Here is a 72,089-nt window from a genome sequence, read left to right as displayed (position 1 = left end):
GTGAGCCGTGAGATCCCAGCCTGCCTGCAAAGGGACCTGGCACAGCAGCTGGGCTGGAGCTCCCAAGTTGCAAAATACCTGTGCCAGTGCAGGCTGGGTGGTCTCACAGCCAGGGGAATGTGAGTGCTTTTGCTTTGCATTTTGTTCAGAAGGAAAGCTGGGTAGTCAGCCCTTTCCTTCCCCCTCTAAGAAAGTCACAGCCGTCTTCTTTTTTCTCTTCTTTCAATAAAACAAAGTACATGGATCAGGTGATTCACTTTAATGGTATATGTTGCACAAAGAGGGGGAGGTTTGTGCTGGAAAATAAAAGGGCATGATCTGAGCTCTGGCCCTTATGTTTACTGCTGCAGCAATCAAAGGTGCCCACAGCTCCCCTGCCAAAGGAAGTGACCTCCGAGGCTGAGATTTGGGTGAGGTGTTTCTGTCTGCACTGCGATGCTCTCCCTCCCCAGACAGTGATTTATCATCAGACTCCACACTGACAGAATAAGTTAACACAGAGGCAGTGAGTGCTTATCCCAGGCAGAGGGGCAGGGAGACAGCTGGGTTGGTAGCCTGTTACAGAGAGCTCTGCCAGGGGCTGCCTGTCAAAATGAAGCCCCTCTCTGCCTGGCGAGCTCAACACTTGTTATAATCTGGTCTTAGACCAGAGCTCTGACTTTGCTGTGCTGGAGACTCTGAAAATTCTGCAGAGTATCAAGTTATATTCTTGAGGGCTGGCAATTTTTAATTGAGTGTTAACAAATTTGATGTGTGTATGCTAAGAGCTCAGGTTGCCACGTAGTTTTATCTATTTAACATCCTCTCTGCAGGCTACAGGAACACCAAAAGCCTGGTCTGTAAAGCCAGAAAAATCCTGGGGGTGCAGGGCCAAATCCCAGTTTGCCAGCACTGGCCAAACCTCTTCTCTGGATCTGATCATCCTTCACACCAGGGATGTGAAGCTACACAGATCCTGGGCACTGTTATGATGAGTGCATTGCCCCTGCTGTCAGACAGAGGATTAAGTCCTGTTCAGGTTTAAGGTTGCCTCCTTTCCTGGTCTGGGTGAAGCCATCTGGTTTTTGTGTCACTGACCTTTGTCAGTCACCACTAATTCACAGAGGCTGGCAAAAGTGCTCCAAACTTGCTTTCTGCAGAGCCATCAGTCACCACTGGGAGCTAGAAGGTAATGGAAAGGCTGTTCAGTTCTGTTGTAGTTTCCAGATCCTCATGAATAAATCCCTGCTCAGGTCCAATCAGATTGTTCCTATGAAATTCCCTGCCTTTGATCCTGTTTGCCTGAGTTTCTAATCTCCATAGCACCACAAGCCAGCACTGCCACAGCCCCAGCTACCAGCTGTGGTTTTCGATTTTGTCATCAACTCTCTCTGCCCTGCTGTGCCAGCCTCCTTCCTTGGCTTTCCCCATGTCCTTCTAAACACTTTGGTATCTTTTCCCAACAGCTCCCAGTTTGGAAGCAACTCCTAGCTTACCTTATCATAAACCCAGGTAGCCCAGTGTCTTCATTCCACCTCATCCAAATAAAAATTTTTTGGTGATAAGATGTGCCTGGTTCTCACAACCTGACCTACAGCCAGACCTGTCAGAGGCTGCAGGAGCACGTCTCACACAATGCACCAACAGCTCATGAGAATGATTGATTGGTGCTAATTGGAGACTGTGGTGGGCTGACTCTGGCTGGACACCAAGTGCCCACCAAAGTTGTTTTGTCAGTCTCTTCCTCAGAACAGGGGAGAGAAAATATTATGAAAGGCTCGTGGGCTGGGATAAGGACAGGAACAGATCACTCTTCAGCTGCCATCATGGGTACAACAGACCCAACTCGGGGAAATTAATTTAATTTATTACCAATCAAATCAGAGTAGGATAATGAGAAACAAACCCAAATCTTAGAACGCCCTTCACCCACCCCTCCCTGCGTCTTGGGCTTAATCTGTCTCCTCCCCACCAGTGCAGGGGGACAGGGAGTGGGACCTGCAGGAAAGAATTCAGGGCAGTGTGCAGGTAGAGGGAGCATCCCCCTGCACAAGCCATGGGCTTATCCTGCACGTTGAGCCAGGAGCTGGGCAGGAGGGAGTTATGCTTTACACACCATTTAGCCTTTCTCTTGCCTGGAGCCCCGGGTCACCACAGTGCCACAAATGCCATTAAACTGCTCCAATCTGATTTGCTGAACTTCAGTGGTCCTTTGGTATTCACAATAGAAAAAAAAAATAAGAGGGCAGAGTTTCTTCTATTCATTCTGGAAATGGAAAGCATTTTCCTTCCTGCTTTGTTGGTCCCGTGATTGTTTGGCTTGTGCTGTTATTTTAAAAGGTCTGTCAGGCAGCCACAGAGGAGAAAGATTTCCATGTGCCCAGTCGTGTGCCATGCAGAAATAACAGCAAATAGTGGAGCTAAGCAGTCTGCCAGCTCTCCATAGCGAGGGAGTCAGCCCTCTGAGCTGCTCTCTCCATCCTCATGAATGCACTCCCTAGCCATGGGAGACAATTCTCAAAGGCAAGGCTCTCTGCCAGTGGAACTTTGCTTTGGGAAATCCCACTTGGCATGGTCATTGCTCAGCAGCCTCACATTGTGCTTTCCCCCTTCCCTGAAGGGTTCTGCTGGGGAGAGGTGGGAAGGGCACCTCTCTTGGCCAGGTCTGTGGAGCTGTGTGGCTGCAGCCCTTAATTTAGGTAAAAGGAGGAAAAGCTGTCAGAGGTACACAGGGGCTGGCAGAAATCAGGGTCTGCTGGGCAGTGACTGTCACCTCTGTTACTGGAACAGGCAGAAATGGGAGGGGCCTTGATTTACTAATTTATGATTAATCAACAAAATTAACATGAAAGTTAGGGGAAGGGTTCTGAAAGAGATGGGGGAAGCGAAGTTATTCAGGGCTGACCATGTTGCTGCCTCCCTTCTCCTTTGTCCCTCTGTACTAGATAGCTGTAAACAGGATTGTCTGGAGCCAAAGGTTGTGATATCCCACATTCTTTCTTCTATTTTGTCTTATCTTTGCCTCCACAAGGATAGCTGTGGACTAGTATTTGGGGTTTGACCTGCAAATTTCTTCCAAGACTGAAAGATTGTGGCAAAGAGCTGTGGTCTCATATCAAAGAATCTCACTGTGCCTTGGGCACATATTAGGAGATGGAATATAAAGGTGATTAAAGCATCTCAAGGTCCTTTCCTGTCTCCAGTGTTTCTGTGTGCAGTTCTGATGCCAGGATTGCACCTTTGCCATGTGGCTCAAAGTCTGTGTGAGCAGACACTCAGACCAAAGCACACCTGCTGTGCTTCCTGAGAGGCTGGGGATGCAGCTCCACAGAGACCTCTTTGGTCTTCCCAGCATCCATGAAAACAGGTGAAAGAGAAATATTGAGCAGGCCTTGAAGTGTATGGGGCAAACCACAAAAGTGGCCCTTGCATGCATAAACTGAGTGTAGCTGAAGCCAGTTGCACCCTCTGTTTGGGTGAACACTCTCAAAACAGCCACAGCCTTGGGAGCAGGGAGGATGTGTCCTTGGGCAGTATTTCTGCAGTCACAGGGTGTCCAAGGTCCTTTGGCATTGTGGCCAGATGAGTGTCAATGTGCCAAACTCTTTTAGCAAGAGCTTCTCATAAATGGTGACGTTGGATTGAGCGAGCCGGCAAAAAAATGTCACGTTCAGCAAAATCCAGCTTCCCCTTTCTGCTTTAGAAATTACTGCTGTTTGAAGTATGCACAGTGGCACTGCAAGCCAGACCAGCTGTGTCTGGGCAATTAGCTCAAAGTTCAGATGAGGTTTGTTCGCAGAATTGGGGTAGGAGGCGTGAGTCAAATGTGATTGTCACCACAATTTGAAAAAAATTGCAACTCTATAGAATTTTTACCAAAACCCCCTTGGAAGTCCCCTGCGTGTAACACAAGGAGCAATTTTACCCTCTGGAGTGATCTCAAAGCAAGCATCATGCTGACATGGGCATCTGTGCAAGAATTAAAACAAGAAACCTTGCACAGGCAAGCCAGCTCACTTCCGTCAGCCCCAGCGAGCGGCGCAGTGAAGTTGCTCGGTATTGAAGGCCATGAAACACCTGTTTGGCATTTCTAGAGCTGCATTACTACTTGTGCCCTACTTGCCTGGAAATGCACTTCAAAAATACACTGCCTTCCACTTCCAGCACTTGCATTTGCTTCCACACAGCAGCTTCTATGGTTTCCCATTCCTCAGCTTGGCTCTGTTTTATACATCTCCTGCCAGGGCCTGACCCAGCTGAAATCCCTGTTTCTAGTTCTTCAGAGTGAATCACAAGCCTTCAGCTTTTTACTGTTACTGTTTTTTTCAAGAGCAGAACACTTTCAATATCCTTGGGGTTTTCATAAAACCTCACTAAGTTCAGAAATGATGGGCTGAGACCCAAGAAGTTCAAAATAGCAATACTTTGTGGAGGATGTTCCACTTGTGGGAGTCACTGATTCCCCTGATGTGCAGAACCAGTGTTTGACTGCCTTCCCTGCAGCAAATATGCACATTGCCTGCTCCTGCTCCTGATTACATCTATGTCAATCTGCTTAAAATACCACTGGCTGCATTGAGAGTGCAGGATGTGGGCCAGATGCTGTGCATGGCACCTGATTCCTGCTTCCCACACAGAGATAACCCATGATTCAAACTCCTGCTCTCCCTCTTCCTCCTCTTCTCTTTTGGCAGCCTGTGTGGATGAAACTGGGATGTTTCATGCTAAGCATTTTTCTTGCTTTCTGCTAACCTTTCTGCAACTTCTGGAAGTCTGATTCAGGCTTTCTGCAGTGCACCATTATTCCCCTAAAATTTAAGAGTGGGCTGATCATGTCAGTATGCCTGTAGCTTGGCCTATTCTCTGTATCAGACTGAGATAAGCAACATTCCACATTCCTCCTTCTCTGGTGAGCAGAGTTTCTGGTGTCAGGCCTAGGGTTAATCATAGGGTTAACCAAGTCATGAAAATATATTCTGGGAAAATGCAGAAGATTTCTCGCTTGGTTGGACTAAGCAATCTTTCTTTTTTAAATTCAGTGGCGCAGGGCAGCCAGACAGAACCCTCTTTCACTGTCAGTCTCCTCTGCTGTGGGTCAGCAGCATGTTGTGCTTCTCCTTCCTTGCAAATTCAGGGCAGAGCAGAATATTTGCAGTAATTTGCTCTGGTCCTTTTAGGAAGTCAGCTCAGTTTTCCCTTTGCTCCAACACCAGGTGAGAGGCAGTCAACCAGATATATGTATGAGCCTTCTCAGAGGGGCAAAAGAGAGTTTCCTTGTGCACCATCCCCATTTCAGTGCAGACCAAAGTCTGCCTGTCTGCAGCCAGAGCTCTGCTGGCAGTTTCTGGCCCAGTAAGGAGCAAATGGTACCTTCCCTTCCCTGGGCTCCTGTGTCCCAGAGGGGGTCACTGGGGCTTGAGATGGGCCATGCACAAGGGCCATTGATGTCTCCAGTCTGAGATGTTTATCTCTTTTCCTGAGTGAGTCCCACTGGGAAGATTGATTACCCTGTAAAAGATAGTTTTAGACTGTGTTTGACAGGGCTATCCGGTTCTGTCTCTGGAGCTCACTTACAGCTGCTCAGTTTTCCCCTTTTCCTGGCTGCTCTGATTTCTCCTGCCCCAGTCTGATCCCTGCTCCTCATTCCTTCCAACAGTCTGCTCCCATCCTCAGTAAGGAGCAGCGCTCATTCACACTTAGATGGGCAACCTGTAAGCCTTTCCCCAAGCTTTAGGAATGACTTTTGAAGTTGTTGTTGATTCCCCAAGCCAGCTGATGTCACATGCAGGAGGGCAGCACTGCCTGTGGCCTTTCACAGCCACCATCTACATTTTGCTCCAGGTCTGTGTAAGCAAGGGAGCCTTGATGGGAGCGTGCACAGGGCTTGGAGCTGGTGCCTGCATGGGGCAGCCTCTGGGGCAGCAGCCACACTGGGTGTCCTGGCTCACAGGACCTTCCCTGCACCTTCAGGAGTGCACAGCATGCCAGGGGAGGGACAGCTCAGGAGTGTCCCAAGGTGTGGGCAAGCAGCACCGAGCACCAGATGCCCTAGCCAAGAACCTCACAGGAGTGCTCACTGGAGCTATTTCCCACCTCCAAGGAAGAGGAGAAGGATCCTGTAACTTATAACTGTATTTAGGCTAGTATTTGTAAGCCCACTTAGAGAATGGATGACCCCAGGGCTTAAAGCCAAGGGTATGTAGAAGGGTAGAAAAAGTAAGAGGAGTAGTAACAGCACTCCAAATAATGAATTTGTGCATACTGATCCCCTAATGACCCAGGGGTCCATGTGCTGTGCTGAGCTCCTGGCACATGGCACAGCTAACCCAGCCACCCTGCAGCTCTTCTGCTCTCTGGGGCAGTCTAGACATATTACAGAAAGCTGCTCCTTTCCAAAATGCCTTCTTTTTAAATGCCCTTGTAATATGGCAGGAGTTGATCCTTTCTATCGCTCCTTTTAAATTGCCTTCTGCTCATCAGCTGTTCTTTAAGAGATGAACAGACATCTCCACGTCCTGTCCTGATCTGCTGGTGCCTCTGAGATGCTGCCAAGCAGCTGCTGCCTTGCACAGCACTGAGGGCTCTTTTCTCAGGGAGTGGGGGGGATGTCTGTAGACTTAAGGTTTCAAAGTGCTTCCTCCTAAACTTCTAGGATGAAAGCCGCTGGAGAAATGTAAAATATTAGTGGTATTTTAAGGAAGTGTGTGGGTGTGTAGACACAATTAATTTTCCTTTTTATAGGCCTACATGGAATATCTCCATCTCTGAGGAAGATGCCTGGATCTATGGAGTGTTGGCATCCCAGAGGAGGGCTCTGCTTTGCTCATGTTAACAGAAAATGCCACGGAAATTAACAGTGCAAGAACACTGTTGCGGTCAGGCTCTGTCAGCCCAATAAATTATTGTACGTGTGAGAGGAGGCAGGTTCAGAATCTCTCCATCCTTCCTGTGCTGAAACAGCTCTTGTTAAATGCAGGGGGTAGCAGTGGTGGGGGATTCTTGTCATGTTAGTCCCCCAAGATCAGAGAGAAGCTGATGTGACTTGGAAATCACTGCGTAGGATTAAACAGCAGAGGGGATGTGTGCTCACACACACAGGCAGAGTGTCTGCTCTCATGCTATGCATTGCTATTGACACACTGCACCTTAATGGCTATAATGTCAATGGCCACTTTGGGACCTTTACTCGCAGATTATTAATGCATTAGAGCACAGTTTTTATGGGTTATTGTGTCAAGAGAGGAGGGGGTGGATACCTAAAGTACACTGGCAGAACAAGGATATTTTTTAACCAGGGCTGTGGTGTGCACTGTGAGTGCTGCACCTTAGAAATCATGTTTACTGCCCTCTCATACCTTCTTTCAGCAATGGGATCTCACTGCAGCTCAGAGGACAGCATGGAAAAAATGAGACTGCCAGAGAGGAAAAGGGACAGTCCAGGGAAAGGAAGAGATCCTGGTGTCTGTGGCCAGGCAGTCGTGCATTGCTATCCCAGGCTGTGGGGAGATGATTTCCTGGCACTAGCCACCAAACCCTCAAACATGAAGATTAATAGGCTCTTTCTTCTATTGTTAGGAACTGCAGGTGCTGCTTTTATTTATATAAATGTGCACTGCTCTCCTCACTGTGGGCTCAGCCCAGGACGAATCCTCCCGTGGGACTTTGCAGAGGGAAACTTTCTCACACTGCCTCTCTGCCTGAGAGCAAATGTCACAGCACAGGCTGGAACACAGCTGGGGGGGTACCACCAGAGCCTTTGAAGGTGATGGAAGCTGCAGGTGCCCAGTGCTGATCAAGGGACAGGTCCTGTCATTTTCAAAGGCCTTTCTGGACACATCACAATTTGCAGAGGAAAGCGATGCAGATGTGACAAGACTTTGGCTGATCTTTTCTAGGCAAATAGGATACATGTGTTTGCCAAAGCCCTGTTTGACAGGACATCATGCTGAAATCTGCAGAGGAGTGGGAAAGGCAGTATTGCATGTTCAGACACCCTGAATGAAGGCCTGACTCCTGTGCTGGGGGAGCAGTGTGGCAGGAGCAAGTAGAACATGCATGATGTTGTAGGGTTGGAAACGTCCTACCTGTCATTTAAACAATGCAGTCACTTCCACGTCAAGCAACTCAGAGGACTGAGAGAAGGGCTCTTAACAAGAGCTCTGAGTTTATTTCTGAGAGAAATTGCCATCTTTCTTGTAATCACTGCTACTCCATTCTGTGGAGAATTGGAGAGCTTATCCTCACAGCCAAACTACTTATTGGGCAATAGAAACAATAATCAGCCAGTTATAGAAAGCAAACCCACATCACAGCCCTTCATCCAGGCATTGGCTCTAATAGATGGGCTGCAAAGGCATGGAGGAAGGGAAGAGGGCTGTGCAAGGCCTGAGCCCATGGCAATGCTGATCCTCCAAAACTCTGGAGGGCAAGAGATGCTTTGACCCAGAGGGAAATTCCCTATTTGCAAACAGCTGTCCTTGCACTAAAGGCCCATGTCTTTCACTTTCTCAACCCCTCATTCTCTCTGTTTCATGACTGAAGGAGGCCAAGAAATCCCCTGATTTTCCTGATAATGCTGAGTTCAGTTTGACTTTCCTTCATGTCATATCTGGGCCATGGAAAGGCCCCTACTTTTACTGTATGACGACATGGAAATTACTGAGTAATTACAGGATTATGCAGCACCCTGTAAATTAAATGTTACCTCTTTACCTTTTATAGAACAAAAAATAACCATGTAATTACCTAGTGAATTAAACTGTTAAGGTCTCATGGTAATTATATATGGAGTCAAAAGCTCTGAGTTCTTCTGGTAGTTACAAGTAAAGAATTATCTTTCATTTTTAAACATATGTTGCAGTTGGATCCCAAAGCCTGCACATTTCCATTTTAATAACACTATGGCCTGCCCAAATGAGAAGAGGCATATGTCTCCCATCTGAGTGTGCAAATAGAGTGAACATGTATATATAAAATAGATTGGACATATGCAAAACTGACCTAGGTTCATACCAGAAAAATGGAATACCAACAGAGGTAAAACATGATTAGTTGGATGATAACATTTAAAATTATGTTCCGTTTCCAAGCACTGGAATTTGTTTTCATAGGAAGCAAGTCAGTTTGATCCTATTTTTCACATGCTTGTGACTATATTTTGAAAACAGGCAATCAAGCTGTCCATCAGGAACCTTTGTCTCCTAAAGGAAGGCTCAGGACTTGCTGCTGTAGGTGGGTTTTGCCATGCATCAGCGAGGAGGGGATGACTGGGCTGGCACAAGAGTCCATGGAACCAAACACATTGATGCTGTGAGCTTGGAGGATGGTCATGCCCCTGCTGAGGAGGTTTTGCTGTTGTCTGTCAGCAGCAGTAGGACAGAGATCTTGGGGACACTGGCCCAGGGTCCAGACTCTCCACAGAGAGCCAAGGAGAGACTTTGCACCACAGAGCTGCAAAAGGAGGGGGCTGCAGATAAACAAGGGGTTGCTGCTCTGTGGCAGAGCTCATTCCTCTCAAAGCACCTTCAGGAACACATTTTCCTGCTGAAAAAGTGCCACCAGAGACCTGGGTCTCTGCAGAGGTTGCTGAATATGGAATAAACTGTAGCAAAACCACAGACCATCCAGCCTCTCTGAGTGGACAAGCATAAAAAAGGGCCATCAGACCCCAGTGATTGCAGATGCTAAAATTCATTGTGATTCTTATTAAGTATGAGGATATGTAGTACATAGGAATTGCCACTGTTGTCTATATATCCTCTGCTCCGCTCTGAGCTGGCTAAAAATACCTTTTTGCTATTACAATATTTGCCTTTCTTTTTTTTTATCTGATTGGCATAATTTTTTCTTGTTTGATTTCTAACCAGAAAACTGACCAAAGTGTTGTTTCAGGTTGTCTTCTACTTTCTTCAGTTTTTTATTTCCATATTTTTAGGAACATATTTCAGAAAAATCCCAATGACCTTTAATCAGTTCAGTTTTAAATTGAACATTTTCATAGGTCCCAAAACCAGATATTTTGTCTTCATAATTTCAGATCCCTAAATCTGAAAAGCATGATGTTACAGTAATGAACTGAAAGGTGCAGTACATTCACCTCCAGCCCTTCAGATAGGTATTATGTGCATTTACTAGTTAATTTTTTAATTTGCTTTGAAATATGTAGCATGTTATATAAGCAGTGACTTTGGTAATCCTGGGATAAAGTGCAGAACCAGGGTAAGGAGGTGAGTTTTTATTTTAATGATACTTAACAGTGACATTTTAACTATTAAAATTGTGTCTGGTTTTGCTATCACAGACCTAACTATTAGACCCACAAGTCATCCCTAGTCCAAACAGTAACTGCTCCAGGCACAAAATGAATCGAAGAAATTAACTCCAAATATTTTTAATTTGCATGTTTTTATTGTTTTGCTTTCAATATGATCAGCATTTCTTTGTAGCACTGTGTTTCACAGTGTTCAAATCCTGCAGTAAAGCTGCCTGATGAATGCAGTAATGTGCATTTATTTCAAAGAATCATTTATATCCCCTGGTGAGCAGGTAGTCTTTGCTTTAGAGATGCTGGGGTGTTTTGGTGCAAACGGGATTTTTTCCATGTGTTTGTTGCATGATTTTTCCCCCTCATGTCCATCACTTGTATCACTTTGTAGTTGCTATCCAGTGAATATTAGAAAGCTCCCATTGGTATTGGATCTGAAGAAGGGGGGGAATTATGCTCCTCTCGTTCCTGCCTCCTGCGCACGGTGCCTTCATCCTAACACAGATTACTGCCAGCATTGTGCTCGCCCCATTCCTCTGCCTTAATAGCCTTAGCCTCATTGGAAGTGAGATCAAAGACACACGAGTACCAAAGGGCTTACATTCAATTAACAGCAGAGGGGCAGGCTTTAGACGTGCTCAGCAGAAGCTCTGATTGCAGCAAACTGCTGACTGCGGATCACGTACCGCAGCCATCAGCACCTGCAGCCCCAGCCCTTCCCTGCCACGCTGAGAGGGGCTCTGGCCTGGGGAATGGCACTTTCCTGCTCTTCCTGGCTGTGTCAGGATGGAGAAAGATGGAGAAGCCCATGTCCCTTCATGGCCATGATCAGGAAGAGGAGGGAGGGTGGGTCTCTACCTCCCACTCTGCTCTCTTTTTTTTTTCTCAGAGCTGCAGACTGAAAACTCTGTCAGACCTTGACCAATGTATTGGACAACTTGAATTTTTAATGAGGAGTGAATTCCCACTGCTCTCTTACACAGATCTCAGAGTTAGAGGCTTAGCCTGCGGCTGTCAGAACTCCTAGGGCAAAAGCTGAGACTTTTGACCCTTTCTGTAGATTTGGAGTGTATCACAATGAAATAAAGACCCCTTCAGTACTCAGAATAAACTATCTTCTTTTCCCCATTCCAGGAAATATTTGTGACATTGGGAAAAACTGAAAAGCTGTGTGCGTGAAGAGATAGCTTGTGATTAGGAGGTATCTGGGACCAGCCACTGCCATGGAAAACACAATACTGGGAAGAAAAGAGACTTACTATGGCAGTCTGGGTTAAAAATTTTTCCATTTCTCTTAATGAAAGGTTGAGAGAGGGAGATTTGCAAAACTAGGAACTGGATCATAAACCCGGGGAGAAAAAAGTAGAGCATAAAAAAAGAGAGGGGGTCACCAGAAGTTTATTTTTTAAGCATTGCTGAAGTGAGAGAGCACATCCCATCCCCTACACACCCAGTGCTCATTGCCATTAACTCCAGTTATGTTGAAGCCTCACATTTCCTGGGGTTATGTGTGTGATGTTTGGAAAAGACACGAGTCCTTAGCTTTGCATTATTGCTGGAATTTATTTTAGTATTATTTTTAGAGCCCTGAGACAGCATGGATCCCTATTTTATTAAATCTCACTCTCCACTGAGCTGATTGCTGAGATAACCTGCAGCCAGGGCTGTCTGAACTTATGTGACCTGGTTCCATCTGTGTACAACCCTGTTTTGCATTCTCTTCGATTTACTTCTAATGCAAACCTTGCAGAGCAGGATGTTCCTGCTACACATACACAAAATCTCTTCCTAGGGATTCAGACTCTTGCCAGGAATATTTTCAACTATTTTAACCTTTTAAAATTTTCTGCATTACTATGGGAGATGACCAATCCTCACACTGCTCACAGGTTAACAGTGCTATAAAGAGTGCAGCTGGTCAGTGGAATTGGAAAACACTGAAAAGGTCAAAGCATGCAAGTATTGCAGAGGTTTCACTCTAAATGAGAGTAGCCTGTGACCTTCACTTAACCCTTACTTTGTATGATTGCAAATTAAGTTGGGCAACTTAGCCTGAGCTCTGAAAATCTAAATGTATTGAAAGATGAAACTACATCAAACAGCTTTCCATCACTGTCAGGCAGTGTTCTCTGACACACGTACAGCAGATAGACATTTCTGTCTGTGAGCCTCACTTACCCACTGAGATGTATTCACATAAAGCCCCATTAACATCCCCAGTGCTGAATGACATCCATGCATTTCTACCACAATGCAGCCATCCCTCTGAACAAAAGCATATCCGAGCAAGGATCTTTCCAACAAGGTGTTTTTTAATCTTCTTGGTTTATACAGGACTTAGGGATATAATATATGGTGTTTGCATAGCAGTCAAAGCAGGCTCTCAGCACTGAGAATCCATCACCTGCTTCCCATCAGCCATGCCAGAGCCTCCTTCAACTTCAGCAGGCAATATCCTGGGCTCTAGGGACACATTGCCCTGGCTAAATGTCCAAATGGCACTGCCTGAGCAGACAAAGAGCACTGCAGCAAAGCATCCTGTGACACTCCTGGTCTTGACTGCCTCCATGCTGTGACACCAGGGCAAAATCAGAGATGGGGACCCATGGCCTTCAGGGAGAGCCATGCATGGGGTCCCCTGTGGGGTCACAGTTTCTGAGCAGCCACCTGTGCCCAGGAGCAGCAGAGCCAGTGACACCTGCCCAGGGCCAAGGGATGGATCCCCCAGATAAACCACCAATGTTCCTTAGGCAAAGGGAGGAGCCCTGAAAAAGGCTGTCAGCACTGTCAGCTCTTCTCATTGCTGTTCTTTAATGTGGCCTTTTTCTCTTTTATTCCCTGCTTAAATTACCTGACCCTTTTTTATTCCACGACAACAAATGTGAAAGCAAAACCATTTAATGAGCTGCAAACACAAGAATTTCTGGTTTTTGCACCCACATGAATCTCCATCCCAGTAAAAGGAGCTGAAGACACACCTTCATAGAAGCAACCCACAAAAGAAGTTCTTTACTTCAGTAAGAACCCAATTCTTCATAAAATTAGCTGCCATTGAGACAGGGAAGTAGTGGTGGGGAAATGATATAACCTTGGAGCAGCTCAGATTTGTTCAGTGCCATGGCCAAGTAATGGCTGCTCAGCGACTGAATTACTGGCCAAGAGGATACTCTACTTTCTGAATTCCCATGGAGATGGCCTGATTTCCATAGCAACTGGATTCTTTCTCTTGCCTTTCCCTATAACAGGTAGAAACATACTTGAATCCTGAAAATGCTAGATTCTTCTGAGTGTTATTGTATTTTTGGACACTAGAACACTTTCTGGATAATATGTTGAAATACAGGCTCCTTAATGATATTTTTTTGTATTCTCCTTTAGAACTGGTGATGACATTATGTTGCATCTGCTCTTAAGATCTGCTGTGATCTCTTTCTTTCTTTCTTTCTTTCTTTCTTTCTTTCTTTCTTTCTTTCTTTCTTTCTTTCTTTCTTTCTTTCTTTCTTTCTTTCTTTCTTTCTTTCTTTCTTTCTTTCTTTCTTTCCTTCCTTCCTTCCTTCCTTCCTTCCTTCCTTCCTTCCTTCCTTCCTTCCTTCCTTCCTTCCTTCCTTCCTTCCTTCCTTCCTTCCTTCCTTCCTTCCTTCCTTCCTTCCTTCCTTCCTTCCTTCCTTCCTTCCTTCCTTCCTTCCTTCCTTCCTTCCTTCCTTCCTTCCTTCCTTCCTTCCTTCCTTCCTTCCTTCCTTCCTTCCTTCCTTCCTTCCTTCCTTCCTTCCTTCCTTCCTTCCTTCCTTCCTTCCTTCCTTCCTTCCTTCCTTCCTTCCTTCCTTCCTTCCTTCCTTCCTTCCTTCCTTCCTTCCTTCCTTCCTTCCTTCCTTCCTTCCTTCCTTCCTTCCTTCCTTCCTTCCTTCCTTCCTTCCTTCCTTCTTCTTTATCATTGTTCCAAATTTCTATTGGGTAACCTTCACCACAGGGTGATGACTACTCTGAAGAAAGCTCTTGGGGGAAAGAGGGCATTGATAATACTAACTAATAGCAATATCCAAAATGTATGAGATATATTCTAGAGAGAGTTGAATCTCTGCCCCAAAGAGGGATTAAAAATGCGTGTCATTATTCAGTATATCAGATAGGAGATCAGGACAACAGTAAGTAAATACATTATTTTTCACCTGTTTGTTGAGACTTTCTATGGTTTTAGGTTTTGATTTTATGTGCTATCTTGAAGTGTCTCTGGAGATCTCTCCTTGCTCAAGTACATCTCCACTGCTTCTCCTTTCAAGACAGCAGCTGAGTCAAAAGAATAAAACCAAGAAGAAGTTGTGGGGTTAACTGTGGGGTTCCTCATAGCCACTGTGAAGGAAATGAAAGTTGACAGACCCTGCAAACCATGTCCCCAGAGATCTGCTGAAGACACATACAGGACAAGAAGTCATGGAAATAGGATTTTGGATAGCAAAAAGACATCCATCTGATTCCTCAAGGAAAGAAGTGCCATGGACACCACGGGCCATGAATTACAGGGTCTGAAAAGGTACCAAAGGTTGCATTGGTGAGGGAACACAGAGGTGGAGTGCTCTGGAAAGCACAAGGGTCATGGCAGTCTGGACTGCCCCAGGTACAAAAGCTTCTGCATGGCAAGGGCTGCTGACACAGTCAAAGGAAGGGCAGCAGGAGGTGATGAGTGCAGATCTTGTGTCTGCTAGGATGGAGACTTGGTGAAAGGTATTTCTGGCAAGTGAAGCCATTTGGGAATCCAGGAAAAGTGTGTAGGTTGCAGAGAAGTGAGAAGTGCTGTTACAGAGGTGCTTTTCCTTTAGCCACAAATCCCAGGAACGTGATGCCTGCACAGAGGATGAATTTCACCAATATCCCTTTCAGGCAGCAGTCTGGCCCTTGCCCCAGCCCTTCCAGTTGCTTCTCTCCCTGAGCAGACATTGGCCTCTTTCCCCCGACCTGGCAATTAAACAGTCAATTGTGGTAGCCTGAGATGCCAGGAGAGCATCCTGAGGGCTTGACAGCACTTTGCCAATTCACTGACCTCTGTTATGTTCTGAACCACGAGAGGTTGCACCCGAAATCAGACTAAAAAATTGACCGATTTTCCTGTAACCCCCAGTCTGACCTTACATCTGAGTTTACATTTTTAAATCTCACCACGAGCTGCCAGCTGACATCCTCCCTCTCCCTGCAGCTCCTGCCCAGCTGTTCGGTGGTCACTGTCTCCCCTGCATTTTGCAGCCCCCCTTGCCCACACACCCTTGCTCTCAGGGGTTCCCCAGGTCCTCTACCTTGACAGCACCCCTCTTCTCTTGCCTGTCCTCCCCTCCTTGCTCCCCTCTCCCCCTCCCCAGCTGATGTCTAAAGCCACAGAGGCTTTGCCTTGCAAATGCAATAGATGAGAGCAGAGGAAGGAAGGGGGAGGTTGGAGGGGGAGTGGAGGAGGGAGCTCCCAGGCTCTGGCACTTTGGCTGCCATGGGGAGAGAAAGGGAGGCTGGGGCTGGAGCAAAGCCTGGTCCTTGGCAGTAGCAGGAGCTTTGTCACCTGTGACCTCCAGAGCACTTAGTGCTGATGAAGAACATTCAGACAATCACATTAGGGTTGCTGTGGGGAACATCCAGGCGATAAGATTAGGGTTGTTGTGGGAACTGGAAGGGCATGTGTGTGTATAGAGCAAGGTGGGGTGGGGGACAGCTGCCTGTCACAAGAAAGGGATCACAAAGGTGAAGGTGCAGTGCTTGGTACTCCCACCACAGCATGTGTGACCCCCCTGAGCACCCCAGGAGCAAACACAGGAAAATCATCCTTTGGGCTTTTTGGGGATATGCCCATTGTGGGCACTGATCTGTCAACTAATTTCAGAGAAAAAAGGTGTTTGGGTAAGAAAGACTGACACAGAAGGCACAGGCATCCTCCTGTGTCTCCTGTAGGTGTGTTACTTCTGACATAATGATGGACTGCTTCTTTTTTTACTTCCCTGTCTCTCTTGAAAATGCAAACATCACTGGGAGGTGGGAGAAGTGGCTTCCCCTTCCCGTTTGCTAGAGGAGCAGATGGCCCCACAGATGATTTCTCCTTGCTTCCCTCTGTCAGTAAAAGATACATAGCCTAGCTCTGAGAATACCATTTCTTGGCAAAGATCTCCCTGGAAATTAGCAGGGAAATTCCCAGTTCTGTACTTTTAAGTTTCTCTAGCCTCTTTTTTTTTAAATTTCTTTAATTCTGCTGATAATGACAAAGTGCCCAGCTGCAGCTGTGTTTAGTTACTCAGAAGACACGTGCAGTGTTCAGCTGATGCTGCCAGGAGCCTGACCTCAGGGAAAACCCAGGAGCTCTGCCCTCCACCCGGGAGACAGCATCCACCTCCCTTGGGGCTGGCCAAGCAAACCTTTCAGGTCAGATCAGTTCACTGTGGGGCTGCTGTGTGTGCACAGAGGTGTGGTGGAGAGAACAAAAAGCCTTGGCTGCCTTTCTTTCCCTGTGGCTCTGCTTCCCCTGCTCCCAGCTATTCCCACTCCTCCCCAGCAGACCAGCAGGGAGGAGGCCCATTAGCAGCAGCCCTGCTGCAATGTCTCTTTAAAGGAAGTGTCAGGAATAAAGATTTACCTGCAGGTTTAGGAAGACAATTATTGTACGTTAATTAAATATGAAATGACACTTAAGAGCATATCCATTGCCTTAACAGCGACTGTCTGTAATAATAATAATAATACTTAGCACTTACATAGCTCTCTCCATCTATACAGAGCTTCACAAACATTAACTAATGAATCCTCACAACCTCCCTGTGAAGCTAAAGAGGCTGCTGGCATGATGGGGAGTGGGAAGAGGAGATGTATCAGGGGAATAACCTCCTCTTGGCCCGCTGCTAACGCTGCTGCTTTTCAGGCTGCTCTGGTCTTCACTCTCCCTCCTTTCTCTCAGCATTTCCCCAGTTGTGCCTCCCTCCAGCACCATGCAACAGGCAGGCCAGCAGTGCAACGAGGTGGTGCCTGTGGTCACCACTGGAGCTCCCCTGGCTCCCAGCACTGAGCCCAGAGTCCCTGGTTCATAGCAACAAGTCCATGCAGAACCCAAAAGCGCCTCCCATCCCTTCTCCTATCCCTCAGGGCTCAGCGAGAGAGCCTCAGTGTGGGTTTTCCTGAAGCTGGAGTGTTTTGAACGTGGCTGTGAGAAACAAGGTTCTGGCTTGGACATAAATACCTGTAAAATGCAGTAGTTCCCTGAAATAGTCTGGATTTTGGCAAATCAGTTCTGGTGATGCCATGCCTTTCCTTCAAGTCTTACTGGAGAAGCCAAGGAGATTCTCCTGAGCCTATTTCACTTCCCTAGAATGGAAATTTTGAGCTGAAAGTGCAGGTCTCCTAGACAGCTCTGTAGGAATTGACTTGTCTCCTGGCAGATGTGTTTGTTCACCCTCTTTGAGTTCACTACATGATGACCCATCCTTTGAGACCACAACTTCACCCAGAAGGGATCACAGTCTGTAGTCTGTGCTAAGTCTGTATTTCCTGACATATTTACTTTTTCCTCACTACAGGCACCAGTGATTGGAAAAGTCAGGAGAGCAATTTAAAAGAAGATTCATTCTCTCTATGAGAAGAAATGGACCGGACTCTCCAGAAATCCCAGCACCACTCTCTGCCCTCTGTTGATGACCTTCTCCTTCCTCCATCTCCCATGGCAGGCCTGGCTCTGCCTCTGCTCAGGCTTTTAGGCAACAAAGCCCGGTTTTACCTGTTTTTCCAGGTTTGAAAAGACACTAGTTTCATGTCCATCCCCTCCTCCACATCTGGGCTGCTTCACCCTGGCCAGGAACCCATGGTGTGAGGGGGAGACATGGGAGCAGTAGATCAGGTCTCTTGGGAGGGAAGAAAGTGATTATTCATCCCTTTTCAGGGAAGGGTTTTCTGCACAACTCTCTTCCAGACTTTTTTTTTTCCCCCAGCTCATTCCTCTGAAAAAGGTAATAAATATTCAAGACATACTTGCTTAGATTACCAGCCATACCCTAACAGCTTCAGCACCTACAAAGCTGATGCCTGTGTGTATCCACTAAGTAGTTGTCAAACTGTGTTGCTTGTAACATTTAGGGTTGGTTTGGAAGGAGGTCTCAAGGCTACAATCTACAAAAGAGTCTGTACTGGCCAAGGGGGAAAAGAAAGACAATGTGACCTAGAAAATCTTGTCATCTTCAAAGCTCACTGATTCTGCTGTTCTTTATTTAGCACTATAAGCCCACCAGATCCATTTCTGAGCAATCAGAGAGTGTTTTTGTCTTCCAGAAAGATCTCAAGCAAACCTCTGAGTTTGCACATGCTGATATTTTCAGATAGTCCTGTCAACACCAGTGATTTCAGCTTTATTCCCAGCTAACTCACTGGTGGGCTTCTTGGGGTTGCATTTAGATATGAAAATGGCACAGAGATGGTGCTCTCTGCAGTTAGGTGCAATATCAAAGGTTACCTCCAACATTCAGCAGAATCTGTGTCTTTCTGCACACATCTGTTATCCTGGTTTTATCCATCGAAGAACCCTTGATAAAGCAGTGGGAAAAAAAATTAGTGTGTGAGAGCTCACTTGTCCAGCCCAAAATGTACAGTTGGATGGAACCCAACCTCAAGTGTTTTATTTAAATATCAAGTAATTTATTCATGCCTCAGTCTTTCCTAGGTCAAAAATTGTCTTTCCCCTGCTTCTGTTTTGCAAATGCAGCTCCTTACCTGGGGCTTTGGATGCTCCAGGTGATACCAGCAATTCTGGCAGGCTCCTTCAGCCACAGGCAGGTGACAGGTCAGTTGTGTTTGAGCTCAGAGCTCCAGCAGCAGGGCCATTTATCTGTTTCCACATGAGTGGCTTCCATGTATGGAAGGACTCCATGGGACTCCTGCCCTGTGCATGGAGGAGAGCTGCGTGGTGCAGACCTGCTTATTTGCACCTGCACAGCACAGGGAGCAAAGTGCACCAGGTCCAATTCACCCAGGACTCATCCTTCAATCCCCAGGGGATTCCCCCAGGTGAAGCAGCAATTCTCCCACCCACGTGGTCTGTGACTTGGATCTCCTTCACAAGTTAACAAATTGGCCATTCCCTGAGAGCAGATAATTTCTTCTTAATGGTGGCCATCTCTCAGCAGTACTTTGGCTGCCAGCTTCCGAAGGTAATTGCATTGTTATTTAGGAAAGTCAAAGGTGCATTCTTCCAGAGTGGCTCTGGCTGCAAGCAGGCTGGGGAGGGCTGACCAGAGATGGCTCTGCTTGCTCCTGTTGGAGCCAGGTGTCACTGCAGGCAGCCAGGAGACAGGGATGGATGGATGGATATCCCCCACCCCGCTCCCCACTCTTTCTCTCCCCACGGACAATCTGTAAGAAGTCATTTGCTGAAAAATAAGGGTAGACTGAAAATACAAAACAGAAAATGTTCCTTTTTCTGATAAGAAAGTGATGTCACGAATGACCTTATTAAAAAAAGGTAAAATGCTTGTTTACCTAAAGCACTTGTTCAAAGAGAGCAAGTGAAAATGTAGCTTTTGGGTATTTTTCTCTCTCCTTTCTCTTTCCTCCTAAATGAGATTGAAATACAGTTTCACATTTGCAAGGCCCAGTGCCCTTTCTGCCAAGAAATCCATTGACAGTCCAATCAACAGACATGTTCTGGTTACAGGAATCAGGCATCAGTCAAACGCTTGAAAGCCAGATCCAGCAAATGCAGCAGATAATAGTATTGAAAACAGCCAGTGGGGGAGATGGGAAAGTAATTGGAGTGCAGGTAAGAGCTGGGGTAAGCAGGATGGATCAGCATACTGCTGACACGTGGAAGGGGGGCAGGCACAGGGGGAGAGCTAATGAGAGGGATAATTCTAATGATAGAAGTAGTTCAATGTGTCAGGCTTTTGTTTTTTGAAGGCTGAGAGAAGGATTTATTTGTGCAGAGGCAACTCAGTCCATGGGATTTATAGACCACTTCCAACACGAGTCCTCGCCAGCTTCCAGAGCTGGCTCAGCCCTGGGATTTTGCAGATAGATCCACGGAAAAAGCAATGTGGCATCAGTGGGGAGCACTGTGGGGCTGGCAGTGCTGGAGCAGATGAAGTCAGGGTTTGCAGGGGGATCAAGGCAAAGGCCTTTGTGTCAGCCCAGGGCAGCTACCTGCACCCTGGGGGGCTCATTACCATGAGCACAGCAGCACTGGTCTCTGCATGAGCAGGGTCTGCATCACTAAACACAGTCATTTCAATCTCCACAAGCCCTAAAATCTGCTGATTTCATCCCAAATGTAAAAATCTAAAGAAGACAGGAGTGAAAATGAACAGAATAGAATTTGATTGTATGGACTATATATCCTAATTTATTCCTGAGCCTTTGCTAGTAAAATACCCAGGCTCTGATTAGAGTGGTGAGCGAAGAGAATTACTCACTTCCTATGGGTAACATGACGAGCAAATTACCTGAATTTCTTGTAAATCTGTGGTCCACTTTTGGGACACAGCCCTCTGGAAATGGCAGAGAGGGGCTGTTGATCTCATACACTGTGGTATGTACGCCCTCATACTGAGGGTGAGTTCACCCTACATATATCACCCTGCCCTGTCTGGGTTATTTCTGCATCATTTTGGATTCCCTTTCTCCATCCCACTGGCCCAAGCACTTGGGTCTCTTTCATTTCCTGGCCCAGGAAGGGCCGTTTTCAGGAGCTGCTCCCTTGTGTGCTGTGCTGCATTGGAGGTGGTGTGGAGAAAGGGGCAGTGGGGTTGGCAGGAGAAGAATTGAACACTCTGTAGAGACAGCACAAAATATTCCGAAGTAATTCGGATCCAACTTGAGCAAGTGATAAATGAGAGCAGCATGGCAGTGACAGGTCAATCAAATATTTATAGAACTCCATCCATTAGCATTGCAGCAGCAGAAAGGAAGCAATGAAGTCTGGGTGCTCCAAGATCTGCCAGGGGTACACATGCTGATTGGCTTCCCCAAAATCTTGAAGTGTGTGTGGATCTTCTGACCTGTCCTGGAGGGGCCAGGATAGCTGAGGTGATGGTTGAGCTGAAAAGATGTTGGGATTATGCAGCACTGTGTATTAGAATAAATTTCTGTGGTGTCCTTGGATGCATTAATGTATGTGAGGAGATTCCTGTGCCAAAATGATGGGAAAGCTGAGTGGTGTGTGAGGGATGTACATTGGTGTGTACACACCGGGAAAGGGCACAAGATTTTGCAATACTCTGGAAAAGCAGTTGCTACAATCAGTGAAATGCCAGAAAAGGTTAAACCACAACAGACAAGAAACCTTAAGGAGAGAACAGAGTGGAATTGGAAAGCCTATTTTTAGGATCACATGACACGATTTGATTAATATTTTAGGAGGCAGTTATCATATGCTAAGAAACAGAAGGGTTATTACAAGCATCCCAACGTGCCTTCTTTCAGGGTTTTTACCAGGGAATCCTATACAAATTTCACCTATGACCAATTCCATAAGCCAGGGACGTGGAGGAGGGACACATGGGTGCACTGGGAGGTGCAAAGGGCTGTGGAGAAGCTATTCATTTGATTTCAGCACTTAACTGGAAATGCCACAGTGCAGTCCATGCTGAGGCAGGAGCACGCTGCAGACACATGCAGACAGAGAAGTGTTGAGCTGGGGCCATCTCCACCCAGACACTCCAAAGCAATCCAACAGCAGACTGGGGAGGAGAAGGACTAGCCTGGTCTCCCAAGGGGTTAAATAAATGTTTGACTTCCAGCACAGGAAGGATTGCACTGAAGTCCCCCTTTGACCTACTGATGAGATCTGTGTGACCAGGAACTGTGCCACCCTGGCCACATAAATGTGCATCCTGCATCCCTCCTCAGGGCTCACAGGGACATTCCCATTTCTCTTGTCATTTGGCCTTCACTGCATGTGGTCTCCTCCTAAGTGCTTCACCAGGTGCTGGGTCTGGGACTTCTGTGATTGCCCACCTGAAGCTTTTCACCAAGAGCTGAATTCCTGTGAGTACAGGAGGAATGTGGAAAGGGAAACAAAGTCTTTCTTCTTCATTCACTGTTCTCCTGACAAAGTTTCATTCATCTGGCCTGGGAGCAGTAGGGGCACCGTGTGTCGGAAGCAACCAGTCAGCCAAGGGGGATGAGGCAGGGCCTGGCACTTGCCAACAGCCCATTTGCTGAGAATTGATGATCCAAAGTTGCATGGGGAATTTGTATGAATGGAAGAAAAGACAGCCAGTAATTGGGATCGGTGGGTGAAGTGTCAGCAAACAGAAGAAAGGGATACTTTGGTGACAGTGATAAATGCTAGCAGCTTTGGGTCTCATCTGGAGGAGAGAATTGGAGCGGAGACTTTGTAAGAGAAGGAAGGAATAAAAAGACAGTGGTCTGATGGATGCTGCCAAGGAACAGGGCTCAGAAAACAAAAATTCAGCAGTGTGTTTTTAGGGGGATGGTCAGAGGCAAGTCACAAGGGTCATTACCCAAGGCTGAGCGGGTGGGTTGTAATTTTTTACAGTGCCAGGATTAAGCCAGCATTGGGCCTGGTGGTGCATGGAGTCAGCAGGCACCCATCCCTGGAGAATGGGGCACCCACGTGCTGGGCATCATGTGTGGGTGCTGCAAACCTCCAGGAGCAGCCATGGGGTTCTCCCGGGTGAGCAGCACAGGGGTGAAGGGTCTGTGCCTCTGGGGGGTGCAGAAGCCCTGGGGTCACTCCTGGGCATCAGGCTGGAGTTCCATGGCAGTCCTGCAAGCAGGGACTCTCAGCAGGCAGTGGCACACTCAGGGCTGCTGCATTTCCCAGCCAGCCCAGCAGGTTTGTCTCAGGGATGAATATGCCTACAAACCAAGGATGTGGAGTAACAAGTGGCCATTTCCAGAGCCATCTCTCTGACCCTCACCAGCATTTCAAAACACATCTCAAATGCATTTGGCACCTCTACACTGCCAATTTTAGAAACGTTCTGCTTTGGAGGAAGGGCTGGAGCACAGAGGTGATTGTCCCTCCCCTCCTGGCAGCTTCAGGAGTTTTGCAACTTGCAGGGAGTGCCAGAGATGTACAGCATGTAAAAGATCCCCAGCAAACACTCTTTCCCAGAGCACTGGAACATGCCTCTGTCCTCCTTTAGACTGGGGAGGATCTTTGCCTCTTACAAGAGAAAAGATCCTGGCTGAGGTAGCTCAGACATCCATCTAACATGCCCTGAGACAGAAACACCAGCCACAGAGAGAGGGACAGATTCAGCAGTGTGGGGGGAGCCAGTGGAGTCAGTGGGAGTCGATGTTTACTTCTGTTGTGCTGCCTCACATGGACACTGATAAATGTTATGAATTTTAAAAATTGAGATTCACATTAGTTTCCTTTAACTCATTTTAGATTTTATGCTGAGCTTTATTAAGTGGCTTTTAAAAGCAGTTTAGCCTCCACAGCGCTTACTGCAACAGCTCTTACCTCAACAGCCCTGCCTCCCAGCCTGGCTCAAACCAGGAATAAAATGAATCTGCAGAGGCTCAAAGACGAGCAGGAGGGCACCAGGGGTGAAGCAGACAGTCCATTGTGTGGGAGAGCCTTGGCAGTGCAGGGAGATGAAAAATAATGGTGCAAGGAGGTGTCAGCTGTACCTTGAGGCCAGTTTGGACAAAGGTGGCAGATCCTTCAGAAGATTGTGTCCTGAGGCATCATGCAAAGCTGAAGATCCAGAGATATTTCTGGTCCCTTGAAATACAGGTAGAGGAATATTAATGCAGGGTTGGGTTGTCTCTGTCTGACAGAACTATACAGATAGGCAGGTCTAGGCAACAGATCTGAGCTGATCTTCTGCATGTTAGTGCAAATCAGGATTAGCTCCAGTGGGTTGAACTCAGCATCCTCCTGATTTTTAAGGCCTGATCCAGCTTTCCCTGAAGTCAGTGGGAAGATGCCAGATAACTGCTCTTGGATCAGTCTCTAAATGCCTTGTTTTAATATCCACAGGCTGCAGTAAAACAATCCACATCTCCCCTGTTCCATCCTAAACTCTGCTTGCCACCTGCCATTTAATTTTTCATGACATTATTACCATTTTTAATAATGCCACTGCATTTTCTTGGCCAAAGTGCCTCTGGAGACTCTGTGAAACAAAAGCTTCCCCATCTCCTCCACTCCTTCAGGTGTATCTCTATCATAGCAAGCCTTTCCTAAGCATCTCTTCAAAGCCATTCACAGCTTTGTCTCCTCTAATGTTACATGCATATTTGACATCACTAAATATGCAGTCACACAGTAAACTGGTGGTGAGAGATATACAAGTGGCAAATGTCTGTTCTGGTGGCTAAAAATCAGCAATCCTGCCTCAGCTGTCACTGATGGACTGGAAACTGAGGCAGGGGGAAAGCAGGCCCAGTATGGACAGAAGAGTAACACTGATGGATGGGAGGCAAACCTCTGAGATAGTGATTTACTCCCTTGGGATTTTTTTCTGAGAGATGACACCACACATCTGCAGGACTGGAACCAGGAGAGATAACAGTCTGAGTTGCTGTAAGCAACCAAAGGGGACCAAGTGCTCTGGAGTGGGATGTGCCTCCAGGGACATAACTCTCCCCCCTACTGGCAATTCACTTTTTTTCTATTGATTATAACAGGAAGGGAGAGATGGAAAACTCATGTAATTCCCTGTCCTTGGGGTTGTGGCCTGGGGGAAGCTGATGCTGTCTAATCTAATAAGAATGTGATACAGCCTGGATCATCTGGGCTCTCCTCTCATCCGCTGGGAGTTGTGTGCAAATGAACACTACAGAAAGGAATTAAAAGTCCCCTGAAATTAAAAAATAAATAAATAAATAAATAAATAAATAAATAAACAAGCAGATGATATTTCTGCTTTCTTTTCAATGGCGACTGACTTTCCATCAATGCTCTCATGCTGCTTTGGAGGGAGGTTGCCCAGCAGAAATGTGGGAGGGTGAAGCTCTGCCTTTCCATCAGGGCAGGCTGTGCTCTGGACAGGGGTACAGCAGGGAAGGGTGACAGCCATGGGGATGAGCAGGGCAGGCTGAGAGCAGATTTGCAGCAGGCAGGTGCCTCTCCATGCTGGAGCCATGTGATGGCCAGCAAAGCACATTAAAACATTAAAACCTTTCCCAACCCATGGTGTGCACATGATGCTCCTGCTGCAGTGTCACACAGAAATGAGACACTGCTGTGACATTCACTTGCTTCAAGCTAAACCAGGCCTGACATACACTCTTCACTAATTCAGCAAGGAGCAAAATTAGCCAGAGCTGGAGGGTGTCCCAGGAGCTGGGCTGGGTGCAGCTGTGCCCAGCCCTCACCCTGCTTTCCACCTTGCACAGCACAGCATGATTCTCAGAGCCCTTGTCTCTCAGGGTAGGAGAAGGGGTTGACTGCAAGTGTGGGCTGGCATGGCAGGCAGCAGTGGCAGTAGGAAATGGATATATTGCATCCCAAGATGATGCATCTTCCCATTCAAATCAGCTCAATTCAGATAGCCTTATGTCTGCAGAGAGCATTATTTAGATGGCAGATTTTATTCAGATGGCATCTGAAAGTTATTTTTTATTGAATTTAATTTTAATTAATCATGTTGCCAAGGGTGGGATGAAGTGGCCTCTGTTTTTAATTTTTTCTCCCCAGAGTGGATGTCCTTAAACTCTTTCCAGAATGATATGGTTGTAGCTTGCAAAAAGGCAGTCTGGATTTATTATTCTGCCTCTTGCCTTGTTCCTTCTGATGCTAGAGAGAACATTGCAGTGACTGTTGGTTAGAAAATTAGTTAAGTGAACTGTATATTGTATTCTCTTTCTGGAGCACTTCTTGTTAGGGAAAAAAGATAATATAGTTCCCTCTCTCCCCTCCACTCACCCTGCATCGCATCCAGAGCTCGTGTAAGGAGCATTGCAATGGACTGCTGCAGCCTGCTTGCAGAAGGACTCATGCCATCGAAAAGCCCTCAGGATAACTCTCAATTCCTGGTGCAGACACAGCAAGTGGCATCCCATGTGTGGCTGAGGAAGGTGCTGAGCTGCCAGTGCAGAGGTGCTAAAGCGAGGAGCCTGTCGGGGTCGCCTCTGCACTGCTCAAGCAGCAGCTCTCACCTGCCTGACGTCTGAGCTCTGCCTCTGCAGCTCTCAGGATTTCAGAGATTGAAACACAGCTCTGCTCTTTCCCCCTGGGTCCAAAGGACCAAATTCCTCCAGCCCCACGTGCTCCGTTTGGTGGGTCCCAAAGCAGAGTGTTGCTGCAGCAGTGAGCTCACCCCTATAGATAGCTCACATAGTAAAAAAAAACAACCAAACAAAAAAAAAGATACTTTCCACCAGCTGCAGCCTGGCAACAGGAGGCTGCCCACTCCAGGTGGTCTGTGCATGGTATTTGGAGATCAGAAACACGGGAGGATTGTAAATGGGGGCACGTACAAGGTAGCTGACCTCTTCAGCAAAGTATGAACAAGACATCTTGCAGCCTGCTTAAAAACATTGTCAAAATTAAACTGAATTTGTAGCAGGTAAAAAAGCCAGGAATATCCTTGTAAAACTTTATTGCTATACAGTTATAGTGGATTTTGCTTGTCCATATGGACTAGCTAAAAGAAGGAATTTTCCCAGATTCAGACAATTTATTGCATAGGGGCCATTTTGAAAAAAATATCTGACAAAGGAATAGATGAGCCTGTTATGAGAATAAACTCCCAGACAACTGAAAGGACAGCCCCAAGGAAGGCCAACCTGATGAGAATGGAGAGCTATTAAATGAAGCTACTCTTTGTACTCCAAATCCAAATATATCTCATGCAAGAGCAGAGCTTTCTAAAACAAATCCCTATGATAGATGAAGGATTTAGGCACAGCTAGGTTGTCTGTTTAATGAATTCCCTGCATTTACCCCACCGAGGGAGGAAAACCCAAACACTGCTGTTCAGAACCTTTTTCATGTGGATTAGAGCAGCCACAAATGACAGAAGACTAATTTTGCCTTGTTTCCCTCCTTCACAGCTCATCTGTCCTACTTTTTACTTTTAAAGGAATGAGTAATTTAAAAAAACCCTTTCCAATATTTATGGATGCTCTGGTTCTTTTACACTCACTGACTGTATGTGAGCCAAGAGCCTAATTACATATTTTAGGCAAATATGTAATTCTTTGAATGTGTCAGGAAAGCCTTGACTTGGAGGGAAGAATGATGGCTCAAAATGAAGTTATATGCCTTTTCCTGGACTGGACCATGTCCTATTCTGAAGGGACATTTTTGTCAGGAGTTCTACCCCTTTTCTGGTTGACTCCTGCATTAAGCCAGGCCTGCTGACAGGAGCTTTAGGAACTGCTGGGAAAAGAAGGCTCAGTGGATTATCTGATACACCACAGAAAAGAAGAAAGGTAGAGATCATCCAAGAGGATGCCATTTTGACTGCATGGGGTGCCCGCCACCTTTCAGAGGGTAATAAGCTGAAATCCCAATTTTCAGTCATTCCTTCTTTGATTTTATTTTGAAAGTGGATATTGAAGCTCTGCACATGGAGAATTTCACAGCTGACCTCTGCTCACGAGAAATACCCAGCCTGATGGTAACCCCAAGCAGTTTGCAAGGAACAAGAGCCATAGGCAATTTTTTGGGTTTTATTTAATGAAATGATTCACCTGGCAGTTGAAAGAGAAGCCCTTTCATCTTCAAGTGAAATTGAAGCCCTCTGTGGCTGTGTCTCTGGAAGCAGCCACAAGATGATGCTGGGTGCCTGTACCCAGCCCTGCTCCCTGAGCTCCCTGTCTGGCCAGGCTGTGCAGAAGACACTCCAAGGAGACTCATGTGGCCTGAGAACTACAGCAAATGTTGGAGAATTCCCAAATGGAAAAGTGTCCATGAGTACTCAGCATTTTGCAGCCCAGACTTCCACAGCATTTTCTATTACAAAGAAATGCCCTCCAGCTCATCACCCTGCAGCTGTGGGAGGCAGGACAGACATCCCACCAAGACATCCCATCCCAAGAGCTCCGGGAAGGAACGATGGCCCTATTGTTTGCTGGATATCAGATTCCTGCCCTCCAGGGACCACACTTCATGCAGTGACCTCTTGGAAGGAGATAAACTCTCCAGAAAGGTAAGGTTTCCCTTAGCTTCTCTGTTTTGAAAGCTGTCTCTGGATCCCTGCGAGATCCCTTTGTCTTAACTGGCTTTAAATGCCTGCTTTTAGCATCTGAGTCTCACCCCAAGAATCAACCATGAAAAAATGAATAAATTAATCTCCCCTTCGGATTCACGGAGGCAAAATGCATTGGGGAACCTACTGGGCTAAGTCCAAATCCAGCTCAGATTTGCCTTCGGAGTAAATCTAAGCTGTCTGTCTTCATCCTTGACCTTGTTGCCTTTCCCTTGGCACTTAAAAATCCTTTTTTCCAGACTAAATAGCACCAGAGGTGCTGGGAATAGGTGTTAGCAACCATCCAAGTGAAGAGTTACTTTAAATCCAGGCTGAGTTTTTGACTTCTCCTCCTGTTCTCCTGAGCCACCAGCTATGGAGGTTTTTCATCTCTGATAAAGCAGATTAGCTGCTGGAAATGTCAGAGAGAGGCTACAGCTGGCTGCACAGTGGGGAAATATTTCCCTGCTACCCCTGGAAGCCGCTGAACACTGAACCCCAGGAGAGATGCTCCACAGTCTGTTGCAAAAAGTGGCTTGGCCTGTGATGCTGTTAATGCACAAACACCCCAATGTGCTCTGCTCACCAAGAGCAGCCAGTCAAACCTACAGACAGCTCAGTGCAGGGGAGGCGGGGCAGGATCTTTCCTTCTCCTACTTCCATTTCTTCTTTCTTTTAATTTTGGTAATGGATCAGAGTCAAATGAACAACATCTGGCAATTAGCACATCCCTTGCCTGGCTCCGATCTGCCACCAAGTTCTGAGTGTTTGCCTTTATTTTTAAATGGGTGGCTGTCAGAGAGAATTAAATGGTGCCTAAAGAAGCATGCAGACGTTATAATTAAAGGCACGCCAACCTTGACAGGTAGCTGTGAGTGGAAATTTCAACTTTTCATGGAAAAGGGGCTGTTGGCATGCGCATGTGCTCTTAAACTCCATGTGTTTCCCCCAGCTGATCTATCCCCAGGTGCTTTTTATACACCCATACTTGCAATTAATTGTCTCTTTGTCTGCTCCATTTCAACAGCCATCCAGCTCAGAGAAGAAACGTTCTTTAAATCCAAGAGTAAAACTGGAATCCATTAGATGTGATTGCATGTGCTGCTGTGGGACTTTGCTGTTAACAAGGATAGAAATGATATAATGGAAAACAGAACAGGGAGCATAAACCTGCTGCTGAGCAGAGCATCCTGAAACCATGTAATCCACATCCCTTCTAGCTGGGAATGAATGCCTGGTGCCCTGGGCGCTTTCCTGCCAGGCCATGTTATTATAATCATGCTCTTCCCTCAGCTCGTTCTGCTCCTCCTAATTAAAACAGGGTCAAATCCTCCTCCTTGCAGTATTGACCCACCTGAATCACAAGACCAGCGGACTCTTCTAGGGAATAATGGGAACATGGAAACTGGGCTCATCTGCTACCTGCTCAGCTTTGACCCCAGTGCTGCATGGAGGATGAACATCATGCTAATAGGATCTAGCCTGGCCTCACACCCTTCTTCCAAGGATTTCAGGCCTCTGAGGCTGCCAGTCCAGCGTTTTTCCTGTCATTGGTGTAGGGCTGTGATTGAGGGTCACATGTGGTATCAGGCTGTGATCCACTCTCAGTCTCAGGGCTGGTGCTGGTCCTGCAGAGGTGGGCAGAGCTGTATTGCTGATGGGAAGGGTTGTCCTGACATGAGGTCTCTATCACACAACAGCAAGTTGGATGTCACAACAGGCAGCCCAGGTTGGAGAATGCAGCCTCCCCACATCTTGCCTTTTAAATCTGCATCTGTCACAACTTTTGGTCTCTTGGTGATTTTACCTGATGTCTGCAGGTATATTAATAATGTTAATATGTTAATAAATAATATTTATTATAATTAATAACATTAATTATGCATTAATAACAGCCACCAGATTTCACAGCCACACAATCGTATCTGGGGTGGTTTCAATAAGGTGATGCTGACAGTCTGGTTCTTAAGTTAGTTTTCAAGCAAAATTTTAAACAAACTCCTTTCAATGACCCTTACACTGCCTTCGTAGGACTTGCTTGGCTTGCTCCACTCCCTATAACCTTATTAAACACCTATCCCATAGTGTTTAACAACTACCTCATGCTTCCAGCTCCCCATCCACCCTGGAAAACTAAGGTGAATTTTGTGCAACTTCAGTTAACATCCAAGGGAAGGAAGCCAGGAGAAGGATTTAGGAGAGAAGGGAGAAGCAATAAAGGAATGGTAAAGCCAGGCTAATCAGTGGGACTGTGTTGTGGAATAAACTCCCTTCCCATCTTCTTGCTCCAAAACTGCTGTAGTTGGAAAATTACTGAAGGAAATTAAATTCAAGGTGAGAAACACCAGAGGGATGTAACTTCTCTCTGTCTGTCCTGCACCTTGTAGCTTATTCCTACCCTCTTCCCTGCATCTCTCACTCAACCTGCGATATCCATCTCCTTCTTTTCACCCCTCCTTCCCCTGCTCTCATCCCCAATCCCTCTCCCTGCCTCTGATGGATGGAACCATTAGTGGAATCACTGTAAATAATGTGTAAAGTTGGAAGTTACAACAAGGTATCTCATTAAAGCCGCTTCACTCATCTTACTTCCCAATTAATGTTTAAGGCTTCGCTGGAATGCGGTGACAATATGTCACAGCATATCATTGTGGCAGGCGACAGGAAGTTAATAACCCACTGGCCCTTAAAGAAGCCTTTAATGTCAGCTGCAGAGGAGTAAATAACATTGGTTTCTTCCCCCCCAGATATCCCCCCTTCTTTTTCCTCTTTTAATTTGCTGCAGGAATGAAAGAGTTTGTGCTGAAATAACATCATTATCTCATAAAGCCGTCTTCCCGCAGAGGCAGAGCACAAAAGGTGTTGCCCAAGGGACTCTGGGATTTTCAGCAGCTTGACAAAGTTGCTCCAACTTCCCACCCTGAAAATTCAAGAACTTATGGGGTGTTTGCCTTCACCATCCTTTCTGCCTCCATTCAGGGCCTCTCTCCTTCTTTAATAATAGAAATTCCCTCACCTACCTTTTCTCAGTATTAATTTATAACCCCTTCCCCCACCTCGAGCCCCTAAACACAACTTCACAGCATCAGTGTAGTCAAAAGTTTCTTTTCATGTGCAACAGCTTTATCTGCTGTTATTGAAACTTCCTTTGACGTGGCTGCTTTCCGGCAGACGAGTCATCTTTGCCTTCCATTCCTCCAAGTGCCTGTTCACCCTGAGTGCAATCGCTGCTCTTCACCCTCCTGTTGCTGCATGATGGGACTCAAGCCCTCCTGGACATAAACCATCACAGGCTCCAGACCAGGATTTGTCCCAAGAGACCCCACTGGAGTCAAGAAAACTGCTCTAGTTCATCCCACAGCTGCCAAAACTGGAACTGAGCTCCTGACTCCAGAAGAGGTGCTGTGGAAGCAGTGCCACTATTCTGTTGCCCTCTGGGGATGTAAAGATCCATTAATCACAATGTGATAGGACATAAATGATCCATTATTGGAAACCCATTTTGTAGATATATTTTTCCCAGGAGAAAAAAAAAGAAGAAAACCCATATGAATGTAGCATTTAGTTTTTAAAAATTACAGGAAAAGTGTCTAGGGCTTGGGGAATGAATCCTGCAAAGTCTCTGCTCAGCTCAGCCACAGACCCAATATATCACAGTACACAAATCATGCATGGATTTCTCATGGCCTCTATTTCCTCCAGTACAGTGTGTCTAAAAATGTTTGCTCTCCTCATCTGGGTTATTGCCTTAGTGTTTGGAAAGGTCTTTCAAATTTCAGGCTAAACAGTCAAGTGTTGTGACTGTATAAATACTTATTTTACTTATTGTACCAAGGATATTTTAAATATGGCCCTAGTCTTCTGTTTCAATAATAGGAAAATGCAGGATGAATATCAAGAGCAGACTCTTAGCAATGAGATTAACTGTTACTGCAAAAATGTCCCAGATGATAAGTGTATGTTGGTTCTTCTGGAGCATTTAAAACTTCACTGATTCCAAACTTCTGGAAGGCATTGTTCTTTTCCAAGAGAGCAGGGATGGCCAACCAAGCTGTGTTGATCTTCATGTCAGCCTGGATGGGCTATAGAACATGCTGTGCAGCTCAGATGATGGAGAGAGCTCTGGAGACTGTCACCAGTAAAAGCAGACATGAACCCCAAGGAAGTGCAGGCAGTAGCAGAGTAATTGTGGAGCTGAGTCTTCAAGAAGCCAAAGTTTGGTCTGTGCAGCCCTGGAGACAGACTTCAGCACTTCTGGGAAACCACAACCTGGCAGCAGATGGAATTCAGCATCCCAATGGGAGACCCCAGTAAGGGGTGCACTGAGATCCCTGTCTTGTGGGAGGGGCAGGGAGGTCTGCCCCAGCCCAGGGGTCTAGCACAGCATCTCAAGCCCTGCCCAGTTCTAGACCTTTGTCTCTCCACCTCGTGTGTGACCCCTTCAACCACCTGGCTCTGCACCTGGTTCTGCTGGAAGTTTAACAAACTGAAAGTTCCCACAGTGCTTTGAGATCCCCAGCAAAAGGCACTGCAGAAATGCAAATGTGCTCAGTTCCTAGCTCAAATACATTATTGATTTGCTCATTTGCCAGGGGCCACTTGTCAAAAGTATAACAGCATTAGTAGCACTTGACGTAATAGGGGAATGGAGAGGTCTGTGATTAAGTTTAGACAGCCTTGTTTGACTTAGTTAATTGGTTAAATATATTCAGTTACATGTGATGCTTCAGAATTTCAGCTCCAATAAAGTATTATATTAATTTTAATTAAAGCTCAACAGAGTTGGCCAAATATTTCTATTTTCTGAATATTTTTCTTAATCATATAATTCATATTCTGATAAAACAGGGATTCCGGTAGCAACTAAGGCCTGGAGCACTTTGTCTGACCATGAGAACTTGAAAGAAGAATAGATAGGCTAACACTGAGGAGAAGTGAACTTATTAAAATCTTTCTAATCCGAAAAAAAAATGAGGTGGAACAAGGAAAAATTTCCCTCAAGACAGGATTAACGTACGTCTGTTCTGACAGATGTATTTCTGCTATTTCTTAAAAATGACTGTCATGAAAACCATAACTGCAAGAAGTTGCACCTCCTCCTAAGTTTGCCCAGAAGCCTTCATGCTGGCAATCCCTGATCACCCTTTGCTGTTCCCTTGCTTAAGACCTGCATCCATCACAACAGGAAGGGCAAACAGCATCCCATGGGTTGCCTTAGCTAAGAGTCCCAAAAAGTGAAGACTCTCACAGGTGAAACCTGGGTGATTCCAGAGTCAGAATTCCTTTAGTTTCCTGGTTAAGGACACTCCTGTAGGACTCATTCTTTATTTCAGTTCCAAGGAGGGAACGTACATGCCAGGGACGTGTTCACACCAAAGGCAGATTTGCAAAGAGATGCTCCACTTGGGCCAAGAAACTTTCCTTGGCTCTTGCCTGGAGAGGCTCAGTCTGGCTTGCTCAGCTGCTGCCATCCTTGGGCCATAAAGATCTCCATCCAAAGCACATCTGTAGCTAGGTGAGGCACGTGCAAGCCCCAGTAACACTGTCACAACTGGAACAGTCTCACCTGACCACCACAGCACAGCAGGACATCCAGCAGGTGCTGGGCAGGGGGCCTTGGCTGACTCCAGTGAGCCCCTCTGAGGCAGTAATTACCAGAGTGGGTATTGCCTTCCTAATGACAGCAATTGAAAGTGCAAATACAGCCGCAGCACATTAAAAATAGCCCACTGCTCTCATGGAGCAGCAGCTGCATCTGAGGACTTTTCCCAATGCAGAGCTCTCAGGACCGCCCCCCCACCCAGTTTTCCTGCCAGCTCCCCACCCCTCTGCTTTGCATTTCAATTATTTTTCCTTCTCTCTCCTTGAATGCAGACTCAAAGATTTGAAAGAAGAAAGACAGAAGACAAATTTCTGCACTGCCTACTGACCATAGTCTTGTTTTCTTTATATTACCTACACAGGCAGTCAATTAAAAAATGGGATATTTTTCTTTTGCAGTATTGGGATCCAACTCTTCAGGTCTTTAATTATCTATCATTGGAGCCAGGACTGGGAGAGGGTGGAAGGAGCATCTATTCTTTCAGCTGATCTGTCCCTGAGAGCATTTAGCTCAGGTGTTTTGAGCCTAGTGATAAAAAATAAACCCTTTTTGCGTGTTTTTTCTTGTGCTCTCTGCTGCAAGACCATTAAGGCTCTGATCTCCTGAATTACACAGGGTCTAAATGGCCAGGCACATCTATGAGGACTTCATTGATCAAGGGCCTCAACTTGGCCCAATGGTCACACCTCACATCAAAGATGAATTCATAAATCTTCTTTAGAGCATCTGTATGTGGTAAATGATGTTCTTAACAGGGCTGATAAACCTCAGCACCAACTTCTGCTGGCTCAACTCTGTGTTTAATGACGCACCCCACTCACACTCTTTGTCACCTGCTGTTTGTACACCTCCTGTTAGAGCCAGCACAGCAGGGAGTGCCTGGAGCAGAGGGTGGGATGCCCTGCTCCTTCCCAGAGCTCTGGCAGGAATGCTCCAACTCTCAATAAAATGGGTCATTAGCAGCTTTGGGGTGAGTTGCTCTCCCTGCTCACATCTTCCTCTAAGCCATACCAGACACCTCAAAGGTGGATGAAGGGGCACAGGAATGAGACACAAGAACAAAACCCTGTGCATTGGTTTAATGATTCACAGCACTGATGCCTGGGCAGTGCCAGGGTCTGCTGAATCCTGCTGTCAGTAATGTTTAACAAATATGGCAGTGGGATAACGCTGGTGTTTAACAAGTGCAGCTGTGGCATAATGCACAAAAGGCCACAAGCAGGTTGGGACCCAGTGTGCAGCAGCCTAACAGAAGAAGCCTGATATCTCACTCTTGTGTTAGAGAAACCAGAGTTATGCTCTCAGGGGAGCCAGTCATGGGGCTGGGACGGACTGAGATATAATTATGGAATAATGCATGTTCTTTCCCCACCACTCCCCCCTTTCTAAATTAGCTGTCATGTCACTAGAAACGTTTCTGTGTTCCACAATCAGTCCACTTAACTGTAACAAAGCAGTGCAGATCTATCAAACTCACAATGAGCTCCGCTAATGACCGCTGAAATTACCACATCAGTCCTGCTTCCCCCCACCCTGCCCTTCCCTCCGCGCCCCTCAGTCAGAGCTCTGCTGGCAGCCCTGCTCGAGGGGAAAGGATGCTATCCATGTCTTTGCCATGCAAAGGTGCTCTTCTGGGTGCAGGGTGTTGATGTTGTTGGGACTGTGCCTTTTTTCACTGTCAGGGGGCTGCTGGATGCCAGGGGTGGCTCTAGGCAGGCACTGGAGGCACTGGAGAGAGAGCAGCAGAGGTAGAGCCAGCAGTAAAATACCAGCAGAGTGCATTGTTCCTGGTCCCTGATTATGCATTTAACTGCATTGCTAAGCACTAAGCACATCCTTTTTTTTTCTTTTTTTTTTTTTTGTAAGCGCTCCTCGGAAGTGCAATCTCACTACTATTCAGATACAATGTGGCTTCTATTCTCTCTCCCAGTTTTAATTATGTGTCCGCCACTGCTCCTTCTCCAAGCTGGCGGTCTCTGAGATTCATAATTTCAGCCTGACACCATAGTAACCACTTAGTTTGATTCAAGACTCTAATGTCATCACTGGCTGGTCTTGAATAGAGCAGGGAGAGAGGGTGTAATTTGAAGGCAGCATCACATAGAAACTGCAATTATTTCTCCCTTTCTGAGGGAAATGTAAACAAAAGGTCATCACTGGTCAGTGCTCTTCATTTCCATCCTCACACACTGACAGGCTGACTTTTTTGTATATTATTTATTTCTTCACCCACTTACATGCCTCCACACTGACACCAGGAGCAGCAGCCAGTGCTGGTTATCACTCCTGGGCAGGAACATGACCACTCCATGTCCTCTGGTGCTTGAAAATGGCCACAGAGAGCTCTGGAAACCACTCTGGTTCCCATGAAGTGACAGGAAGGGACTGTCCCTGCTGGGGCACACAGCAGCTGCAGCCCTCCTGCCACAGGCAGAGCACACCAGTGACAGACATCCCTGGCTTCTGCTGTCCTCATGTGGAAAGGACTTGATTCAGATTCCCTTCTTCTTCCTGCCTTCTCCCGTTTAGTTCCCACATAGAATTTCTTCCACTGTTCCTCTTAAATTAAACATGTGAGTGTCTCCTCTGAGGATCAGACTCTGTGAGTCCAGGAATGACCCAAGAGCCCCTGAGAGCCCTCCTGTCCCCTGCCAGCTCAGGGGGATGGTCACACAGGCTCACACTGAGAGAGCTGCTGGGCAGTAGTGCCACAGCACAAGAGACTCACCCAAGGTCCATGGTTTGCCCCTTCTCTGGCCACAACCTTTCCCTGATCCTCCTGGGAATGGCAGAGACACATAAGATGAATATCAGAAAGACAGATGAATGTGTACACGCAGAAAAATGCAATTCACTCAGCAGCATTTGCTGCAAATCCTGCTGCACTAAATGAAGCTTTCCTGCCTTCCCCCAATGGCTCAGTGATAGAAAGGAGTTAAGTGGAAATAAATGCTCATATCAAATCACAGGTATTGATTTTCTGAGCTAGTAAATGAAGGCACTTTATCTCCGATGGGAGATTGAATGTCTGTGTGCCACGCTTTGCTCCATTTTCATAAAAAGGAAGGCATGGTGGAATTATTTTACCTGGCTTCTCATAAAGTGTAGAGGGAGCAGATTCTCATGCCCATGACACGGGGTATCAATCAGGAGCAACGTCATCCCAGTGATGGAGCCGCTGAGGATTGACAGTGGAACAGCACGCCTGGAAGGCTGGTCCTGGGCATTGGCTCGTCCTTCAGCAGATGTGGCTGTGAGTTTCATGGGTCCCTGCAGTCCCCTTCCCTCTCCAGGTGATGGGGATGGGCAGTTCTCTGCAGCTTTTGCTTTGGTTTGCTAGAAGGTAATCTTACATCTAAATCATTTAATTCTACTGGCTGGTTTAAGATGAGAACAAGAGTTTCACTGCTACTTATGCCCTTTCTGAGCTCTAATGAGTTCTGAGCAGGATGTGATATTAAAATTATAGGTACATTACATTTAATAATCTGCAGAAAGCCTTAAAGGGAGTTGTCCATGGCCTTGAGGAGCCGTTTAGAAGATCAAAGCTGACTGTTGCAAAGTAATTCATGTAGACAGGGGAAGTCACACTCACAAGGGTCCTTGGAAACACAACCTTTTTTTGACCAGGTTCACCTACACAGGCATGACTAAAAGTGAAAGAGCTAAATTTCTGCATCTGAGATCTGCAGATCTGTGTTCAAACCTTCTGTCTTATCTGGCAGTTACCCATTTTATCAGGCAGATCTCTGGCACCAGCAATCCATCTCTGCAGCCCTCCACCCATTTCACTATGCAGCCAGCCCTGATGTATTTTGCTGCTGATATTTTTCAAAGTGAAAGAGATCAAATATATAAAAATAGATACAAAGAAATAAGCCATTAAAAAGCAGACCCCATGCTCCTGCAGAACATGGATTCTTCTGTTATAAAACTGTGCTGCTAAAAAAAACCCTGCATTTTCACTCCCTGACTTCTATGACCCTGCACACCAAGATAAATCAGAGAGGGTCCAGTTTAATCCACTGACAGGGAGAAATGAAATGGCAGGTGGATTTCAGCCAGGAGTGACTTTTGCATGGGTGAGGGATGATTAGAAGAGACATTCATGTTCCTGACTTGGAGCCTGGCTGCCTTTCACATCCCCTTAGTATTCAATGGAGAGCCAACCTGGGATCACTGCCTCCAGGGACAAAACCACTGACCTTAAACTCTGAGGCCTCTCTGTGTCTCAGCTTGAAGAGACCTGGAGTTTAAGAGAAGGCTGGCATGGCCCAAGGCTATTGCTCTGTCCAACCTTAGCCTTGCAACTTCTGCCAAAGTCTGAGGGAACAGGACTAAAACCAAGTCCATCACTTTGGTGGAGTAAAGCTCATTTTCCCCATTGTGGATTCCCACAGGACAACAGGAGAGAAAATTTTGTTGTGATAATCAATGATTGAATCTGAAATGTGAGAAGTGGCAATATCTGTCTAAAGAAGCAACAATTTTCACTTTGCTTGGAAGGAAACCTACAGAATAAGGAAAGCTGCTCAGACACTGTCCCTGTCAGCCCTTCTTCTGCCAGCATTGCACATGGCCCTGTAGGGCAATGCTGCCTTGATGTCAGGCTCCCACCGTGGTGTTTGCTGAGCAGCTGCACAGCAGCACGGTGAAAATAAAAGAAATAGTTTTGTGACAGTGTCCTTTGAAATTTACTTTATTATTTTGGAGTTATTGTACCTCCTCAAGGTGGTATCTGAAATCTTCCAGGAGCTCAGATCTGCCCAGGGAGGTGGGCAGAACTCTTTTATAGATCTTGATTGAAGCACTTGTGTCATTTCTGTAAGAGTCACTGGGCAAAGAGGTGAGAATTCCTTTTTATTCCCAGTGGGAGGGTTGAACACAAAGCTTTATCAGTCTGTTTTGGTAGGACTTCGATTTTCATGATGACAATCATTTTACACCACCAGTATTTTTTAGCCTCTCTTTGCAACCAGTTGTGGGTTTTGGGGTTTTTGAAAGGGAGAAGGGGGATTCTTTGGGGGAGGGAGGGTGGTGTTGTTTGGTTTTTTTTTAGTGGAAGAAGAGGACGTGCTACTTTTTATTAATATCCCTCCCACCCAGTTGTCCAAGGCATCTTTTTCAATAGTCTTCTTACTGCAAAAAGCAGAAACACCACCCTATACAACCTTTCCACAGAGTGCAAACATCAATCCTGTCTTATTAAGCTGAAGCTAAAATGCTCATAGACAAACTGTTAACAAGAAGAAAGCATCCACACTGTGGTAGAAAAGGTAAAAGGCAGTAATTGTCCAAACCTTCAAGAAAGAATGTCTCTGTAGGGAGGGGAGGACCTCTTTCCTTCCTGTGGCAAATGGCCAGAAGACTCCAGGAAACCTCACTTCACCAATATATATTTATTTTGTATATTTAGGCACAAAATCACCTTTCTTTCCCTTGATTCCTGTGAATTTGTTCCAAGGACAGACAAGAGAAGCTAATACCTTTCCCTGCCCAGTTTCCTGCACATGCTAGCCCTACCTCTTGCTGCTCTCTTTTTAGTGCTTTCTGAATCTGATTTATTTGTGTCTCACAAAGAAAAAGAAAAGGCTCTTGCTTTCATGTCTACACAGCAACAAGAGGGAGAACTGGAGCATGTGCAGACATATAGGGTGAATTAATCTGATTAAATTCAGGCTTCTGAGTTTAAGCTAGTCACCCAAAGCTCCTTTCAGTACAGTAGGCAGACATCTCATCAATATACAGTCAATGGAGCCAGAGGTGTAATCCATCTCATTCCAAAGTAGATGCCTAAAGTAGGTCACATGAATCACACCCTTGAGAGTTTTTCTTCTCCCCATTGACTGTAGAAGAATCCCACCGTGACTGAATCACTTGTAGATGCTGAAACCAGCTCTGACTGAGTGGCTGCTCTCCATTGCACAGTGCCACTCCCTGCATCCCTGTGCTTGTGTGAGCCACTTTTCTCCCCTGACACCTCTGATGCTGAGGGTTTGCTGCTGTCCACACTTACCCCTGGAAGGTAAGGCAGGTCCAGCCATGGAGGCACAGGGATAAAGGCCCAGGTCTCACTGAGGCAGCCCAGAAGGGCACTGAGAGCAGGGTAGAGCAACATGGAAAAGATGGTGCCCTGATGTCATTGTAATGCTGATCTGGGGTACACCAGAGAGCCTTGGGCAGGCCAGCACAGCTGCATGGAGCAGTCCTCTGAAAGCATCTTTGGCTATCAGTCCTCACTTATCAACATTATCATCATCATCATCATCCCTGGAGTAACCGAGAGAGAAAGCAGATGACAACAAGATTGAAGCACCAGAAGAGAGGAGCTCAATCCTTTTCCTCTGCTATGGAATGCAATCCACTGTCCCTGTGACTCCATTTCCCTCCTGTGGCACTAAAATAAATGTCTCTTCTTCCTCCCTCCTTGGATTTATCCCTTGGATTTTGAATTTCTTATCATCTAACTAGGTGAAAGGGGATGAAGGTGTAAACCCATGGCCCAGAGAGCTGCTGATCTCTGGACTTGATACACAGCTTTAGTCCAAACAGCAATAGCATCAGTATTTGAAGATGGAGGAAAAAACTGAAAGCTTAGTTGGGAATGTGAAATGGATTCACTTGGTCATTTTGTTGGAGAAAAGGCATTTTTCCTTTCTCTGCCAGGATACTCTTTAACTGACCTTTGGATTTAAAAAAAAAAAAACCAAAACTCAGACAAACAAACAAACAAAACCCCAGACGAAAAGAAAAGAAAAGAAAAGAAAAGAAAAGAAAAGAAAAGAAAAGAAAAGAAAAGAAAAGAAAAGAAAAGAAAAGAAAAGAAAAGAAAAGAAAAGAAAAGAAAAGAAAAGAAAAGAAAAGAAAAGAAAAGAAAAGAAAAGAAAAGAAAAGAAAAGAAACCCAAACTTGAGTTCAGCAGCATGAAAATAGAGCTGTGAAATGCACACCAGTCTGCTCAAGTCTAACTAGAAGCCCTCCAAAGCAGAATCCAAAAGTTATAAGTGAGATTTTGATGCCTAGTGAAGAGAACTTTTTAAAGAAAAAGAAAGAAACCTGTTGCAGGCTGAACAAGTCAGTGCTTCACACAGCTGTTTTCATGAATCCAGAAAGACAGTCCATACATTATTTAAACCATCCAATTTATTGAACAGCTCAAACAGGTTCTCTCTACACCAGTCAGAGCTGACAAGGGCTCACAGAAAACTTTGCAAAACGTTCTGCTCTCAGCTAGTTCTGCTCCAGCCATGGCAAGTTCTGCTCCCTTGCCTGGATCATTTGCATGTATAAAGGCCTTGCTCCTGTCACCTCTTTTCCTGCCTCAGAGCAGAACCTCAGGTGTTAGCAAGAGTCACCTGTGCTTCTTCAGAGAGAGGTGTTGTAGAGCTTCATGGCCCCAGGCCAGCACCTTCACATGCAGTGATGACTCCACTGGCAACATCACAGCACAGATATAACAGAGCACAGGAAAAGATGAGCCTTTAATAACACCTATTCTCAGATCTGTTGGATCTGGAATAGCAGACATTAGCTGCAAGGCAAGTGCTCCCATCCATGGGTTTCAAGAGAAAATTGTGTTTAAAATCCTTTCCAACACTTACACAGTGAACTGACCACCCCTGGGTATCAAAAAGATGCATAAGCTATAAAAGAAGTTAGAAGTTCGCATGTTTCCAGATAAAACCCACACAGGTAGGTTTCTTACAAGCTGTGGAACTGGGAAGAAAACCAAACATTTTCACCTTTCAAATAATCTCTGGTTTTCAGCCTCTGCTTGGATGAAAGTTTACATCTTCAGTTGAGGCATCCTAACAAGCACTTTTCCTTAGTAACAATCCTTTGCCTCTCCAAGATTTTCTCACATCTGAGTCACAAAGTTTTGTGTTTATGTTGGAAATGTGTGTGAGCAGATCTTCCCTAACTAGCAGGGCATTGGCAAGGAGCAGCTGAGCAAGAACATGCTCATACATGCACAGACACACTCCATGGACCCAGCACAGCTAGCTATAAATCTAATAAACTGGCAAGCACAGCGAGCCTTATGCTGCCCATAAATAATTCACTGCCAGGATGCTTGTAGGAACAGCATCTTCTGCATAGTCCACAGGAAATTCTAACAGGTACCAAGCCCTGCTGACTCCAGTTGTTAATCCTGTTTATTGCTGCAGTGCCAAAGGGCCAACTCAGAATGAGCTGCCTTTGGGCTAAGTGCTGTATAAACACAGACTCTTGAGCTTAAAAGGACTTTGGGAGGAGAAATCTCTGGTATAACTACATTAGCTCAGCCCCAGGACTGTCAAGACACAAAATTTCTTTCCTCTCCAAGAAACAGCAATAGCTTTTAGGCAAAATTCTCTGCTTTGTATTAGAAATAGACCCAAGCTGCTGAGTCTGGAGTCTGATAAGGATGTGAATGTCTCAAGCTCTAAAAAATTTGTATGAGTTTGACTTACTAGACTGCTCTCTGCAGCATGTTTCACCCCACTGGGAGGAAGTGGCTGAGCAGGGAGGAAGAATATGCCCCCTCAGAGGGACCTGAGGGGTAATGAAGGTCTTGGGAGGGGTCCTGAGTAGACCAGCCCTGAGGCAATGTGCAGAGTGGGGAAGAGGCTGTGGTTGTAAGACAGCGTTCTCCATCACAGCTCATGACCAAAGTGAGCCAAAAAACAAGGAGAGGGGAATCTTCATTGCTGAGAGCTTCCACATCCAGAATGGGCAGAACTCAGCCTAAAAAATTTCCTTTTCTTTGTCCCCTTTGTCCCCCTGATTCCTCAGTGAGCTCCTCATGGACACCTGGGTAGGATCAGGTTTGGAGTGCAAGGTGCTGGTGTTTCATGAGCTGCTTAGGAGAGATTTCTAACCTGGAATCTGTCTGCACCACCTTCAGAAAGGACCTGCTTCCCTTTGCACCACAATAGGATCATCTGCTGGGTGTGCTCAGGTTTGTGGAATCTGCCCATTCAGGCAAAATGAAACCAGGCTTGGTTTGGGGCAACAAGGTTCCTCCAGAACCAAGGGAGCATTGGAGGGGGATGTAATTCCTCTCCCTGTGCTCAACCCCCCATCCCTGGGGCTCACCAGGTTTGTGCTCTCCTCTCTCCAGTCACAAACACAAAATGCCTTTGGGATGCTGCCAGAACGAGTCCACAGGAGCCCTGCCTTAGCCTGCTCCTGTTACTTACAGAAGTTTCTGCCTCGGAATTACCTTCCCAAAACCTCCTATCTGCCCATCAGACATTCACCTCAGATGATCTCTACCCAGGGCAAAGTGAGAAGCTCAGACTGGAAAGCAGCAGGTACAATAGAGGATGCAGGTAGAAGGCAGAATCAATGACTTCAAGAGAAAAACTACAATTGCACCCCATGCTGTCTCAAAAAACAAGCCATATCCCAGCTAACAGAGGAGAGAATCACTCTTTTTTTCCACCAGCCAATGACTTAAATTGATCTAATGTAGGAAGTCATCCTGACTAATCCTAATTTTATAGAGTCTAATGGCCATCACTTAGCTGTGATCGCACCTTACCCAGTGTGTGAAAGGGACAATGGTCGAGTTAGGGTTGGATGGGAAGGCAAGTGAGAGATTATCTGCTCTACAGCTGTTGAAAATGAGGCAGGGAAGGAGTGTGGAGGGGAATAAACCCGCCCTGATTGAGCAAGGCAGTTCCTTAGCACATCACAAACTGCATGAATGGATCCTGAGCAACTGCAGAGATCTCCACTCTGTATTGGTTTTTAAAGATTTCTTTCCCTGTAATCTGCCTTTTAGGATCTAAATGGGCCATGACAAAAGACCTCTGATTAAGCACTTCTTTTGCTTTGTTACACTTCTGGGTGAAATTGGTGTTCCTGAAAATAAAATAACCTAGTAAAAATGAAAAGCGAGAGGACTGATTGCTTGCTCTCAGTGCTGGAGGCTCTTCACTCTCTGGTCCAAAGTTGTTGGAATTTTAGCCATAACTCATTCTGGGTCAAATGCAACATTTTACTCAATCAGAAATAAATTATTTAATTTTAGGTTTTTGGGAAACTTATTGTAGCTCTATGAAACATCATATAAAAAAATACTTAAGTTACTTTTTTTCTACTTTGAGGAAAACTTTTGAAGTATTTTAAAACAGGACCCATCTGCCAAAACAGACAAAGCTGCAAAATTATTTGGCTAACCCATGCCTGCAATTCAATAAAATGATTATGAGCCAGCCCATCCAGCTTTACAATCAAAGGAAAGTAAGCTTCTCATTTAAGTTTCTTTTTCCAGTGGGATTTTACAGAGCTTAGAAGACACATTTTTTCTCATTTTCTTTAAAAATTATCCAAGAATTAGCTTTATAAGGACCACGGTGGCTGCAGGGGGAACAAGCAAATTAAACTAACTAGGACCAAAACCAACAAACACAGCAACATTTCCCCAATGCTTTCCCTGTGCTTGGGGAAAGGAAAGATAAAATTGAGCACCACAGTGCAGCGGGAGCCCATCTCCTGTCCCTTCAGCAATCCGAGCTCTCGTTGCTCAGCAGGGAGGAGGACATGCTTCAGCCATCCCAGCCTGTGCCAATCCACAGCCATTCAGCAATCCAGGGCACACACACTCCTTCAGCTCAAAGCTCTGGATTTCTGCTTTCCCCTAGGACCAGTGAAAGGCTGCGTTACACAAATGTGGTACGAGCAAGTGGCGTCTCTGCTGAGCAGGGCTGATGGTGCTGGCAGCACACAGGCATGGCTGTAAGGTTGAGGCCTGGGGTGATGAAGTGACAAAGTGAGGAAGGATGGGGAGAGGAGCTCCTCCCTCCCCTGCTATGGCCATTGTGCTCTGGTAGGGAGGAGAGGCATGTTATTACTCATGGAATCTAAACTGCATACAAAATAGGGTGCTAAAGGGTGGAAGATAGCACATCTGAACATCTCTCAGAATTCTGCTCTTAGGGAGGATTGTTGGCAGTGGAGGGGAAGCAGCAGAGGAGTTCAGTCCCAGAAAGTATGTCTGCAGTGCCAGGCACAAGCACCTCAGCCAGTAAGGGGCTAAATGTCCCCATGGCTTGCCAAGATAAAACCCTCAGCTTGGTGAGCAAGGCAATGCCTGTCACTTACGGCAGAATGAGTTAGTCTCTCTAACTCTTTCCCTCTGAAAAAGTGATTCCATGACTCCCAGGTCACCAAGCAGAGGGAATGTGGATTGCAGAGCACTGCTGGTACAACTGAGGTAAATCTTTAGAGGCCTTTCACTGCCTGGGAGAATTGGTTCTCCTTCATCTCAGAGGGAATTTTTCACAAACATTGGATCCCTTAGCAGTCCAAACACACATCTGGTTTTTATGGCTCCACCCAGTTCTCATCCAGGAAACTGGACAAAATTTTGGTTAATCAAGATTTCAAAGTCTGGATTAGCTGTTTGTTCCAACTGCTTCCTGAATTAAGCAGCCAGAGTGGGAAGTCAGAAGCATCTCCGAGCCACTGGCCAAGCCTCTGCACCAGTCAATCCCAAGGGCTGAATTCTGCTCTTCTTCGCCCTCCGGCACACACACCTGAAAAGGTCAGGGCAATCACTTCATCCTGACAACTCTGGACTGGGAGGCAAAAGCAGGGGAATATCTGAAAGACCCCTGTGTTTTTCAAGTTTATACACTGCTGTTCCAAGGGAGAGAAAAAGGTAATTTCCTCTCAGCCCCAGAGACCTGAAGATTCAACAATGACCATACAGATGTCAGAACAACTCTCTCCTTCGTCTCTCCTTGAGATCTCAAACACCTGCTTCAAACATTCCTTTAAGAAAAAGGGCAGTTGGTGTTCCAGATGTTTTACTTTGCAACCAAATGATTTTTTTTTTTTGTCTCTTCAGCATCCATCCCCACGCTTCTTTTTGAAATTCTGTTGCCTAATTTGCAAGAGCAAGTTGCATGAGAGGATGATCTTTTGCCTTTCACCTCTGCCCAATTACTCATTAGGTGTACAACTTTTTAAGTAAATTTTCCAGGACAGAAGTAGGAGGTAGCTGAAGATTTTGCTTTTGGAGACAGGCTCTGTAGATAATTCTCAAATGGGGAGATTAATAAAGCAGTAGGAAACCTGAAGTTTTAGTGACTCAGCTCCTTTCCTACCAACCCTTGAAAAAACAGTGGAAGAGAGCCATGATTTACCCAGAGAAGAAGGTAATTAGATAAAACAAGGTGCATGTGTGTTTGATAAACTCTTCCCTCAAACCCTCAGTGGTTGTTCCAAAACGTGCACAGAAGCTTGGTGTTCCCACCAAAAAGAAGCGTTTCCAAGGCTCCCCATCAGAACAGGGGAGAAGGAAGGTGGGAGGCAAGAACAAGGAATGGAGTTGTCCAAGTTGAGCCCGCAGAGCCATAAGTCATGTGCTGCTCCCTCCAAGGAGCCCAAGTCCTGCTGGCCCTGGGGTGCTGGAGCCTTTGGATGTGGCTGTCACCAGAGCCCTGAGCTGCAGCGTCACAGCCCCCTGATCCCAGCTCCACTGCAGCAAACCCTGGGCATGGGCTGGCTCCTCACTCCTAGTGTTCAAATATCCTCCACCCTTCCTCTGGGGAGAGAGGAAATTGTCAGCCAAGCAAATTGCTTTTTGGATTGCTTTTTGTCCCCTCGTGAGAGCTTAACTTTAGGAGCTATCATGGGAAGGGGTGACATGATCAGGTGAAAACACCACATCCCAAAGGTTGCTACAGGGGCACAATATATATTAATAAATTAATTCCTTGCAGCTGAGGCAAAAGCACAGAGCAGCCACTGCTGCTTCAGAAGACTATAGATTTTTGATTAAGCACTGTGGAGAAAAAGACCTATTTTATACCTAAATAATAAAAATAATAAAGGGAGACAAATAAATAAATAAGTAAATTCTGCTTGATAAATGCATTATTAGCTGTAGTAGGAGCAATTACAAGAAGAATGGGAAGTGACAGCTGCAGGTCCCAGATAGCCAAAGCACAAAAGGGGAATTTTAGACAAATGTCCTTCAGATAATGGATTTGTTTCTCATCTAGTTTGGGGAGGGAGGTGGGAAGTATGGGAAGCATTAACAGGCTTTGCCTCACATAGGGAGCAGAGATGCTGCAGGAATAATTTAGCTTTTTTTTTCTTCCCTGGTACACCTGATTTCATATTTGTGTCCTCACCCTCCTTGCTCAGAGCTATTCCCATAAAGAGAAAGAAAAGAGGGCCCTGGGATTACCTTCTCTATAAGCATGTCTGGTGCAGGACTGGAAGCTCAGATTAATAAGGGAGTGAGGTGACCTCTGGGAATGGGATCCCCACCTCTGGGAGTGGGGCAATGGACACTTGATGGCAGCAGCCCAACAGAAACCATCCAGAAACTGCTCTTAGGAGGCCATTCCCCCAGATACCTCAGGGACTTGCAGAAGAAAGGTCTGCCATGGGTATCTCATTCACCAGGCTCTTTGCTTTGCCTGATCAGCCTCCCCAGCACATGAAATCCACTCTGCCAAGTCCACTGCCCAGAGCAATGCATTTCAACACAGCAGCCCTTCAGCCCTGCTGGGCCAAACCAGCATCTCTTCCCCTGGGACACCTTCTACATTTGTGAGCCCTGTGTTGCCCAGCCTCAAGTCTGTGCAGTCCCTCTGCTGAGTGATGCTTGCCTGGGACATGGAGGAGAAGAAGCTTGGTGGAGCCATAGGGGATCATTCTGCTCCAGACCTCGTGCCAAATATCCAAGGTAAAGTTGATGGGACCTTGCTGTAAAATCTTGCCTCAATGCTTTTCCCAACAAGGATGAACAGTGAAAAGAATGAAGCAAATTCCTCCATTTTTTTCCTACTGACCAGTTCTGTCCATGCTCCAAGACTGGTATTTGGAGCCACACCTGTTGCCCTTTTCATGGGGAGCACACACCTTTTACTGCTTTAACCCACAGCACTTTTTGAGCCACACAGTAATGAAAGCTTTCAGCCTTTTCAGGAGCATGGCAAGGCATAGGTGATGGAAGGTGGAGGGAGAATGACTCCCCTGGATAGCAGTGCTTTCCATAATAACAGTGTGAGAACCAGTTGCAATTTTCTGGGGATGATGACACTGAGGTCAGACAAGCTGTATTGTAATTTACATCCAGGAAAATGTAACCAGACACGACCAGACAATGAAGGATCACTCTTTCAGTTATTATGAACAAAGAACATGCAGCAGGAAATCATAGAGGCCTCTCTACAAGACCCCTTTGCCTTCAGCTTAGCTCCATCCCAGCATAATTGCACTCCCAGGTTTGCATTAGTATTTTCTCCTGCCTCTCCCATGTCCTCTTCTCCCTGTGTGTCATTCAGAGCCATTAGCAAAGATTGCACAACCCTACCAGGGATCCCCTGCAGGCATATATAAGCTTTTCTCACAAAATATGATCAGTCCAGCCTCAGGCAACACCCAGGAGGGAAGATTTCAGCCTGAGTGGTTACAATTGGGGAAAGGTGCAACAGAAAGTGGCATATAATAATAGGAAATGTGAGGCAGCCCTAATAGAAAGCACATTACAGGCCTGTGCTCTGCATATAATGTCTCCAAGTTAATTGCTCAGCAGTTCAGCACACAAACAAAGACTGATGCTGTGACTGTGCAAGTGGCAGGTCTCATTCTGCCATGAGCTTCTTGCTGCTAAAAAAAGGCTCTCCCTGTGTGCTGTCCCCTGCCTGCCCAGGATGGAAAAGTGTCTGGGTGAACAGCTCCCTGCAAAGCCAAGTGGCCCTCCTGGCCCTAAGGAGTGAGGGTGTGCCACCCTGCAGTGGCTGCACTCCCTCCTGTCAATGGAAGTGCTGAGCTGCAGCAGGGCTCCTGCAGTCTCTGCTCATCTCCCATGCAATCCCTTCTCCAGCCCCAAGAAGGCTTACAGGCAGATCTTTGGTAATTGCAGCTCGTGGCTGGTGTTTTGAAAGTTTGCCAGTTCTGCTTTTGTAAAAACAGGCACCTGCAGGTGCTGGGACAGCGGCACTGGCTCTGCTGAGGCAGAGTTGTTAGAGCAAAGTCTGAGGCTGGGAACAGGGAGCATCCTGCAGTGAGGATAGGCCCAGAGGACTGCAAGCAAACCCAGCAGTGTCTCTGCTGAGGTGGAAGAATATGCATGGGTCTGAAGGAATCTGAGGGAAGGGGTTTATCAGGTGGGATGGGTAAGGGCTGGAGGACAATAAAACAGGATTGTGAGTGGGTTATAGAAATGTCAGTTTAACCACACATACACTTGGTTATTCTTTCCTTACAGGGATCTAGATCCTGCCCACATGAAGACAGGTAGGAGAAGTTCATCCTACCCAATCACCTGCAAATGCATTGGCACAGACAGCTGAGAACTCAGATCACATTTATTAAAGAGGAGAGAAATCCTGTACATGACATCAAGATTTGTTTTGTTGGATTTTGCTTCTCCATCTCTTTTGCCCATTCCTGTGTGCACAGAACTCTGTTTATTGCTCTTGAAATGTTACCACAGGTCCTGCTCTGGTTCCTCATTGCCATCATTCCCCTCTGAGTCTAGAAAGGGAAGGGGAGAGAAGGGGAAGCAGTATTATTGTTTGGCGAGATGAGCAGTGGCTCTGTGGTCCTTCCCATCCAGGAGAGGTCAGTCCAGACCACCAAGTGAAGAATCCCTTCTTAAACATCCCTTACTCTCTCAGGAGTGGTTCTTCCTATGGTGGCAGCTGGAAGTCCTGCATGGTTGGGACACAGGTGGAAAAGAGATCACTTCTCTCCCTGCACTGCAAAGTTTAGCCCATTTCCACTCCTGTGCACAACCAGTGGGTGAGGGCAACTCAGTCCCAGGGCTCAGAGCACACCTGCAGGGATAGGGGTGTGAAGGAGGGAGTGTTGCAGGGAGATGCCCAGTGACCAGAACTAATCCCTACACCCCCCACAGAGTTATCAGTCTCTGGACCTGGATCCAGAGATCCAAACCATGGATCCATGGTACCCTTGGGCACCATGGTATCTCACAGGGGACTGTCTCAAGAGCTATTTTCTCCTTTACCCACAAAGACATACTTTTCCTGTGCTGAGTGTAAAGACAACCTGGGAGCCCAGAAAGGCTGTCTCCATCCATGGAAGATGGCACAGCCATCCTAGGCAGGACAAACATCCCTTCTGCAACTGTTTCTGCTTTGTCCCTGGGGCTGCCCAGAATATCTCTGCTGGCTAGAAGGGTGTACTCACACATCTAAATATGTGTGCATGCACTGAGCAGGAACTCCACGTTCACTACTCAGTAAGGTCAGCATCTCACAACTAATCTGATGATTCCTTAAGTCTGCACCAAGCCTGTGGCCACCACATGGCACTGAAGACTGAATCTGCAGGACTTGCTAAGAATTGTATTAACATCCCTGTCTGTCCCTGCTGGGACAGAGCTCCCTGGCACTTGGCTTGGCAAGACTCTCTAAGTAGACTTAAGGGCTATCTGTGAGAAAAGTCAAAAATCTGGTATTCCTGATTGCATGAACAACTGGTCTCACCTGGAATAATACAGCAGGAGGTGTAATGAAGTGTTGGTGTTTGGCAGCAAATAGGTCTAGACAGATTACCAGGCTGTTTCTAAATGGCAGAGAATGAATGGCCAGAGGTGAAAATTGTCTCTTCTCAGGAGTGCACTGTTTGCAATAGGCTCACTGCCCGGGAGGATACTGTAAGTTATCCCATGGCAAAAGATATTCTAATTTGTCTTCAGCTCAGCCTCCAAGGCTGTAATCAGTGCTGCTAATCTTTAATAAAAGGGGTTCACAGGAGCCTTTGTTTTTAATGACATGGTGGGTGATAGCTCTTTCTTGTTATAATCCCCTCTCAGAAGGCATCTGATGGGGAAAATGTCTCCCTTGACAGTTTGCTTAAATTTTCATTTGCCAAAACACTGAATAAACTTCTTGTTTGTCTAATGGAACTAGAAGGAATTGTGACACATTTATTGTTTGTTTACTTCCTCACTGGGGCACCAGCTAAATTGAAGATGTCATCACACAGCAATGTGAATCAAGCTTCTTAATTTAACTGACTGGTTTGCAAACAAGGGTCTCCAAAGCACTGCTGAACCACACAGACTTTACAGTGACCACGGACTGAAACACATCAGTGAACTACAACCAGGAGAAGCAGTGCAATGGGGACATAATCCCAGAAAAGCTGCTTCTTTTACAGGGTATCTCACAGAGGCACTGGTCAGATGGTATCTGTAAAAGCAGCCACAGGAAGACAAAGAGAGCAAATTTTCCTACAAATCCTACATAATTAGCAGCTGCTGCTGGATTAATGCTAGCTCTAATTCTGAGTGGGTAGAGGGGGGTCTGCATTCCTTGCCTGAATTCCCTCTATTATTCACTCATTTTATGCCCTTAAAACCAGGAGTAGAATTACTCTCATTCTGCACTGCACTGAGCAAGGAGAGCAGGCAGCAGTCGAGATGCAGACAGAGGAGCAGTCCCCCATGGATCGGTGAGATTTTCAGACAGATCAAATGTTGAGCTTCAGGTAATTGGCAGAGATCCTTTAATGTCTGAGTTTAACACTCACCTACTAGAAGAGAACGCAATTAAGCAATGAGATTTGGAAGAGTCTGAAGTGCCAGGTATAATAATTCAGCTGTAGTGAGCTGTTCAGAGGAAAGCTGAAGGCTGAGAGCTGTCAATTATACCAGAGGTGAATTAATACAACCAAATTCATGCACTGAAGCATCTTATTATTGCTATGATCACACTTTATTATGAAGCAGTTTGGGTGAGGTTATATTTTTAATTTATTTATCTATGTTAATTTTGTACAGAGGCAAATAAGTTATGAGTTGGGAATTGTATTAATTTCACTGCTTGGAAATATTTTAATAGCCGATTAGCTTGTTTGTTACTTGATGCTTTTTTCCTCTCTTCTTTCTGCTCATTAGAAAATTAGTCTTTTTTACAAGAAACACCACAGGCTAGCAAACCATAACCCCTCCTTGTTTTCATCCCCCACAAAATTTACTGCCCCCTAAACTCAGCTTCCTCATCATACATTTCCTTGCCTTCTCTGTGTTCATTTTGAGGGTTTACCTCTTCAGTGCAAACAGAAGAAGATTTTACTGTCTGGAGGGAAGTCTCCCCCTCCTCCCCAAGGCAAAACACTGCATTTCACTCATACAGCAAGCACAAGGGGGCTCAGCAATCAGAATCCACAATCAAGGAAAATCATCATAGAATCACAAAATGGTTAGGGCTGGAAGGGACTTCAAACATTATTTCATGTTTCAGCTCCCCCTCCATAGTCAGGATCACCTTCCACTCAGCCAGGTGGCTCAGCCTGGCCTTGAGCACTTCCAGGGATGGAGAATCATAATTCAGCCACATCCAGCAAATAAAAATGTCCCATTTTGAGGGCAAGATTTCACCCTCCCAGCTGCCATCAGCAGCACTGCTCTTCACAGCCCAGGCAGGCTGCAGGGGAACCATACAGTTCAGGGAAGATGCTGAAGTGCGTTCTGGTTCTAGGTGATGACATATCACCCAGGCAAAAGTCACTGGTGCCTGGTGCACATCTGGGATTGGTGTAAGCTGCCTCTTCACAGGTCATGGCACAGAGGACAGCAGTGAAGCCAAGGACCATGTACACAGATTGGACACAGCACAGGAGACTGCAGGCAGGAGGCTGATGCTGCATTCTTGCAGTGAACAGCGCTCCTGGGGTCTCCAGCCAGCACCCTGTAACTGCACAGAGCTGGTCTTCTGGGAAGCAGAAAGGAAAAAGCAGAGTTGGGGGAAGAATAAATAAATAAATTCTGTAATCTCTCTTTTTTCCTTACAAAACTATGTGAGATACAAACAACAATGTCTGAAAGCCCTGAGATGATACTGGGAGTTTTGCCCATCCCATTCAAAGAAACAGAGATGTCTGAATATTTGCCACTTTTACACTCTAGACATCTCAAGCAGTTTAGAGAAGTTAATTAGTTTTTCACCTTGAGAGGACAGTGCTCCAGGATTTTCCTCCTGCACACATGTGACATGATGTGAGGTTTGTGGTCTGCTAGGTATTTGTCTGTGGTGGTGCAGGAGTGTCTGCAGACACCAACCACAGCCCCTGCCTCTGGCAGGTCACTGCCCCTGGGCTGTCTGTGCCTTTCCATGACCTGCTCTGCTTGGGAAGAGCCTTTAAGTGCCTCAAAGTGAGGGAGAAGACCACTGCATTGCCTTGGCTGCAGATAAATCAGCACAACCTCAACAAGTGTAGCTGCTGGAAGCTCAGAAAGTTAGAGGAATCCTACAGTAACATTTTTCTTTGCCTTAATTACCAAAATAGACAAATGGGAAATTGGCCCATCATGAAGATAAATAGCAATAAAAAAATGCAGTTGAGAAAAGTGTTACTGCTAAATTATAATTAACCACCCACCAGCAGGTACCTGACAGAGGTGAGAGGGGAGGTTGTGAGCAGCCCCTCTCATTGGCCATCAGCACTCCTGCAATGCTCCTCGTTACTGCACCTCTGGGGCACTTAATGCACCATTCTGCTTTCAGTGCAATTATAAAAGGCCACTTACATGTGCCACCCCCCCTCTTTGTCTCCCCACCCCAAGATCTCTAATAGTCTAAATTATCAGCAAATTGCCTATTTGATAAGGGCAAGCCATTTTGCATTGAGAGCTGAACTATTTCCCACTTCTGGGGGATAATATTAGGCAAATAACAAGCATCATTCTTTTGACATGTACAATTATTTGGCAAGTGTATGTTTGAATAGCCTGCTCCTTTGTGTGACAGGGTCCGTTCCCCATTAGCATACTTGACAGATGAATATGCTTGGTCCTTGTGGAAAAACCTGGCAGTAACCATGGTGATTGGGAGACAATGTTTTGAGTGAGGGATGTATTATCAATTTCAACTGGAAGTGGAAAAAAAAAAAGAAGTGCACCACTAACGAGCTGATCTGCAGTACAGGAGATGTACATTGTTCCCAGGTAATTAAGCCAATCTTGGTACTACTTTTAAACTCACATAAATTAGAGTCAGAGGTGTCTACCTGTTTTGCTGTTTTCCTCGTTCCCAATTGAGGTTTTCCTCCTTGAGTTTTAATTAACTTTCCATTTGAAGGAACTGAAATACAGCTTTCTACATCCTCCAAAGTTTTGGGAGGGCAAAGCGGATCACAAGGACACACCCTGTCCCTGGGTGAGTTCCAGCCTTAGCAGTCCCCACAGCCTTTTGGGTAGCTCTGGCTGTATTTGGAGCTGTCCCTTTCGAGCTGTGGAAGGAGATGTGGAGGGAGATGTTGCCCTCACGTCACCTGTCAGAGCAAGCGGCTCGGCAGGGGCTGACCTTTCCTGACCTTGCTGAACCAAAGCCAAAATGCAGAGACTAGTTCCCACCTCATGGATCTGATTTCATGTCAGGGTAGCTCTGATTTTTGTACTGGGTCCCAGCTCCTGCTGTGCACACAGATTTCCCAGTGGAAGTTCTGGGGATGGAGGCAAACACTTGGGATTACCTGGAGCATCTGAAGAGACAGCTCTGGACACAGCACCAGACCCTCACAGGGTGGAGAGGTATCCTTATGTCTACATTTGATCAGAGTGGCTGTTCTTGTGCCTCTCCTCCTTGGGAAAGAGACCAAATAACCAATGAGTAGCAACGCTTTGCATTGAATCTTGTGCATTTAAATATTTACAAAACAGATAAAAAGCATCTCCATTTTGTCCTGGTAATTACTTTGCATCAGCTTTGCTGGGAATAGAGTGACAAAACACCCAAGCAAGGAGGATCAGGACCAGCTTTTCCTTCATGTTATGTTAGTAACAAAACCAGCAAACTGAAAGCATTGCCTAGTTCCTCTCCAAAGTCCCTAAATCTCTGTCACACATAACCCCCTTTATGGAAAAAAAAAAGGGCAGATTATAGAAAAAAGGTTGTTATTTGCCATTTGATTAGGAACATATTCTCTACAGTCCTTCATTAGAAGGAATGTCCCTGCCTTTTTAGATATGAATTTGCCACCATTTCCCACACACCTGGTGCTCTCTCCCTTTTATTACTGTAAAATATCGACTTGGAAAATGCTGAGTCAGGTGCCTGAGGTCAGAGAAGGCAATTTTTACTGGAGTAATGAAGCCCTCTGCCTTTTAGGAATTTTTTTTCCCTTGCCTTTTCCTTGTTACTGAGTCTATTTTAGGCAAATATTTGATTTTCATTTTTTTCCCCCCACCCCCATCTTCAGTCCCCATTACTCTCCCTATTTTGGACTTCGGCAGGCTGAGAGCTACAATTAGAGGCATCGTTCCTGGTGTCCATACGGCTCGGGATGCAAATCACCAGCTGCATGGCCCTCTGGGGACAGCCCTGCCCGGGGTCACCGAGACCGTCCCGTCCCCGGGGGATGTGACAGCACCGCAGCCTTGCCGTGCCTCTGCTGCAGAGCCTGCCGGTGTCACAGCTGTCACAGCACAGGGCTCCCAACGGAGGGGGCTTCTGGCCCCTCTCTGGGAGCCCAGCTGCAAATCCCTGCAAGGCTGCAGCACCAGAGCAGCTTCTTTCATTGCAGCACCTGTGCAGCTCCCGGAGCTGCCTCGGTGAGCAGCCATGGTGAGCGTGGCTCTTGGGAGCTACACGCGCTGAGCTGTTTGTTTTTTAATGGGAAAGAAGGGAAAGCAAGGGAGGAGGCAGAGTGAATGCACCTTATTCACCTGAACAGTCCCGATTCAGGAGCACACGGTGCCTTAAAGGCAAAGTCCAGGCCAGCAAGGGGACCGAGGGGTTTCCCTTTGGTCAGAGAGTCTTTGGAGGGGGTTTGGCTCCCTGGAGGACCAGAGAGCCTGAGTACCACTGGTGGAGAGCCACACAAGCAGGGGCTCTCAGGGCATGAAGCACCTCACTCTGCTAAATCAGGCAGATTTCTGCCCATTTTGTGGCAGCAGGGACCCTCTCCTACCCGCCCCCCCAAGGATAACTAACAACGTGATAAGAACTGGGGTTTTTTTGCTCGATCCCTAGTCTCAGCTGTGCCAGTGACAAAAATATGGCAGAAAAATCCTTTGCTGCAATCACAAATGTGTTACACCCATGCCTAAAGAGCAGAGCTTTGTCCCAGATGGTGCAGATTATTGTTTTTAGTGGAGAAGGCTGTTTAAGCCACTTATTTTCTGTAGAAATAGTCCTGTGAAAAAGCAGCCTGAGCATCTTTTGCACCCAGCTGCTTTCCAGGAAACCTAGCACCGAGCTGACCAAGCTGGGATTTCCCCGGGGTCTCTCGTGACATTAGCAGAAATGCTTTTAAAGATGTCACATTCATAAAAGAGCAAGGATGTGACCTGACTGAGGCAGGCATTTCCCAGGCTGTTTATCACCCTCCAATGAATGAATGAGAGCAGTTGATGCTCACAGACTCTAACTAGACCAGAAGGGCACTCCCTGGGACTGTGCCAGCCCTGCTCTTCTCAGAGACCATCAAACTGCATGTCCCAGGGACTAACACACAGGCCACTGAGCGGCTCTGCATCCTGCAGGAAGCTGGGGAGCTTTACATATCCCGTGGTGTGGCCTGCCTCTGAAATGTCCACTGCTGCATTTCCAGCATGCTGCTGTTTGACAGTATGTGGCAACACCATGCAGCAATTCGACACAGTGGGGAAGGAAGGCTGCCACAAAAAACCTCCAGCTGCCTGAAGGAATCAACCCAACACTAACCTTTCCACAGGATACAGCCTCCCAGCCCTCACCAGCCTGAATGTCATGGCTGATTTAGGACCTAAGGCTCTAATACTCACCTAAAAACCAGCAAGAAAAGATTTTGTCTGCCTGTGTTAAAGATTGCCATCCTGCCCAAACTAAATCTATATGAGAAGGGATGGGAGAGGTTTCCCAGCTAAGCACGTAATTGCCAGTGCTGTTATCTACACTGACATGTTCAGTCCTCATAAGGTGCCCACAAAAAGTAACAGAAAGGGAAAGAAGATGGAACATATAAAATTTCTCAGAACATGTAGAAAGTCTTATCAATAGGTGTTCAGATTTCTAAAAGAGAAGAGCCTGAAACTAGAATAGTTTAAGTATGTAATGGAAGTGTTAAGTGAGAGAACAAGAATGAAAATAACTCCCATTACCTTGTGACAGCCCAAAGCCCAGTCACACAAAACAGGGTGGCAGCAAAAGGGCAAGGCACCCGAGGTGATGGGGCAGAAGTTTTTTCTGGGATCAGACCATGCTCCCTCTCATATAGACAGAATGCTGAAAGCATGGACACCTTCCTGTGAGTCTTTCACACTGCCTAATTTAGGTTTTACACAATGCCATGCACGGGGCTGCAGAGAGCAATTGAAAACAACTTAATGAGGAGCTTGGGCTCCTTACATAGTCCATGAAGAGAGTTGGTGACTGACAAACAGCTGAGGAAGCCTGGGAGGGATCAGAGCTGCTCTGCTCTGTAGAAAACACAAAGCACAGCACAGTATGAACTTTCTCCCTTCAGGCAGGAAATAATTGCCTGCCTTCCCAAACCAGGGCGCTTCTGTGCCTACGTGTCACTGGATAAAGTTTTCAGCTGAGTAAGGCACAAAACAGGAACTAGCCACCTTCAGGGTTTATCAGTGTGGGATGGAGGGCTTCTGGGTTGCAATTTGGGATGCAAATACAAATACCCCCTCACACTTTGCTGAACCAGCTTCAGCACATGAGGCTCTGAGGAGCTGCTTGTCAGAGAGAAAATCCAAATCTGGTGCTAAACTCAAGATTTGGCAACCAGAGCCAGCTGGGACTTCCCCATTGCCTGCAAACCTGCGCTCTGAGGTGGACAAACTGGGTGGTAAGGGTAAGAAATGAACAACCTAATCTCCTTCTGTGAGACCCACAGCTGGCTGACGTGACCTGGACTGTGCCCAAAAGAGGAGACACACTTTGGGATTCCTGAAATTCCCCAAACCAGGGGCCAGCGGTGTGGTGCCCAGCTAGAGTCATACCCACATGCAGGCTTTTCTGGGCTGCAACAGCCTGCTAATTCCAGGGAGATCCAGAATGAGCATTACTGTTAGACATAGGCCTAAAGACACATTAAAACATAATGAAGTGTCTTAATCACCATTTACAAGCTAAATTTATCACAGGGAACCCTGTAAAATGAAAGTGAAAGAGTAATTCCACAATGACGCTTACCCAAGACGGATTGAGAGATATTATTTGTTGTTAATGAATGGCAAATTCATTGCTGTCTCATCTGCAGGAATGAAATTTGTGGGCGCGTGGAGCAAGGGCCCTGGGCTGCTTTGAGAACATTCTGTAATCAGCTCACGGCACCTGCTAAAATTGCCTGGGAGCTTGGTTACACTGATGCTCTAAGGCCCAGGCATGTCTGCCTCAAAATCCTCTCCTAACCTGGGGCTCAACTGCTCTGTGGCCCCTCCAGAGTCAATTGACTCCATCAGCAGGATTTTCCCTCACAGAGCCCAGGGGGAGAGCACAATGATTTCTGCAGCTTCTTTAATGAAGCCAAGACATCTCTGCCTAAGTGGTATGTTTCCCTGCATAATTAAATATTTGGCAGAGGATAAATATTCCAGGCAAATACCCCAGCTTCCCAGTGTCTGCTGGGCACCTGCAAAGCTGCTGTCCCTATGCACGTGCATCCCCACCAGGTGATGCAGAGCACAGGGAAGTTCTGGTCTTTCCTTTCCCTGCCTCCCTGTGGTCCTGTCAGAGCTCCCAGCCCCCCAGCCATGCACAGCTCACTGCAGCCAAAGGGCAGTGCAGGCAGACATCCCTCAGGATCTCTCTCTCCCACAGGCTGCTGCTTGGGCAAAGCCCCAGCCAGCCTTCAGTGCTGCCCTGGAGAGCAAGGGTTTGATGAACACGCTGAGAGGCCAGATGGACCACATCCCTCTGGGCTTCATTACAGACCTTTGCTCTGTTCAGCTCAAGTGGTCAACAATCTCTGTCCTCTAGATGTGCCCTGATGTGCTGTTTTTCTGTAGCCTTAATGACAGCCACGCTGTGTGTTGTGAATGCAGAAAAACACACAGACAGACCAGAAAGGCTCTTTGCTCACGTCTGCTCAAAGCCTCCAAGGACCTTGGGGCTAGGAGAGCACCCAGCTGCCCCTCCAGCTGAGCAGAAGCCCTTGCCTCTGACTGTCACCAAGGGCATATCCACTGGGCAGGCCAGTGCAAACTCCTCTAAACGCTGCAGGAGTGAATTTGAATAATTTCCATCACAGATCCACCAGACATCTCCTGCTCCCCTGTGCCCATTTCATGAGGGCCCTTTCTGTGTGTCTTTTCTGCCTTTTTGACCATGAGTTTACATCTATGTGCTTTAAGACACCAGAACTCTGCTGTTTTCCTGTTCTAGCCCAGGCCACAGCAAACCTGAACTTTTTTTCACAGGGCTAATTTCTGCACAAAGCAGCAGAGGCAAGATGCACTCTTGAAGGATAAATGCTTTAGGACTGTTCCAATGGACATTATAGGAAGCCTCAATGCACAGCTGGAGAGGTCCAGCTCACTGCTTTACCACCAATTCACTGCATGAATGTGGATAAATAAATCATTTCACCTCTTTCTGCCCCCATATAAAAAGAACTGATGGTGCCTTTCCTTTGTCAAGCACTGAGAGATCTCGGGATAAAACACACTCAGAGTTTTATTAATTCTTCTTTTGGGCTCTTGTTATTAAAGTGATCTGTGTGGTCATGCACCTTTGAAGTAAATATCAGCAGGAAATAGAAAAAGAGAGCTCCCCAGCATCCAGGGATCAGACAGTCCCATCGATTGCAAACACACAGCCTCATTTAAACGAGTGGGTGCTGCACACACACAGCAGCCAGGGCTGTCTGCTCCCAGCCAGTTCCAGCTAGATGTCCTGAGTAACCTCCTGGACACACATCCAATCAAACTGATGGTGCAGGGAAAAAAATCCTTCTTTCTGCGCTTGCAGTTCTGCCATCATCGGAAGCCGGTGGCGTCGCATGACCTTCCTGCCAGCAGACGATGGCTGAGCTGTGTATTTTCCTTGAGGGTCTCATATATCGTCCTCCTGAAACGTGGCTGAGGCAGGTAACTGTTTGTTAGGCTGTGTGCTGGAGGATTGTACAAATACAGCTTCTTCTTGTCCTTGAAGAGCCTGTAAATAAATGGGCTCTTACCTTGACTGCAGGCTGCAGCATTAGTCAACACTCAAGCAGTTCATTTGGAAATTTGTACACAATAGAATCCAAGACACTTGAAAAAGCAGCAAAATGTACCTCTTTTTTGTGTGGAACTGGATTTAGAGCTTGAGCAAACTGCTGGACTAATAGGCAGAGAGACCAAAGGTTTGTATCTGTCCACAGCAACGTGGCTTAGCCAGCCAGGGTGCCTATTCTCCCCGCTGTGCCCCCCCAGCAATGGCTCCAGAGCCTTCCAGGGGAGTGAAGGATGCCAACCAGCCCTCTGCCTTCAGAGGTGGTTATATTGCATAGTGACTCTGTCCCTGGTCTGTGGTTTTGTATTTGGCCCTGCAACCTGAGAAATAACAGGACCAATTCTCTTCCCACCATCTATCCCCTTCCTACTTACCTGACCTGAGTTTAAAAAAAAATTACTGTCTGTGTTGTCCAGGTCTGGATACTCAGCATACCTGAAAAGCAGGTCCAAAGCAGTGCACAGGAGCTGGATGTCAAAACACAATATTTCTCTGCTGGTCATTTTTTAAAATACATAATGGTTATAGTAATTTTGTTCTAGCTCTTATTAGCCTTAAAGTTGGATGATTTTAATTATTACTCATTACCACACTTCCACTTCCATAATTTATACTGTTTATGGTCTTGCCACTTTAATTATTTAATTTTGCAAAGTATTTTGGAGACTTGTTTGTCCAGTGCAACATACTGTGTCAGCCTGCCACATCTTGTAGTGCTGTGATTTCTGGCAGTCCCACTGCACAGGAAGGCAAAGGGCAAAACAAAAAGAGTCCTCAGCCTTGTCACCTGCATGAAACGAGCCCAGACTGATGGGTCTTGTTCCATGAGTTATCATCTCTCACCCCAGTAGCAGTGGTGGGATCCTGTGCTATTACTGAGGACCAAGAACAGGCTCTACACAAATGGCTCTGAAGGAAGAATTAAAAACCATCACGCGCTTAGTGAGGCTAAATGAGTATTCAAATTGGCTGATAAAAAAGTAATGAGGAATGCCTGCAGCCCTGAGCCACCTAAAGAAAATCAACAAATGCCAGCTACAATGCAAACACTTTCCATGGTCAGAAGTGAGGATTTCAAAAAAGGCACAGAGGGCCTGTGGGGATGACAGGGGAGACCAACACAGGAATTACATCTGCTGCAGGATGTGCAAGGGAAAATCAAAGGAGAATTTCTCACTGAAGGCAAAGACAGAGCAAATCTACAGAGCTGCCATCTGAAACAGGGTACATAGGCAGACTCCTGCTCCACCCTCCCAAGGAGGGAAACCTCCCCTGGATATTGCATGGTCTCCTTTAGAGCTGAGCAGTGGACTTCCTTCTTCAGCTTTGAAGCTCAAGGAGTATCTATCATCTCTCAAGGACATCTTCAGGTTTGGGTTCAGGTTCTTCCCAGCCATCCCCAGGTTGCTGGAGGGATGTTCTGCCACCACACATGGTTTCATAAAGCATAAGGCCATGCTCCCATTGCATCACAGTGGTTCCATAGCATGGTCCAGCTTGCGATGGTTATCCCTGGGCCCACCCCCATAAACACATGGGAATTTAGCCCACTTGAGGCTCCCCACCTTCAGATTGATATAACTGACTTCTGGTGCTTTCCACCTCCTTCCATCAATGGTGGGATCCTAAATTCCATGCCTTAAGCTGGGGTAGGTAAAGTTGGTGAGATGAGTGCTGTTCCAGGGCAAACACCACAGTGCACAGGATTGGAATGGGCTACCAACCACCACGTCCCCCAGTCATCCCAAGGGGATGAAGGAGAGGAGGTGATGGTAGAGAGAACTATACTAAAGATTGTGAAAGTCAGGTACCCTGGAGACCATCTAAGTATCTATGACAAGACAGTGGGAATAATTAGCTTAACAGCTGTGGATACTGATCAGGAGCATTTTTAACAATATCCTGTCATGTTTGGGTCTATTACTGCAGTCCAGTGAGGTGTGATGCCATTTTTCCTGGTGATGGCTTTTTTTCTAGGAAGCATTGAGGTGAGCTTACATTTCAGTAGGTATCTTGAGGGTCTTTGGCATATTTTGTCCCTCACTTAAAACTCAGAGCACCTTTTAAAAATGATGAGCCAGAGAACTTGAGTCTAACAGACCTATGGAAATAAAGGCTGGGTCTGCAGGTCCACAGTGTTAGAGAGTAAATGATCTCAGAAGCAGGCCAAGCAAGATTTAGAAGGCATACTTAAATGGGTAACAGGATTTCCTGGCCTTCCAGGCACAAAATATTTCCCTCAGCAGGAGGGTTGTTACTAAATCTCTTGTGTTATTTCTCTCTTCTGCTCAAGAACAGTGGCTTAGCAGAGCAGCCAACTTCAAAATGTGAATGAACAAGGATGAAGTTGCACCAAGTGTCATCCTCAGAGTACCCTGAGTCCAAGCTGGGGTGAGAGCCTGTGGTGTCCTCACAGGGGGTGTCTCTCACACCCTCCAGAATGACACCTTCACATGAAGAAGGCCAGCAGAGGAGGGACAAGGAACACTGACTTCCATACCACAGGATGACAGGAGTGTGGAATAAGAAAATCCTGGAAGAGAGCCAGGGAATGTGTTTTCCAGAAGCATATAATCTGCAATTGGGCTAATTCTGATGTATTTGTGTCTCCAATTCTTTGTTTCCCTGTTGCTTGTATAACTCTTGATTGGAACATTTGACGTCGCTTTTGTGAGTTCCTAAATCCAATCCTCTCTGATGATGTACATGAATGTGCATCTGATGGATGTTTTCCAGCACCTTTTTGTTGCCTCAATTAAGGGATAATGAACAAGAATTGCTCCTATTTGTAAAACATCTCCTGCTATTTCCTGCTTCCCAATTGGTTGGACAATATGTCTTAATTAAACACAAAGCCTTGCAACTTCTTTCAGGGGAGAGGGACCGGAACTGGGGAGAGAGGAAGAAAAGGAGGAGGAAGGGAGAGGTGGGAGCCATTTGTGCTTCCAGTGACTTGCTTGCAGAGAGATTTTTGATTTGTTGCACTAATGGTCACACCTTGCAGTTTTTTCTGAGTCTGCTGCTGGGGGAATGGGTAAGGACATCAGAGCAATCTCCACTCAAATCCATAACTTTACAGAATACCAAAATCAATGCCTCAGGGAATAAGAAATGAGATGTAGAGACTTTCATTTTTAGTTATCAGACAAAATCTAGTTCATCTCCCAAGGTGCAAAGAGAAATAGCCATCACCTGCTAGGTCCTATGTAATATGAGCTTATAGATGAAAATAAAATAAAATAAAATAAAATAAAATAAAATAAAATAAAATAAAATAAAATAAAATAAAATAAAATAAAATAAAATAAAATAAAATAAAATAAAATAAAATATAAAATAAAATATAAAATAAAATAAAATAAAATAAAATAAAATAAAATAAAATAAAATAAAATAAAATAAAATAAAATAAAATAAAATAAAATAAAATAAAAAAGACATTTCACTATATCTGCATCAGCAGAGTTCACAGGAAAGATGAGGTTGTGAATTTTTGGCAAGCTCATCAGTGTGGGTTGGTATCTCGGGTGGAGGGTGAAGGTCCCTTTGCACTGCCTCGGCTGCTGTGTGAATGGAGAGCAGGAATGTCATGCCATCTTTCACCAACACACCGTGCATTTGATTACGTGATTCTAAATCACATCCCTCCAGATGAGAGCACAAGCATGTAACATGCAATTTCATGTTGTATCCAATTAAAGGTATTACAGAGTGTTGTCCATTCTGCCCGTGGAAAAGCAGCTTTAGCCTGATCCTTGGCCTCTAGGACTCCTGATGAAACGTGTTTCGTCACCTTTGGATGAAGCCCAGGATGGGTGATGGTGTCAGCCCGAGGTCTGTCAGATCGGCTGCTCCTCTGCCTCCGCTCCCCCTTCCAGCGAGCATGGGGTGTGCCATTCGTGGGGAGGATCGGATTACGGGGCCGTGGCTGACGAATGGAATTCCATCCTCCCTTCCCACGCCAGCTCTGCCAAGCGTCCCCATCCGCGGAGGACGCGGGGCGACCGCAGCAAACGCTCGCCCCACGCGGGGAGCCTGGCCCCTGGTTTAAGTGGAGCCATATGTTTAATGCATAACACACGACGCTGGCAAAGGAGGGAGGCGATAGGAGTCTTTGGAGCCTGTGTTACACATGCAAATACCGCCTGTGAAAGGCAAGTCTGTCTCCTTTGACACTGCTTGTAATCCTGATGTCATCCTCTTCACTCCCTCTCGCGCACACAGTGTTTATTTTGTCACGGTGCATCTGAACACAAGACTAAAACCCTGTGGGGCAGCAGAATTTTGCACATTTTCTGAAGCCAAGTCTTCATCCCCACAGAATATGTATGTTTAAATATAGAAAAGGAGAGGCACGACAGAGGGATGAGGGAATCGCATCTGGTGTTTGTCATTGTAACGTAACTCTGTAGTGGCATCTGTGAGCCTAGAGTAGCTCCAGCTGAAATAACTGGACAACCTTTTCTCTCTGCTGGGATATCCCAAGCACACCCATGCCCTGAGCTCTGCTTTTTCTTTATATTTGCTCCAAGAAATCTGGAAGCAAATATTGGATCTGTGCAGCAAAAATACTCCATTTGCCCTAGTGTATCTAACCCATCTGTAACTGAAAATGAGGAGACAATGACAGATGTTACACTCCATGACTTTGTGTGGGCAAAAGAAGGGGCTTTAACCTATCTGAATCCTGGCATCATCTCCTGGTTCACCAAATCACGAGCAGCAGCATAAGCATCTCCCATTGCTCTGCCTCAAAGTCCCAATCTGAAAGAACCTTGCCAGATAAGCAAGAAGAGCTGAATCTCCGTGGTCCCCTCGAACCCCAGCTCCTCTGAAGCTGGCAGTGAAAGGACGAGCTACTTTCTGTTCTCTGTGTTGATACCATGTAAAATGTGCTTAGGCACTCTAGAGATGGCGGCTCCTGTAACAAGGAGATAAGCTGGAGGTGGTGGCAGCTCTGGTGATAGGGACAGGGATGTTGGAGTGCTGGACACAATGCTGAGGCTCTCAGGAAGACATCAAATGGGCTGATAAGAATATTCCCCATCCAGGCAGAGCAGAGACCCGGTGGCCAAACCTTTATCTTTCCCCCCACATGGGCTCCCTCCTCTCCTTTGTGATAAAAAGCCTCATGCTTAGAGCAAGGGAAATAAAAAGCACCCAACATCCCTGGGGCTCTTCTTCCTCAGGAGGGGACTGTGCCAGCTTGGCACTCTTTTCTCTTATTTCCTTCTTTCCTTCTCAACCTCTCATCTTTTCCTGGCTCCTCCATCCCTGTGCCTCCTACCTGTGCCTTGCCCCAAGAGCTGGCAAAGCCATGGACATCCCAGTGGGAGAATTGCTGCTCTGTGCACAGGAGATACCATAAGGTTTATTCTTTTTTCCACTACAACTTAAAAAAAATAATTCTGCTAGCCACTCAATAATTAATGCTTATGAGCACTGATTCAGCATGTCAGGAAGAGAATTTTGCACTCTTATTGTAGACTTTTGTAATTGAATCTTATGCTGTTATATTAGTGTGGCCCCAGGTGAGTATGCAATAGCTGAGGGGGAAAAAAGGTAAGATAAAGGAATTACAATAGAGCCAAGCTAATGTGAGAACAAGGCAATGTCTTCTGTGCCTCAAGGTGTTAAGTTAATCTCTGATAAGTTATTAACTTATTAATGGGCTGAGAAGGGATGAACTACTTTTCATCCAAAGTCCCAAGTGCTCCTTGTTTTCTTTCCATGCTTCTCCTTGTCAACTAATTCTCCTTTGGCACTGCTCCCCCATTGCCCTGCCTCCCTTCCTCCACATATCCTGTTTCAGCCTGACTGAAATCCGCCCAGAGAGCTGCTCTGTGCAGTGATCACATCGTGCTCAACGCCGGCGATGTGGGGACTTTAGGAGAGATTCAGGGACAGAAATCTGAAAGGATGAACGATAAAGTCATTACAGAAGTTTCTAATTAATCTCTCCTCATGCAGTTGACTAATCACTGATGTGGAAAAATAAAAAGAGGGGAAAGGGGTCTTCAGATAAAAAAAATGGACTTGGAGTTATGCACCTCCATCCCAGCTCTCAGTTCAGCACTGGTTTCACAAGTGAGTCTTTCTCCACTCAGGACCCAGTATATGATGCATCCCCTGAAGTAATGGCCTTTGATTCCACTTCCTCCAAAACCAGAGCAGAAATTTCAAACTGATGAAATGGGGTGAAATTCTGAAAAGCTTTTGTTGAGGGAAGAGGTCCAGTCTCGTTCTTGTGGGCCGTGATTCCTCCTCAGAGCTGGATTCCCTTTGTCACTGACCTGTCGCAGTAATCCTTCCTTTTGAAGCCACTGCTGTGCTTGCTGGAGGCTTAACCACACTGCTCCCATTGCAAGTCTCAGAGCACAGATTGGAAACCACAGCTTGTACCCTCCTCTAGGTCTCTCCTGCCAAGGAGGGGCATCTCCCAATGGTGCAATGAGGATGTATTAAACTGGTGATCAAAAAGTTCAAAGCTCTTCTTTACGTGTGGTTCAACAAGGGACAGGTCCAGAGTTTCTGCCCAGAGCTGCTCCTTTCATCTGGCTAAAAATGAAAAGGAAATGGTTTAAGCATGCTGGGTTGAGTGGCCGTTCCCTTGGCCCAGAGAAGCAGACTTAGAGAGGGTCAGCACATCAACACAACAGATTTCTGATTTCTGCACCAGACCAGAGACCTCCCTGCAACACCCCACCAGAGCATGACACTGTTTCTCTAGTGTTAAAAACAAACTGTGCTTTCAAGCTTCCCTTCCAAGCTCAGACACCGGTGCTGAGATTGCAGGAAGCAGAAAAAGGATACTGTTCATTATAATCTGCAGAAGATGATGAACCTGATAATTCTTCCACACAAAAAATCAATGACCTTTTAGCTGGAGAAAGGCACAGGCCATCACATGCCTTAGCACAAAACGGGGGGAATAAAAAATAGCCAGCAGCCAACTTTGGGAAAGCACACAGGGGTTATTCTTCGAATTAGCCGAGGCTTCAGCCCAAGTCTTTCTGTTTGCTCAGAGACAGGTTGGCATCTCTGTCTGTGCTGCTGCCGCTGCTCCTGCACGGGGTAGAGAGCTCATCAGAGCATGAAAGAGATTGTGATAAAGATACACTGACTGCCAGCCCCCTTCCATTGGAAGCAGGCTCAACTTCATACCCGAGTGACATCTCAAACACCAGCGCCAGAGAGGGGGAGGGAGGGAGCTGCTCTTTCTTTGCCCTTTCTGGTCTTGATATTATGATTATTATTTGCAATTATTCATTGCTAGGGCAGCTTCTCAGGTATATAAATAGAGGCAAAAGAAGTCCCCTTTCCCCTCCCTGCTTCAGTGCGTGCTGCTCTTTCATGCTGCACCCAAGCTGATTGAATTGTTTGATAGATAAAAGCCTTAGTTGAAGATTCCCCTGCATCCCCACTTTGTGAGCTATTCCCATGCCAGTTCTGCTTTCCAGCAATATCAGCTGTGCATATAAATTTCCAGACTCATCTGGATGAATTCTCTCCTGCCAGCCAGCTGTTTGAAAGCATTCCCTGACACCACATGCCATTTGCTCTGCGGAGGTTGGCTGGCACTGGGATGTTGCTGCTCTGCCAGGATGTGATGCACTTCTCACCATGACAGGGAAGGGGAAAAAACTCCTTCAATCTCCAGGGCTTGCCCACAGTGAGTGGGTTAGTCCCTGTGAAGGCTTTCCTAAGCTTTGCCAGCTGAGATCAGCTTAAAAATGGTGTTCTGTCAGCTGAAGTTCATAATTCATGCCAGGTCCATGGGAGGATACCACAGGAACCATCACCAAAACACTTTCTTGTGTCATAGAACCAGTTATAGTCAGGAAAGGAAGATACCTTGCAGACATCCAGCCAGCAAAACACAGTGACCTACAGGTAACCAGGTTAAATCTACACAGTCCCAAGTGCCTCATGAAACCATTGGTGTGTTGCTCTCCCTCTGTAAATAGGGAGAAATAATAGCATTGTACCTCACAAAGGCACTGTCAGGATGAATACCCCAGTGACTAAGATTCTCACATCCTCCAGCATCAAAGGCCACTGAACACTTAAGAGAAACAGTTCTGCTTCAACAAGGCAGTATAAATATAGCTGGGAATGAAAGAAAAGGTTTTCATGTCTCAAAGAGTAACTTTGGGGAAGAACAAGGGAGGCATTGCACATCCCTACCAACCCAAATAATCCAAATTGTCGTTCCCATTCATGTTTATGAAGTGTCAAGATCTGTAAGCATTTTCACTAAGACCTAACACTTGGTCAAATATTGAGGAATCAAAAAGAAATTGTGAAAAGCCTCATGGTTATGACCATAGTGTAAATACAGGGAAGCAATCCCAGACCACAGCCAATACCTCATTGTCAGGAGATAATCATCCAAGCAGACTCCCAAGTGGTGAATTCGTGTGACAAATGGGAAGCAGACCTCCTCACAGACATGGGAATGCAGGCATTCTGTGTGTTTTTCTGCATGAAACCATAAATCAGCCACAGCATTAAAATGGCTGGAGAACAGATAAAGGGTCTCTGTGTAGCTGAGCAGGAATCTGAGGCCTCCTTTAAATGCAGGAGTTGGCATCAAGCAGTTCACGCTCAGCTGATGCACATGATCACGCTGACTCCTTGTGTGAAGAGTTATTGTTTGAAGAGCACCAACCACAGCACTGGTTTGCCATCTTCCTCAGCCCTAAGGGTGCTCCCAGCCCCCAGCCAAAGAAAGCAATGGGACCCAAAGGACCCAAAGTGGATCCAGCACAAACTTACGTGTACAAGTGAACCTGATCACACAGCTCTCAGTTTGAAGCTTGATGATGTCTGGCTGGTTCCTCTGAGCAGATCAGCTCCCAGAGATGCTAAGCTGGTCCAATGAATGGAGCCCAGCACATGGGAGCAGTTCAAATACAGGTTTGATTTCCCTTGGTTATCAATAGCTGCTGCTAGGCAGGGGAAATATCACTTACCTCCTCCATACCCTACCTGCCTCTGGTCACATCCAAAACAGAAGAGATGACTAACATATAACTCCCCCAAGGGAGAAGTGAAGGTCACTGCACTTGCACTGTTTTCCATGTCCCTTAACCTGCACTTACAACACCTTTAGTGTCCCCAGAATTATTGCCCTCTGATGCAGCATTATCCCATGTTGACTTGTTGTCATAGTCATGGCAGCGCTACATTCCCTGGGGAAAAAGGGCTCCTGGCAGTCCTGCTTTGAGAGACCCTTTATTATATTGATGCCAACAGAGATTGCCTCTTTGATAAATGAGCATGTACCTATGAATAAATACAGGAGTACATTTTATATGTATTGTATATCTGCAGCGACAAGGGTAGAGGTTTGTGCAGGCGTGTGCTTTAAATATGCATGGAGGACACAAGGCAGCAGGAACTGGTAACTGTGGGCTGCTGCCTGTGTATTCAATGCCAAACAGAGGATCCCTGACTGTCATCTAGACAAGATGTTTCCATTGCATCCCTCACTTGAAGCAGTTGGAAGATATTCACTCTGCACGCTGAGTGGGGAGGATACTCTCTGGATGCAACAGGACCTCTCTGTGAACTGGCAAGCTCAGCAATGCTGGCCTGTCTTTGGTCTCTCTTGAGGCAAGGAAGGGAAGGGAGCTGGAGCTACACATGTATTGCCAGATTGACACAACAAAGCAATCACACATGAAAATTATTGTCCTCCTGGGAGGTCTTCCTGGAGGTGCTGAGTGGGTGTGGGATTGTACTGCAATGCTTTGGTGCACAGCAACGACTGGGAGGAAACTGATCCAAAATGATTCAAGGAGCAGGGCCGGACTTCAAAGGCCATTTTGGTTTCCCAAGCTTCCCAAAGAATGGCACCACTTCTCCCAAAAGGCCCACCCCAGGAGAAGTGTCTGGGTGCAGAGCAGCGTGGGGAGTGATCACCACACAGAAATGATCCATAGCAAGAAGCCACTGCAGGGGTAGAGAACATCATTTCACTCAAAGGGTAAAGCTTTCCCCAGAGTGCTCAACTGAGAGGCGCCAGGGAGCTGACCCAAACCAGATTTCATCCTCCCAGCCAGGTCTGCAAGAGGGGAATTGAGAGGGAGGACAGAAAACACCTTAGCTGTTCTCATCCCTCCCCAAAACCAGCTCACAGTCCCTGGAGGAGGGAATAGCAGCCTGCCCCTTTCCAGTCACCTCCCTGCCTGACACCTTGCCTCTTTGCAGGGAGCAAAGGAAACACATTTCCCAGTTCCTGCTGACCCTGCCTGAGCAGCTCCTTGTTATATTCTCTGGAAAGTTAAGAAGTTGCCTTTGAATACCACAGCGTCAAGGTGATGGTTACCAAGGGAACTGAAAGGAACTGGCCAGGAGAAGGTCAGACTTTTCTGGGTATTTTTTTTTGTGCTTTATCTTGTCTGAATGCTTTTCCAGACAAATCAGATGGGTGTCTTTCTATCCTGGAGAAATAAAGCCATCATCTCCTTGAAAAAGGACTGGTAAAAGCCAAAAGGGGTAGTAAGATTTCCCAAAACTGCACGCTGTGTTCTGGGGGAGTTACCCTCAAAATCACCTATGATGGGAAAACCCTGTAGCACCATAAGCAATTGTGATTTCAATCAAGGGATGTAACTAGGAGAGCCCTGCGGTGAGGAGTTTAAAACTGGATTTGCTTGAAGGCCACAGAGTAAAAATATCTCCAGAGCATAAAATAGAAAACTGAACCAGCAACTTGCCTCAAGTAAATCAGCACAGCCTTTGGAGCATTTCCATTTCCATGGAGCTATGGCACTTTCACCAAGAGGAAATTCAGCTCTCCAGGAAAAGACAGTGAAGCTGAGGTCTAAACATAAGATCCCACACACCAGATCATCATCCGACCACACAGTGACAGAGATGTGGAATGATTTCTGCTATAATAAGAATCCCCAGCTGTGAAATTAAAATTAGTTAGCTAAACTAAAACAGAGCCTGATGCTGGCCTTCATATGCCAGTTGCTCAGCATGGATCCCCTGGCCACAGAGGACTGGGCTTCTGCTCTTTTAGGAGGTTGGTTATCCAATGAGCAGGTTCATTTTTCATGCTGCACATGGCAGCTATTGTGCTACAGCTGCCAGTCCCACCTTTGATTTGCAGTGCTGCTGGTACCCCCAACGGCTGCTTGAATTAAATGAGATACAGGAACCAAGGAATGGCCATTTTAAGCTCTTGGTGTGTGTTGAGTACCAGCTGCTGCCAGTTTTTCTCCTCTAAGAGCCCTGCCAAGCATCCTTAACTCCTGTACTTCAGTTTGGATTTCTACCAAAGTCCTTCACTAAGAAAAACACTCTTGCTAATGAAAACCTATAACTTTGCTGGCCCCAGTTGTGAGTACTGCTAATGGCAGGGGGGCCTCAGGAGACCCCATTTTTGTACAGCAGAGACACTTGACATTAGTCAATATTAGTTGCCCTTCCAATCCCTGATAGGGTCAGACAAACAAGCTCTCTCTACTGTAAACAAAGAGCTGGCTCTACTAAACAACTAAATGTCAAGGCAGGTCAGCCAAGGTGTAATCAGCTCTCATGGCATAGCTGTGAGCTGCAAGGCTTTGTACAGGTGGCCAAGCAGACTCCTGCTGGGAAGGAAACTCTTCCCCAGCTCAAAAAGGAAATCAAAACTCTTACCTCCAGCTTGGCCTTCACAACAGAAAGCCCAGCAAATCAGGCTGATCAGTCAATGACACATGGTTTTGAAAGGTTTTGATTTTGCAGACAAATATGTGTTCCCAGCACCAAGGTGCTTGTGGTTTGTGCTGAAAGAGATGTTTTAGTGCTGAATTTCTGGGACTGAGGGCTTTTCCCTACTCTTTCTCAAAGAAAATATCAGTGCAAGTAGCCTTCACAATCTGTTCATGCGCAGCCTTCATGCTCTGTATGTGTGTGGTGGGGGGATTGAGCGGTGGGAGCTGCCAGTGCGGGTGGCCCTGAGCACAGCCCTCACCAGCACACATTCACCAGGCCTGGGACAGGCA

Source organism: Fringilla coelebs (assembly GCF_963513975.1).
Source record: "Fringilla coelebs genome assembly, chromosome: 13".
Lineage (NCBI taxonomy): Eukaryota > Metazoa > Chordata > Aves > Passeriformes > Fringillidae > Fringilla > Fringilla coelebs.
The sequence above is the reverse complement of the archived record's forward strand: the minus strand, read 5'-3'. Positions refer to the sequence as shown.